Consider the following 72,089-nt stretch of genomic DNA (forward strand, 5'->3'; position numbering starts at 1 on the left):
TCTGGACAGTGGCTGTGAGTGGAAGAGGAGTGGGAGAGGGGAGGGGTGTAAGGACACCGAAGAAGAGTCGATGAGAGCTCTGATCTGGGATTTCAGCGGTGAAATTCACCATCAATGTACCCAACCTGTGATTCCATGAACCACACTCTTTATTAAATCAGCGTATGAGTCCCATCAGGATTGGGGAGAATTACTGTTGCATAGATGCACCCCCTGGGCTTGGCCGGGCTCTTCCCTGAGCTATCTGAACGTCCAGGCAGGGCTGTGCATATACCTGGGAGCACCTCCTCTCTCTCCCACTCACTCACCCAGCACATGCCCAGGGCTTCCTACCCCACTCCAGGTCCCCAGAGGAGTTGACCATGTGGGGATAGGAGAATGTGGGCAGTGAGACTTGCATCTCCAGAAGAAGAAGCCCCAGGGCCACCTAGGGAGTAGTTGGGACAGGGTAGAGCAAGGTGCATGTGCGTGTGCCAGTGAATGTGTATACTTGTTCTTGGCCGCTCCAGGAATATTTGAATCTCCCCATCACCTCCCTGCGGGCCAGTTGCAGGGGTGGATTCAAGTTTTGTGAAACCTAAAATTTACACAATTGGGCTTTCTTTAAGAAAAATAATTACAGAATTTTGAATACCACTTTGCATGAAAATAAATATTTATTTAGAATGAGAAAAGAAACTACAACAAATAACAATTTCAAAGATCTGACAAATACCAGAAACATATTTTTTGTTAGCAGCCTGACACCTTTATATGTTTTCCACCTTTTCTTGGCTACTCTTCGACCCACTTTTCCTCTGACAATAATATTGTAATACCATTTTCTGCAGAGAGAATGGAAAGATAATTCAATTTCAGTCTTTGCTTTCTAGCTGAAAACTTTCAGCTTCACAGTTTCTTATTGGCAATGTTTTACTTTTTGTTTTAGAATTGTTGTCAAATGTGGGGAAACCTCTGTCAAGTTTCTTTCATATATAAGCTGTAGGATTTAAGGTTATTTTGAGTTTTCTTGCACAGTGACTAATCCTAGATATTCTTTAAATTGGTAACACTCATCAACCAGAGCATAACATACCACGTTGTAGTGGCGAATATGAGTTTCCTGTTTTCCTCATCAAAGTCAACACTTTATGTCAAATCATCAGGAAATGAAAAACTTTTTCAATGTGTTCAATAAATCATAGAAATGATTTACTCTTCTTTCATTTACTAATCAAGTAATTCAAGAATCTGCCTATTACAGGCAGACCTCATTTTATTGAACTTCAATTTATTGTACTTTGCAGATATTGTGTTTTTTACAAACGGAAGGTTTGTGGCAACCCTACATTGAGCAAGTCTGTTGGCGCCATTTTGCCAACAGCCTTTGTTTGCTTTGTGTCTCTGTGTCACATTTTGGTAATTCTGGCAATATTTGAAGCTTTTTCATTATTGCTGTATTTGTTACGGTGACATGCGACAAGTGACCTTTAATGTCACTACTGTGCCTCCCTGAAGGCTCAGATGATAGTTAGCACTATCCAGCAATAAAGTCTTTTTAAATTAAGGTATATACAGTGTTTTTTTAGACCTAATGCTGTTCACACTTAATAGACTAAAGTATAGTGTAAATATAACTTACATATGCACTGGGAAACCAAAAAGATTTGTGTGACTCGCTTTATTGTATCACTTGCTCACTTGCATTATTGCAGTGGTCTAGAACCGAACCTGAAATATCTCTGAGATATGCCTGTACTTTTGTTCCTGGAAAATATCTCTACACACAAAAGGTATTGGCTCAATAACTACACAAAGTGACTGCATGTCATGTACATACCTCATTAAACCCAAAGTAAAGAAATCCCCAATACAAGTACCCTTTAGCCATTCCCAAAAATATCCTCAGCCGCCCTAACACCACTCAACAACAGGGAGAAGTGAGATTGGAAATAGACAGCAATCTTAACTGATTGCAATATAAATATCTGCCTTTTGCAAATTTTACTAAAACATATGGACCATGTGAACACATTTCCTCCTCCCAGGATCTTGGAAATGCCCCTTATGTGGGAGGGCCCTGAATTGCAATCTCCCCTGGCTTCCTGGTGAACCTGTCCCTGGCTAGCATGTAAGTTGTGTAAGTGATGGAGTAGGTACCCTTGGGTAACACATCACCTAAACATTACAGATGACCCAGAGGAAGGAAGGGAAGGGTGGAGGAAGCCTTCCTGAAACAAAGGTCACATTTCTTCATGGGCCCTGGAAGTGTAGATCCTATTTAAACAGAATTTCCCCCCAGGCTCTAACTATAGAAGATAATTTTTCAACAGGCAGTATTTAATGCCAACACTTTTCTTTCTAGTACATGGTTATGAAACACAATAAAATTATTTTGTGAAAGCAAGGGTGATATATGATCTCTAACTAAGAATTAAGTATTCTACCACCCATGGTCTGGCTTTAAAAACCATACACAATGGTCCCAAGCTGTGAAGTCCTTGGCGTGCTTTGTGAATTACCGTTACCAGCCAAAAGCTGGAGATATGTTAGGTTGTATCATCAATACGAAATCTATACATGCTTTCCTAAAGAAGGAGGCTGACCTGAGAAAACCAGTTTCTGGTCCATGGGTTATACATTTCTTAAACCAAACAGATCCTCCTGGGCTTTAGTGGCCTTCTCCCAAGAGTCCCTGGCTGTGAGACTAGGGGCTACAGTTACTTGAAAGAAGCAAATTTACCTTGAACTCATGCCCATGCCACCATGGTCACCCACTGCTGTCCAGTACTTTGCTTACTCTCTCAGGCAACAAATGCAGCTTGACAGTAAAGGGAGAGTGGAAATGTGCCCTTCACCTTTCTTATCTTGCTCCAGCTCTCAGTTCTATTCCTTGGAAGAGAGTGGTAAAACTGATGCTGAGGAAGTGAGCTCAGGCTAGATTGGGAAGGAACATGGAATTTATCCTGTTTTTGTTCAGTATTTCTCAATTCAAATGATAGTTAAAATATTAACATTCTCCATTTTGAACCGTTCAGTACTACATGTGTGTTACACATACTTGGGTTCCTATTGAATTCATTAATAAATAGCAAATGTTATTTAAATATTCTTTCAGCAACTTAAATGTTTCTAACAGCAATCTAATATGTTAACCCATACTGAAATTATTTTAAAGCAAACTACAGGATTGAGATCAGGTACATAAACTGGAAATTGAAGATAATTTGTACAAGCACAATGATTGATCTCTGTTCACTCATGTCTCAATTCTTGACTCTAGGAAAGAATGAGGTGACTGCAAATAAGTGGGAGGCCAGATCATTGTGGCCTGATCTAGTTAGGGTGGTATAATCTGTCTTATGCATGATAGACACTTTTGGCCTAAAAGTTTTAAGAACTGTGTATCTTCAGTAGTGAAAGTTAGACAATTATGACTCGGTTTACTGGTTCTCTCTTCTCTCTCTGCGTACTACCAGATTACACCTTCCATTTGGGGGTGGTTATGTACCTGAGTTCTGGTCGGTGGGCTGTGAGTAGAAGTGAGGAGTGCCACCACCAGGCCTGCTCAGGAGAACCTCCTAAGTCCAGCCCTTGTCCTCCATCATCCTCTGGTTGAATGATGAGGTCTATGAAGATATAGAGCAGGGCAGTCACCAGACAGAAGGAAAATGGGTCCCTGAGAGATCACCTGGGGCAGAGTCGCCACTCCCCTTCTGGCATGCACTGAACTGTGTTGTGAGCATAAATCGAATTCTGCGGGTTAAGCCGCTACAAATTTGGGATGGGCTGTTAAAGCAGTTAGCCCATCTTGACTAGTACTTTGAACAAAACGTGCTCCTGACAAGCAGAAGGAAAATTCTGCAATAGAAAACAGGGATCCATTACAGACTTTGAAACGGACGTGGTACGTGATAAGGTTTGAGAGGATGTAAGACCTGCACTTGGAGCACACTGGATGGAGTTTGTTGTTCTGGGACAAGCAGGCAGGCAAGTGGGTCCAGAGAGTAGGTCTAGACCCTGGGTTCAACGCAAGGGAAGCAGTTGGCTTTCAAAAGGGTTCTGGGATTCATCCTCCAAGGAACTGGGGCTCAGAGGTCAGAATCCCAACTTGGAGTCCGGGGCCGGAAGCTCAGACACTGGGGGAGTGGGACATGAGGGAAGAAACTCGGCCAAAGTCAATATTGAGAGAAACCTAATCCTTTTCTGAAATATGCTAATATAAAAAGGGCTTCAGACACAGGGGCCTTGTATCATACTTTTAAGGCTTTAATCACTGAGCAACACTTAAAGAAGCATTTTTTTCTTTGCTAGTTTTTGCATTTTAATAAGAGAATCAGTTTTGTAGTAGGATGGGAGATGGAAAAAGAGTAGGTGTTAGTTTCTTCCTATTTATGTGTTATCTTAGGTGTCAAGTTCAGTAGCAGTTGTTTACTCTCAGGGCAGGAAATGATAATGAAAAGATTAAGGGGCTCGTCCTGCTCAGATCCTTAGACATATAACCTAGGAAAACGGACAGAAACACAGATTCATTTTCCTTTGGAAAATGCTGAGGACACTGAATATCCCTCTGCTGGCACATATTTGATCTCTCATAATTATTGTTGTTGTTAGCTATTATTATTATTAGTTCATTCGCTCAATGAGTATTGAGCCCTGATTCTGTGCCCCCAAATCTGCCAGAATCTAAGGGGGGGGCACAAGAGAATTGTAAGAATGAACCACTGTCCCCTACCCTTACGAACATTCTTGAACTTATTTAGTGACTATTTATTAAGCCCCTCTTCTGGGTCACACTGTTTGGGCTTAGGAAAACAATGACTAAGGAGTTCGCGGTGTAACAGATGTGTAGATGAAGAATTAAGCAATTGTACAAAACACCAAAAATTCACAAACCTCACTGCAAACTCACCTGTGCCCAAAATAAAACTTTTTACTTTCTTGATTACTCACCTGAGTTTATAAATTAAGTCCCATTTTGGCTAAATTGGACATAAATTGAAACCTGGGAAATTCTTGATTCCACGTAAGTTCAGGACAGCGTGGAGTGGGAGAGGGGGTGCCGTGCAGTGCCAGGGCTCTCAGAGGGCATCTGGTTCTTCATCATCACCTGACGATGCTGGCTTCCACTGTGATGGCCACCATCCTATCTGGTTCTCAGCCCATAGTCCCTCAATCATGTGTGCAGGGCCTCATCCAGCCTGGAGCCCCCTTATGCTATTCTTGAGGCCCTGCGAAATTATGTGCCTGCTCCCAGGCTGCCTCAAGGCATGAAAAACTCTCAGAGGCTGTCCAGGTCCCATCTCTACTCCAAGCCACGACAGAACTTATAGGCAAGGCAATGTTACTGGTCATTCCCTACATAAGAGTACTATCAACTCCATGGAACTGATGAAGCACTAGTGCCACACTGTTGCTTCTCTGGAGTCTTTCTGCATGCTAGGATCCTGGGTAAGCCCTTGCTCTTGGATCCCACACACCTACTTGGGCATCCTTCCCACCTTACCCACCCCCGCAGAAAAGATACACCTCTTGTTTAAGCACTTCTCACTTCCCCTCCAGCTCTTCTCTTTTGCCCAAGCTCGGGAAGCTTTTTCTTTCTCCTGGAAGTTGGAACTTCTGATTTTCATCTTCCCTGCTTTTTCTGGGCTTTGGTTTTGGAAACTCAAAAGCCAAAAGAGACTCCCCTTTCTCTGCTTTTGGTTAACACACCTTTTCCCTGAGTCAGTAAACCACAAACAGTGAGCTTCCTCTGGTTGGGGGTAGGGCAGTAGATGGGTCAAGACGTAACGATATTGTTCCACTGCATATGTGTGCGCACGTACACATACCCCAACCTCCAAATTACGCAGAGATAACGGAGGTCTGGCTTCACTCAGCGTCCCTCTTCACTAACGCACCGATAACATCTGCACCACTCATGGCCAGGTAACACACCTGAGCCTTAACCCTGTCTGGATTCTTGTATTTGGTTTCACTGTTTTGTGCTATGTGATGCTGCTGTCTCGATTCCACTTTGTCTATGTCCCAGCTTAACCTGGCAGATCGGTCAGATTAGCTACTCCCTGAGTGATTTTATTAATCTCAGAGAGCTCTGCAATTTTAAAAAGTTGTTCTGACATTACAGTTTAGATTTTAAACATGAGATCCTTTAACACCTACATTTCTGTAGCACTAGCTATTTCCATTTATGGTTGAAACAGCATATCTGGGCAAATGCAGAAACTTAGGCGGTTTGAGTCTCCTCTAAAATGGAGTCTACAAAATGACCGCTACAAACTCTCTTCTCCACTCTGCACTTTTGTGGAGGGGAGTGGTATTATAGGCCCCGCTGATTTGCGGACAGCAATTGGAAATTCTTCTGTTTAGAAACTAGCTAGAAAAGCTGTCTCCTCTTTTCTCCGTTTATTTGGAGTCGTTTACTCTGTGATTACTGCCTGTATTGCGTTGTCTTCATTCTCCCAATGGCAGCAACAGGGAGTTTTGATGATATCTCTCTTGCATTACTTAAGTTTTTCTGTTTAACTATTTGATGTCCACATATATGTGTGTATACACTATCAAAATGTACGTAATGCTCTGGTGGTGGGGAGGGTGGAGCAAGGAATGCTTAATTTTGCCTGGAGAAAGAAGGATCGGCGGGAGCAGTGAAAGCCCTATGCAATAGGTGACATTTGAAATAGGTTTGAAGAATGAATAGAATTGCACCATTCAGGAAATATGCCTGTCTTAGAGGTGGTGGGTGGTAGAGAGCACAAGCAAAGGAGTGTGGCAAACAGAAAGGACCCTGAGCGAAGGCACAGGTGCATGAAATGCTGTGGTATGAAAAGAACAGAGGCAACTTCTGGTAATTAAAGGACATGCTACTTGTATCAGAAGAGAAATATCTATTGCCAGTGCTCAGCCCTGGTTGACTGAGTGTAAAAGAAACGGAAAATCTTCAAAATAAATAAATAAATAAGCACAAAAATGTAAAAAAGGATACCAAACCCAGAAACCAAGAAAGTACTCCAGAATCTGCCTCCATTTCAAAAATTGTCTTTTGTTTATTGGAGCTTTGTACAGGAATCATCCTCTCTGAGGGGTAAAGAACACTGGGTTAAGTATAATTTTAAGTTACTAATTGCTACCTACACCCCCAGGCATTAACGAACGCAGGGAGCTGCCATCCATCCTCCTTAGCGGCCCTTTGATGAAGAAAAATAAGCATCTGAAGATATAATCACGACCTACAAGGATGTTAAAACCATATAAAGTGGGGCTTTCTTGCCCATTAAAACTTCTGCCCATGCCTCACTCCAGCCAAGTCATTTTAATAATGAAGACCAAAATAATGGTGCTGAATGAAACTCCAAGAGCCTAAGTATTTGATTTGAACTACTCCACTCAGTTCTCCATACCCTCAAATCCTCAAATTATGGGGAGAAAACTTGTGGCCATTAAGAGAGGTGAGGCGAGGGGACACAAGAGCTCTCAATGGCCCCTTGGAGTTTTCTGTCCCCTGAGGTTAGTGGGTTAGTTTTGGAGCACACCCACCCCAGGCTCTTCCCTCCTACTCTAAATTTCTCTTTGTGCGGTATCTAGAGGTTAGTAAGGGTGGCCCACCCAGAGAGTGACCACTAGCAAGCCTGCAGTGACTCCCTGTTTGGCAAGAATGTTTGAGGAGGCTTTTTAAACTTTACAGAAATAAGGATTGTGACCCTGAGAAACATACTGCCTGCAAGTTTACCCTTGGGAAGCAACTTCCAGCCTCTCCTCATTTTTTAAAACTCCCTTACATAATGAAGAGACCAGCATGCTCTCTGTGGAGCCCAGAATCTCTCATCAGAGAGGACTTTGGGGAAGTAGTCAGTTTAAAAGACAGGACCAGCTCCAGGTACACACGGTCACCCCTCCACCTACCTTCTCATCGTGCAGCACCCCACGCACAAGGCTGCTCCAACTGTTATCAGCTGCTCCGGGCGGTAATCCTTCAGCAGCCTAGAGCTGCTGTTTACACTTTGATGTGTGTCCCAGCCCCACATTTTTCATCTTTGAGTGTCCTTTTTCTGTCTCTCTTTTATGAGCAAGGACGCGTCTGCTGTGGTAACTTCTGCATGCAGTTAACACGGGGGATCAGTGACTCAACACTGACCTCCATTGGTTGGCATAGAAATACCTAATCCCTTTCTCTCCAGACCCTGTACAATTTCACAGGCTGCGCAGAGAGCCTGCCAGCACCTTGCTTGGACACGCCAGCATTTCAATGGTGATTGATATTTTAAATGAGTATAAACCTACCCCATATGTAACCTGGGATTACATATGTAGATTCTGAAAAATTCTGGCCCAACAGTGAACTGTGTGACCACAGCTCTTGAAGGGCCTCGAGGCCCCCCGCACTGCCACACACCAAGCAGGCTGTAGCACTATTTTGCTTGCCAGATTTGGACGCTCCAGGTTGCATTCACAGGGATCTGAGAAATCTAGGCCAGTTTATTTCCCTGGTGATGTTAACGACTACTCAGTTTCCAGTTGATTTATTATTATCTTTTAAATGCCTTAAACTCACATTGGCGATTGTAACCCCATTTTCAAAAGGTATAATAACCTCACCTACAGACTTACCTTGTGCCAGGTACCATGTTACCAGTGCCTTCATTGTCTGCCAGGAGGTAGGCAAGGAAGGCCCACTTAGATCAGTGCCATCAAGTTTCAGCTGTGGTTCTCCTCATGGGGGTCGTCAGAATTTGTAACCAGCCAGGGTTTTCTGGAAAGATGGAAGGCAAAGTCAACAAGGGGACCTCTGGACCCTGAAAACATGCAAGCCCACTACCTTTCCTGGAAATACATCCGGAAATATTTACAGTACACCCTTTAAATCCAGAGCAGCCCCTCAGACATTCAGGCACTCGCTGATTCTGATGGAAGCCTAACAGAGCCTTCCCCACTCGGGAGCTTACAGTAAGATTAAGGGAGCGATGGGGAGAGGAGATTCTGATTTGGAAATAACTGCTCTTTGGTCCCACTGAACAGAGGAGGTCAGAAAGCAAACAATATAACAGGTGTTTGTGACTGTTAAGAAAACCGGAGCCAAACCAGAACTTTCGGAGCACAAACCTGTGTTATTTGGGTTGGTGCCCACATTTGGAACAGGATGTTGCCTTAACACCACTAGGTAGAGGTGAATTGTAAGCAGAAGTTTTAAAATATACATTTGCAATAGATATAAGAAGTTGAGTGAAATAGTCTCAATGGATATCCCTGTTGCTTCAGTGCCCTTTAATATATTTAAATATTTCGTATAAGTTTTGAATAAGTAATCCATACATGGTACTAAACTATAAGGCATAAAAGGATATACAGTTAAAAGTAACTGTCTCTCATACCTTGTCCCAGAGTCAACCAGTTCCTCTCCCCATAGGCAACCTCTGTTACTAATTACTTATGGATCCTTCCAGATATATTCAGTATGCCTATACATATGTATGCAGTATATATGTACAAATGATTTTTGTAGAGGTGGTACTAGGCTATTTATACTTATTTTTGCCTTGCCTTTTTTTTCCCACATAACAATACAGCCTGAATAGCCTCTCATTGCATTACATGAGCTATTTTATTAGTTTTTATTGCATATATTTCATTTCATAGTGTTCTATAAATTATTTAAACAGTACTCTTTTGATAAAAATTTAGGCAGTTTCCAAATTTTTACAAATTTCTTAACAATATTTCAATAAATAATTAGCTCATAAGCAATTTCTCACACTTGCAAGTATAACTGTAGGAAAAAAATCTTGAAATTGGAGCTGCTAAGTCAAAGGTATGAGTATTGGTCACTTTGATAGATATTGCCAAATTTCCCTCCACTGAGACTGTACCAATATATACTCTTATCATTAGGGTATGAGATGACTGAATCTCTTCCTCATGGACACAGCATGTTATATAATTTATTGATCTTTGCCAATCTGAGATGAAATGGTATTTTCTTATAGTTTAACTTGAAGTTCTCTAATTTTTAGTGAATTATGTTTGTCCTTTTTTAATTAGGTTGTTAGACTTTTTCTTATTGACTTATGAGAACTCTTTCTATATTAGAATATTCTATATTAAGGAAATTAACTCATTAAAGTGCTGTCAAATATGATAGCCACCAGCCACTTTTGAGCACTTGAAATGTGGCTCATCCAAATTGCAATGCACAATAAATATAAAATACAAACCAGATATTTTAGTACCAATGAAAAGAATGAAAATATCTATAGTATTTTATATTAATTACTTGCTGAAAAGAAAATATTTTGGTCATGTCAGATCAAATAAAATAAATTATTAAAATTACTTTCACCCATTTCTTTTTACTTTTTTAATGTAACTACCAGAAAACTTAGAATTACAAATGTCTTGCATTGTATTTCTATTGGACTGTGCTAGTTTATATTATAAATTGCATACTTTTTGGCCAGTTATATTTTAATATTATCAGATTCATAAATATTTTTTTATGTCTCCTGAGTTTCACAATATACTTAGGTATTCTCCACAGCAATACTTTTGTAACTTTCCCATGGAGTGTCCTAGTATTTTTATATTTGTATTATTTACATAGAAATCTTTGATTCATCAGGAAATTATTTTGATATAAAGTGTGAGCATAGAATTCAGTATTATTTTTTTCTAGAAGGCAATCCAATAGAATAACTGGGCTAGAATAAGCAACATTTATTATTTAATTTCAACTTTTTTTTCCATTGATTCAAAATGCCACACGTACTTATCATATTCTAAATATTTTAACATCTGGTAGGGCTAGTACCACGTTATTTTCTTTTTTTCTGAATTTTCCTGGGTTTTCTTGCTTGTTTATTTTTCTATATAAACCTTAGAATCATATATAGCCCCCAAAATTCCACTGACATAGTAACTGTCTTTATTAAGTGTTTACATTAATTTGGAGAGAATTGAAAGGTGCATGATACTGAGCTTCAGTTGCCAAGAATATAGTATATCTTTACATTTATACAAGTGCTTTCTTGTGTCCATGAGTAGCATTGTAAAGGCTTCTTCATACACATCTATCACATCTGATAAACTTATTTCTAAATATTTTCTAGTCATATTGTTATTAAAAATGAAGTCTTTTCTACTATTAATACACATTTTCTTTTAATATATGAAGGTTAATGATTTTATATATTAATTTCTTAACCAAGGGCTTAACTAAATTCCACTATTATTTGTAATATTTTTCAGTTGGATTACTTTTTATTGTAATTCAATATTAAATCTTTTAACCTACAAACAGGTATGATTTGTCTTTTTTTTTAATTGTCTACATTTTATTTCTTTCTCTTGTGTTAATTGAATTGGCTGGGATCTCTAGATCAGTGTATATTTTAATGGTGATAGAAGACATCCTTGTCTTATTCCTGACTTTACTATGAATAGTTCTGAGATTCCCCCTTAAAATCGGTGCTAAATTTTAGATTGAGATAAATAAATTTGATTATATTAAGAAAGTATCTACTGCCATTTTATTGATAAGGTTAAAAAATAAGAATGGCTGTTGAGTTTTATCAAGTGCCTCTCAGCATCTAGCAACATGACTTTTCATCTCTTAGTGTGGTGAAAATAAATTAACAGATTTGAACCATCCTTGCATTCTTGGAATAAATCACACTTGGTCACAGTGTGTTAGTTTTTAATATGCTACTGGATTTTGTTTAATAATGTTTTATATTGGTTATTTTTGTGTAATATTCCTAACAGTGATATCTTATAATTTTGGTTTTCTTCTTCAGGAACACCAATTATGTATATGTTTAATTTATTTTGTATGTATTCCGTATCTATCCTATAATCTTCAAGCTTCTTGTCTGTTTATTCTTTACACCCTTTTTTCTGATCCATCTTCCCCATTCCTAGCTGTGTTTTCAACAGTGCTCAATCTTTCCGCAGCTTCCAATCTGTACCTTGACCTACATTTCTGTGATTTTGCGGGGGGGGGTTCTTTTTTATATCTTCCCTTAATTCTGCCAGCACATGTTTGATCTACTTCTGTTGTTTCATCATTTTTTCCTATGAAATTGCAGATAGGTGATTACTCACTCATTTTCAAAAATTCAGGAATATATTTGGTCATGATTTTTACCTACCTCATTAGACATTTTTCCAGAGAATATTTCTTGACCACCACTTAGTTTTCCTCTTTCTTCCATTCTTGTTTTCACCTTCTTTTAACAACTTTTTATAGATCCTGAGTTGATTTCTTTTTGATTAATCACATTAGAATAAGGCAAGTTTTCCTCAATCAGCTTTTTTAAAAAGGCTCTGTGAGAGAGAGGTACGGGCTATTTTCCAGCTAGTTGGAGTTTTTCTTATGAAAAAGTGGGTTATGTTAGCCTTTAACTTCCTCCAGCCAATTGATACCAGTAGCTTTGGACCACTCTTAGAGCAAGGTCACTTGCCTCCTCAGGGGCACACCAGTAGACTGCTTCCTTCAAGTATGGCATTTTTGTACAACTTTTCATTTAGCTTCATCTCCTCTCCTTTTTCTGGAAACCTCATCAGTTTGAAATCAAGAGACGCTCTCACTCAAGCTGGTACATCCTTATTACTACAGAACAAGGGTCAGCAAACTACAGGCCAGCTGCCTGTTTTTATAAATAAAGTTTTGCTAAACCACAGCCATGCCCATTTGTTGACATATTGTCTGTGGCTGTCAGAACTCTACGATGGCAGAATTGAGTAGTTGCGAGAGACCATACTGTCTACAAAACCTAAAATATTTACAATCTGGCTCTTTTAAGAAAAAGTTTGCTGGCTCCTGTTGTAAAAAGCTGGGTTTACATATCAATATGGGTCTCTTAAGACTCTTACAACTTTTTCTCAGCTCAATGCCCAGGGGCATCTTCACTGTGGAGATTCTTGTGTCCTTGCTTGACCTTCACTGATTTTGGAAGTCTTTTTTCTCATTTTTTGTTTTGGGGTCTCTTGTCGTTTACTACTTTTACAAAGGATAGGCTTTGCAATACTATTTTCCCTGTTTTCCTTTCTGCTTTTGGGTGGTTTTCTGAGAAGTGAATGAGAAAATGCTGACTTTGCTCTGCATATTAAAATTAGAATTCCTCAGATGATATTCCAAGAACTTGTTTTTTGTTTGCCTCTTTCCTTGGTGGTTTTTTGGCCATTGAAGAAAGATCCTAGCATACTAAATATCTTTGTCCTAGATATATGTAAATATTTTCTCTTTAATTTAATTGTTTTTATGATTTTTATAACTCTCTTAAGTATGATTTAGTTCTCAATGGAGAATATAGACACAACATTTAAAAATAAATAAATGAGAAATTTTTCAGTTTTATATTTTCTGTTGCCCTAGATCCTGACTCATATTGAAGTAGACAGTTCTTAGTGATATTTAGCATTTTAAACTTCAGAAGTAACTATAAATAAACCCTGCTATAAATATTAAAAAATATTTGGAAATAATATGATTTAAATACTCCCAACTTCACCCTCAAATTCTTCTGCTATCTAGGTCTTATTTAGTTACATATTGAGCTTATTTTTGAATTAAACCAATTTTTTTAGAACTTTAATATACTTGCATATTTTCCAAAACCATTGTGTCCAAATATCTTCACTAAATTTAATTTCATTTTTACTTATAAATGTAATTTTTAAAATGAAATGAAATTTTAGTTATAATTATACTATTCAATATTTTATTTCTGCTGCTTCTCTGCCTTTCATTTTTTTAATAAATATTATTTTATTTGTTTATTATTTTTGGCTGCATTGGATCTTTGTTGCTGTATGCAGGCTTTCTCTAGTTGAGATGAGCGGGGGCTACTCTTCTTTGGGGTGCGTGGGCTTCTCATTGCGGTGTCTTCTCTTGTTGTGGAGCACGGGCTCTAGGCGCATGGGCTTCAGTAGTTGTGGCTCACAGGCTCTAGAGTGCAGGCTCAGCAGTTGTGGCACACACGGGCTTAGTTGCTCCGTGGCATGTGGGATCTTCCCGGACCAGGGCTTGAACCTGTGTTCCCTGCATTGGCAGGCGGATTCTTAACCACTGCGCCACCAGGGAAGTCCCACCTGCCTTTCATTTTTAAGAGTAGTCTTTCTGCAAACACTAAATGGTACTTCATGGGGAATTCATGAAAGGAGAGAGTCTTTTGGAAGAAATGTACTTGGATGTATTTGCTGTGAGAACAGTTCTTTATCTGTCTTATACATGACTACATCTCCAATTCCTAGAGCAATGTGTGGCATGTAATAGGCACCCAATATACGTGTGTAGCGTGATGGATGAAAAGGAAACTCTCTGACTGCAAGATTTCCTCTGTACTCTTGCTGTTGAGTAGGTAGGGATGCCAAAAAATGAGATGAGCTCCAGGAAGAGGAGTCAGTTTAGGGTGGGTAAGGGTGAAACGGATGACTGATTTACAAACTGGGTTTAGGAATCAAAAGTTAAGTTCCAGCAATCAGGAATAGCATGAGCTGTTCAAATGAGAAATCCTTGATATTCTTGCAAATTGAGCTTTTCTATAAAATCATGAAATTAAAAATCTTTATTCATTTCAAAAGAAAAAATAGAAAAGTCAACAGGAATAACCAGAGAAATAAAAAAACCACAAGGAGAAACTACAATGGTGTCCTGGGGTGCATTTTATTTTAGAAGGCACTTTAGCAAAATCTTTGTGTTGAAGACTTTTTAAAAAATTGGATCAATTCCCAGTTTCCCGGGCGATTTACTGTCATGAAGCTTGTCTACGTGTTGGACCCAACCATGAAAATGATAATAGCAACTTGATGAACTGTCAGATAAAGCTTGGTGACTTTTCCTCACCAACCACTGGCCCCATAGGAAATATTAATCACTGCAGTTTTCACCTTGTACCAGATATTTAAAAAGTAAAACCTAAGAAATTCATTTCCATGTGTTTAAGTAGGGAAAAAAGAGAGAGAGAGAGGTTTTGCTCGATCTATTTCAGAAATTATAGCCACCTTGGGACTAAACATTTCTTTCAGCCTTAGCCCAAAGGCAGTCACATTAGGGACATTGTATGCATTTGGGGTGATAAAAATTGAGCTGTGGTCTAACCTGTTGCATAATTTTCATTCTAAAATTACTTTGCTCTGGACATAATGGCCCCATCAGTCAAGCTATCATCTGGCTAGTTAAACGAAGTAAGAAAATAATCTCAGCTGGTCTCAGAGGAGTGGGAATTCAACTGCCTGAGGGGCTGAGATTTCCTGAGTTTGTTCTGTATCTGTTGGGCTGGCCAGCATTTGTTCTTACCTTCAACATCCACAGCAAAGGCCATTCAGGCTGGGGAAGAAGCTGCTTTAGATAAAGCCTATAACCCAAGATGGAAACACTTAACAAAGCCAAATGTTTTTTTCTTTTTGGTGGATCTAATGCACAGTGATTGTTCCTAATTAGGCGGTCTTACTCGAAAAGCCCCCCCTCCCATGCACAAATGCCAGGAAAGAGCTCTCCTTAAGTGTCTTTGAAACAAAGATACATCACGATAGAAAGTCAGTTTTCATTTACAGAATCACAGCTGCATAAACAATGTTTGTTCACTACAAGAGGAAAATTTATAGTATTTGTCAGGAAAAAGTAAGCACATCGGGGGCTCTGTTTGTGACACGGTGTCACACTTCATGGTCCTTTGAGGCAGCAGGCACAAGAGCAGATCAACAACAGAGGCAGCTTTCACATCGTGTTACCCTATTTCTGTTTCACATTTCAAGACGACCTTGCATCTAAATTTCTATGAATGTTGGGAAAAGAGAGTAAAGTAGAGTGATGGACCCTTTACCATGCTTATTCTCTATACTTTCTGAAAGAGAAGTTCTCTTTTTTTAAAAAAAAAAAAATGAAAACCTAAGTTCTCTTAAGAATTTCAGTGGTTGCAGGCATTCACTTTTGGTCTTGGGATTAGCCAGCCTTAGAGCAATGTTTTCCTGACTTTAAATTTCACGGAGAGTTAAAATTGGTTTTAAAACCAATACAGAGTTTCCATCTTTTAATTTTATAAAGGTCATTTAAACAAAACAGGATATGTCTATCATCCACTGTGGGCCTCACTTTCTATAAGAAATGAACATTTTAATACCAAAAGAGAAAGGCAAGAAAAGCAAAAATAAAAATCTCAAAATAAAGGACAGAGCCTGACATTGAATACATTTAGCTGTATGAGACAATTCAGTCTATTTTCCCTCTCCTTCTCGTTTCACCACTGAAGCTGAAGACTATGTCAAAAACTGGCCCTGGCCCTCGACTGGCATTTGGAAATCACTCCATTAGGGAAAAGACCACAGAGAACTTCTGGTGCCAGGAACTGTAGAAAGGGGAGGTGTTTAGTTGCAGGCTGTCCATGCATAGCCCTTTCATAGTCATCCATCATGACCCATATCTCAGCAATCTGTAAGTGTTTTAAAGGGGCCCTGGGGGGGGAGTCAACTGTTGTGAATTTTTTAGTTTATTTAAAAATTTGGCAAAATTTATATTAAACACCGCAAGAGTCTTAAATCTTTAAAGCCCAGTGGAATTTCAAAGAGCTTAATGATGTTTTCTTTTTAATGACCTTGACCTTAGAAATTAATTTTTTAAAGTAGTGTTACTGTAGAAAGGGTTCTGAAAAATTTCAGGATGACGTGTGGTACCAATGAAAACACATAGACTTCCTTGTGGTTTCATGCAGGAAGGGGTGTGTGTGTGTGTGTGTGTGTGTGTGTGTGTGTGTGTGTGTGTGTGTGTGTGACAGCTGGAAGCACCTGCCAGGGAGAGCCCTGCTTTTGTTTGTCAGGGCCCCAGAAACTTGCCACTCTGACCCTAATAAACTCCACACTTTTGGTCCTTTATAGGGGGCTTCTAAACAGGAAAAAAAAAAAAAGGCAGATCAGAAGGGTGCAGGCAGAAACCGAATGTTAAGGACGCAGAGAAAGCATTTAGAAAGGGTAGCAACCAGAGAGGTGCCAGGAGGAAGGCCACCAAGGGGACTTCTCACAGCGAGCCCTCAGGCCTCTGTGGATGTGTGGCAGTACTGAGCAGAGCCTCATAAGCTCTCCTTTTCGTAGACTTCTTCCTGTTTAACAGAAATGCATGTCATTTGTTGGAACCTTCTGTCCCAGAAAGGATTGTAACAATTGGCATTTCTCAGAGGGAAGTCTGCTCACCTGTGAAAAGCTCCCGGCGGGGGTCTTCTGTGGTTAGGCCCATGGAGAAAACGAACCCATCTGGTGGGTTAAGCATTAACGGCCCTCCCACCCTTCACCAGCCCTACCACCCGAGCCACCTGGCCTGGGAACCCCAAGCCGAGTAGGGAAAGACTAGTTATCCCAACAGCCTGATGTGTTTTAGTTGTAAGGGCGAACAGAAGGAAGGCTGAATGAGGAATCAGGAGAACTGGACTGCTCTCTGTAATATTAAAAAATGTGCCTGACTTCTCTGGCCTCATGTTTAAAAATCTGTTAAGATGAAGAAAATTGTTTATCAGTGTTTTTTGTTCTTGTTTTTATTCATTTCTTTACAGTACTTATTGTTTTACTTTTGTTTCCCGCAGTGGAATCTTACTTTCAATAGAAATGCTATTTGAAAATTGATATAAATAAATGTGAAGCCGGCCTGATGATGTGGAGGAGGGCCTGGGTGAGCCGAGGCACACCCCTTGAGCTGGTTGGTCCCACCTGCTCTGAGAAGCCCCTGGTGAGACCACGGGGTACGTGGGATTCGACATCCTTCTCGCCCTCACAGCTGCTGATTCTATGCTAGAGCTATAGAAAGTCTATTTGGATGCATACATGTGGTTAATGTTTTCAAAGATGAGTTTTTGTCTGTACCTAGAGATGTAGGGTAAAGAGCAAGAAAGGCCATGGCAAGATAAACAGCTTACTTCTGAGCAAAAGAAAAGCAGTTACGAAGGGCCTGAGGTCTAGCACAGGCCACTACCATCAGCCACGTCAGCAGAAAGGCATAAGCTTTAGTCTACAGAATTAAAAACAAATGCCTGTCAATCACTCACAGTTGAGACTGAGGTGTATGTAGCTTGTTAATATATGTGAATAGTTATGTGTAGTTTTATATGTATAAATCTAGTTCATAGATAAGTAGATTATTTAAAGTAACAGGAAAATCTTGAACATAGCAAAAGCTGTAGAATGAATGGGAAAGATATATATATGCCTTAAAATTAAAACTTCTGTTCAAAGTTTGATTTCAGCTGTTGCATGTGAAAAAGCAAATGCTCTGAAAAGAAAAAAAGCTAAATAAATTCTTTTATTCTCAGAGTAATCTACAGATATCAGAACTCTTCAGATTGGTGGCACGATAGCTATGCCATGTACACTTACACTGATACATCTGAGTTTGACCAGAAATGCTGTAAGCCTTGGGAAGTAGGATAACAGAGTTTAAATATCCTCCCTTTAATAACTGAAAAGTCTCCATAATTTCTTCGCAGTTTTTATATCCAATATATAAACATTTTAAAGTAAACTACAGAGGTCTTTGATTTAAATATTAAAGTGATGATCCGGGAATTAGTGCTGTGTTTTGTGGCTCAGCCATCTTAGGAGATATGCATTACTTTGTATAAGTTCTATTTATTTCCCATGATATACTTCTTTTATATAAATTATACCAAATTTCTCTCTAATTTGATTGAAATGGTATTTCTAGGAGATATTTCTTTCTATAAATGTATTCGTATCAATTTTAAAATGAAATAGCAAATGCCGTATTTTGATCTTTGAAATAAATAACCAATTTATGTTAAAGAGCCTGAACTCCCATATTTAATGTCTAGAATAACAAAAAGGAGAACACAAAAATGGCATTTTAAGCAATATGTATTTTTTAACTTAGACTAAACTTCAACATGGAAAGTTTTCAAATTAGCAAAGTATTACCAGCCACACCTGATAGAAGATCAAATGAGAAATATTTTACAATCTAGTTTAAACTACAGAAAAATGCATTAGAAATGGAAAAAACTGGCTCTCCATCTATTTGAGTGAGGTCATTGTCACCACTATCATATTTTAAGGGGTCTCTTGTGAAGTGAAAATGTGGGAAATCACTTAAGGAGACAGAAGGACACTTGGAAATATTTACCTCATGATTTTGTCATATGGATTTAAGAGAGGAATCCACAAGTGGAAATTTATTATTTCAGCCCAAGGTAAAGAATACTTTAACTTTGACAATTTTGATGAAGATTTTCATGGTAGTCATTTTTGTCACCAAGAGCTTACCAATATAGCAGAATTTCCAGATATGAACACTGAATGGGTTTTACAGAACTCTTTTATTTAGAAAGGGAATTTTGAAAACAAGAAAATGAAACAAATAGAAGTTGACTCCATGAGTCCTTAGCTCTCCTCTACAAAACAATCTAGTCTCAGTCTAGATGAAGCCAGGACCAATATTGATGGAGCACTGACCAACCTAGACCATCCAACCAACCATCCACCCATATATTCATCCACTCACATATTTTTGAGAAATAATATAGTTCCTGCAAGTAAATTGAACTTTAATTTATTCATATAAATTATGTTGTTTATTTATTTTTTATATAAATGAATATTTATTGATATGTTCCTTGGAGTAATAGAACAGTTCTGTCTTCATTTTATATATATATATATTTGATTTACAATGTTGTGTTAGTTTTATGTGTACAGCAAAGTGATTTAGTTATACATATACATATGTCTGTTCTTTTTCAGATTATTTTCCCATATAGGTTATTACAGAGTATTGAGTAGAGTTTCCTGTGTTATACAATAGGTCCTTGTTGATTATCTATTTTATATACAAGTGTGTATATGTTAATCCCAATCTCCTAATTTATCCTTCCCCCCACTTCCCCTTTGGTAACCATAAATTTGCTTTCTAAGTCTGTGAGTCTGTTTTGTTAAATAAGTTCATTTGTATCATTTTTCTAGATTCCACATATAAGTGACTTCATATGATATTTGTCTTTCTCTTTCTGACTTACTTCACTTAGTATGATAATCTCTAAATCCATCCATGTTGCTGCAAATGGCATTATTTCATTCTTTTGATGGCTAAGTAATATTCTATTGTATATAGGACCACATCTTCTTGATCCATTCATCTGTCGATGGACATTTAGGCTGCTTCCATGTCTTGGCTATAGTAAATAGTGCTGCATTGAACACTGGGGTGCATGTATCTTTTCAAAGTATGTTTTTTCCGAATATATGCCCAGGAGTGAGATTGCTGGATCATATGGTAGCTCTGTTTTTAGTTTTATAAGGAACCTCCATACAGTTTTCCATAGTGGCTGTACCAACTTACAGTCCCACCAACAATGTAGGAGGGTTCCCTTTTCTCCACACCCTCTCCGGCATTTATTGTTTGTAGACTTTTTGATGTTGACCATTCTGAGCAGTGTGAGGGGATACCTCACTGTAGTTTTGATTTGCATTTATCTAATAATTACCAATGTTAAGCATCTTTTCATGTGTTTTTTTGGCCAACTGTATGCTTTCTTTGGAGAAATGTCTATTTAGACCTTGTGCCCATTTTTTGATTGGGTTGTTTGTTGTTTTGCTATTGACCTGCATGAGCTATTTGTATATTTTGCAGATTAACCCCTTGTTGGTCACTTTGTTTTTAAATATTTTCTCCCATTCTGTGGGTTGTCTTTTTATTTTGTTTATCATTTCCTTTGCTGTGCAAAAGCTTTTAAGTTTAATTAGGTCCCATTTGTTTATTTATTTTTTTAATTTTCATTACTCTAGGAGGTGGATCCAAAAAGATATTACTGTGATTTATGTCAAAGAGTGCTCTGCCTATGTTTTCCTCTAGGAGTTTTATAGTATCTGGTCTTACATTTAGGTCTTTCATCCATTTTGAGATTATTTTTGTGCTGTCCAGTTTTCCCAGCACCACTTATTGAAGCACCGCAGTCGTCTTTTCTCCATTGTATATTCATGCCTCCTTTGTCGTAGATTAATTGACCATAGGTGCGTGGTTTTATTTCTGGGCTTTCTGTACTGTTCCATTGATCTTTAAGTCTGTCTTTGTGCCAGTACCATACTTTTTCGATTACCGTAGCTTTATAGTACAGTAAAGGATAGTACAGTGAAGTCAGAGAGCCTGAGTCCGGGAGCCTGATTCCTCCAGCTCCATTTTTCTTTATCAAGATTGCTTTGGCTATTCGGGATCTTTTGTGTTTCCATACAAATTTTAAGATTTTTATTCTAGATCTGCAAAAAATGCCATTGGTAATTTGATAGGGATTGCATTGAATCTGTAGATTACCTTGGGTAGTATAGTCATTTTGACAATATTGATTCTTCCAATCCAAGCACATGGTATGTCTTTCCATCTTCCATGGTATGTCATCTTCAGTTTCTTTCATCAGCATCTTATAGTTTTCAGAGTACAGGTCTTGGAACAGTTCTGTCTTGATTGTAGTGCTGCTTACAGAAAGCTCTACATGGAATCAAACTGCATAGAACTATTAACACACACACTAGTACATGTAAAAACTGATGAAAACTGAATAAGGTTTGTAATCCAGTTAGCACTATTGTACCAATGTCAGTTTCCTGGTTTTGCTATTGTACTATAGTCATATAAGATGTCATCATTGGGGAAAGCTGGTGAAGAGTTTACGAGACCCCATGCATGATATTTTGCAACTTCCTATGAATCTATAATTACTTCAAAATAAAAGGTTAACAATAAGTAGTTGCCTAGATAACAAGTTACCTGGATAAATATAAAAGCACCTGAGTCTTTTATTTGGCAAACCCTATTCTTCACTGTCATACTGCTTTGCTAAGGGCCACCTTCATTTTCCCAAGAACTCATTTTATTTGTACTGAACAGTTTTAAAACCTATAACTAAAAGACCTCTGAGAAATTATGATGTAATAATTAGTACTCAAAAAGCCCATTTAGGAACATGTTAGATATGTAATCATTGCTTAGAACTGGGTGTCATTCTGGAGTTTTTATTTTTATGGGTACCCATTGTTAATAGAAAAACCTCTCCACCCAAAGATCTTTTCAACCGTTGATTTTAAACTACTGAATTGAGTAAAGGAAAGTGAGAGGGAACAGCTGGAAATCACATGTTTATTGATACAGGAATTACACACACACACACAGATACACACACACACACTCCTACTGAATTGATTGGATTTGTTGTCAACTCTTTTTCATTATTTCCATACTAATTAGATCAACTATTGAGCAGGTTCAGTCATCAAAACACCTGGAAACAATGGACCGACTGTATCTTGCATCCAGAATAGATGGTGGTTTGCACTAGAGTTAGGCCCAAGTTGAGTAAGAATGTATGTTTATTGAGGCTTTGGGTAAATTTGAATTAAATCGGCCCATGGACCCACTTAGGCTACACCTAACTTTGTGAATGTTTGTGACTTGACTTTGCAGTATTTCTCCCAGAAGAAGCAAGACCCGAGAACAGGAGCAGAACAACATTCAGTGCAGCCTCATGGCAATAATTCCAGCCCCATTAACGTTAGGGTTCCTGATACTTAAAAACAGCAAAGCTACTCACCTTTTTAATGAAAACTTCAAAAATTTAATTTCAGAAACAGGAAATATTCTTGAAGTGGCTACAAAAAAGCACAGAATTTCATAATACAGAATAATATAGGTATTGTGTCAACCATTCAAATTTAATTAAGCAAAAGTGTGAGGGAAATTGCACCCACAAAGTTTATCTCATTCTTTTTTTGTCTTTCAATCAACCAGGAGAGAAAAATGGATAGAGGAGCTTTATTCACGTTCCCTCTAGGTATGACTATTCATCCTATGTGCATGTAAACAGTATTCCTACTATATGCACATCTAGTTCACTTCTGAGTTACACAGGAAATAGGTGTCTAACAAATTATCATGTAATCTGAGACTGTAAGAGATGCAAGGGAACATATGAAAAATTGAGAGAAAAGACCGATATCTGTTAACTTTATTTATACATAAAAGAATGTTTAGATACAAAAAATAATGCAATTAATAGCCTTATGAATACCTTTGCCCTCAAATTCTATGCAAGATGGTCCAAGACTTGGAGAGGGGCTGAGAGAAGATTGGGAAGATTGAGGCTGAGAGATGAGAGGGTATGGAGACAGACTTTGAGGACAATGAGGTTGTACATAAGATAGCTGTCACATCAGCACTAAGCAAATTATCAAATGGCGTGAAAGACTTCATGTGTGAGAAGCCCTATTTTTTTTTTTTTTTTTTTTTTTTTATGCTATACGCGGGCCTCTCACTGTTGTGGTCTCTCCCGTTGCGGAGCACAGGCTCTGGACGCGCAGGCTCAGCGGCCATGGCTCACGGGCCCAGCCGCTCCACGGCATGTGGGATCCTCCCGGACCGGGGCACGAACCCGCGTCCCCGGCAGGCGGACTCTCAACCACTGCGCCACCAGGGAAGCCCCTTGCCCTATATTTTTTATTTGAGCAGATCAATAAACCTATCAAATTCATTTGATGACCTCCTCAACATGAGTCTGCAGATATCCCCAAGGACATTCATTTTCCAAATTATCCCACTGCTTTCCTCATGTTTGGGATTATAACACCTGACTCAGGTGTACTTCCTCCCCTGCCCTCCTTTCCTCCAGCCCAGACACGCACACACAGACACACACACGTATTCCAAGCATGTGCTGTGCCCCTATATGCCTCAGTTACATTTAGAGCTAGAGTTACACATGCAGGGAAGGGGAAGGGGGTTTATGGAACCTCCTCTCTTCTCTCTGTACCAGCTTAAGCCAACACTGGCTTTGGCGACTCATTTCTTGGATCACGGTGAATTTATTTTTCCACCAGATACCCTCTACGCTCCAGACATTTCATAATGCCTTTTTAAGGAAAAAGAAAGTGAAGCCATGATGATATCAAATTCTTCATCAAGGCAAGAGGAACAAATTAGTGTTACTTTTGTGCTGGGAGAGATTTCTGTCAGCCTTAAAATTGTCTCCTGACTTATGACTGTAAGCATGGAGCAAATACGAGCTTGTCTACAAGAAGAGAAATTTATAAACCATGGCTCAGCTTTAAATATCACTTCTATTGAGCATAGCAGTAAAGAAGTCACATCAGACAAAAGTAAGCTCTCCAGTAACATACGCCAGGACCATAATAACCTAGACCTTTCTGATATGAGCTAAGTGAAACCAGGACTGTGGTAAGTTTTTGGCTGTAGAATGGAACACTGGGATCCTTGATGAGGATACCCAGATCATACAGAACACTTCTTATTCAAAGTTCTGCCAAATTAAATGTGTCTTGAAACTCATGGATCCACAGAATTTATACTCCTCTCAGATAGATTTACTCCGTAAGTATCTGGCATCAGAGCATGAAGAAGAGTGGATAATGGGGCCAGCTGTTGCAGGGAATTTTTAGACATGAAAAATTTGATCCTGGTAGTCTTGTGTTCTGCATAGAACAAGTATCTGAATGGTTTCCTACCCTCCAAAGGCCTTAAGTTAAACCAAGGAAACTAATCCACTTTGGGGAGAACCTGTAAGAAGAGTAAGAGCTGTTAAATGAGAGAACAGAACTGATTCTGATGAGACAAAAGAAAATGGAACACAGCCAAAGGAACCCAAAGATAGTTTCTCTGTGAGAATAAGGCATGCAGTCAAAAGGATGTAAGATCAGGCCAATCTGGGACCTCGCAGAGCTTCCAGAAAAGTAGACACAGGAGTGAGGAGAGTATCTAAGGATAAGAGAAAGGGGTATAGGTATGATCTTGTCACTTGGCTGTCCAGCTCTACTTAGAAAGTCCTCGGTATGGCCCCTCGGTATTTTTATTCCATAAGCAAATGTGCTTCCAGAAATCTATTGTTAAGAGCATACAAACATAAGAGTCCAGGAGAATGCGAGGGTTAAATATCTAAGGAAATACAACAAAGAAATTATCAGATGACTCAAATTTTTCTCAACATTATCAAGAGACACCCACAAACTGTCCTCACCCACCCAAGTGTCACGCTTGTTCAAGGTGCTATATGGTCTGAAATAAAAAAAACACGGCTTGGCTCCAGGATGATCAAATCCCCCCCAGATGTTGCTTGAGCCACAAAAAAGTAGGAACTTCTATTATGGTTGTTGTTGATGATGATGATGATGACATGGCTGTGGAAGAAAATAGCCGACGATAATAAAGTTTAAAAATCTGCTTTTAAAGGTACATTTATGTAGTCTTTGGGGTAAGGAAGAAGAGAAAAAGGACCCCACTCTTCAGAGTGGCCTAGGCTGGCCCAGTCCCTGTTACAATGATGCCCATGATAATTATTACCCTTTTATTGAATGATAGCTACATGATTATTTTTAACCCAACACCTGACCGAAAAGTGCTGACTCATTTAACCCTTAAAACTGTCCTTTTAGTTTTTTCTTTGAGTTTAGATATTTACCAGAAGATATATAAGACTTGGGAAACTTCTGGAGGAATCAAATCCCTCAGTAAAAAACAAGCAGAAGAAAGAACAAACAAAACAGCTGAAATAACTAACCACATGACTTGTATGTCTTCATTCATCAGATGTTTATTGGGCTGCTGCTCTGTGCCAGGCCTTGCTGCAGCACTGGGGATACAGCCATGCACGACGTCCCAGTGCTTACATTCCAGTGAGGAAAAGCAGGTGTATTCATTTCTTACGGCTGCCACAACAAGTTATCACAAACTGGGTGCCTTAAAACAACAAAAATTTATTCTCACAGTTCTGGAGACCAGGAGTCCAAAATCCAGGTGTCAACAAGGCAGCTCTCCCTCTGAAGGCTCGAGGGGAGAATCTGATCTTTGCCTCTTCAAGGTTCTGATAGCTGTCAGGATTCTTTAACTTGTGGACACATCACTCCAGCCTGTGTCTCTGTCATGCTGCCACCTCCTCTTTTGCCTATACTGTCTCCCTTTGCCTCTTTCTTTTAAGGACATGTGATGGTATTTAGGGTCCACCCGGATAATCCCAAATAATCTCATCTCAATAACCCTAATATAATCACATCTGTCACCATCCAAGTATATTCACTTTTTTGCCATATATGGTAATATTCACAAGTTCCATTGATTAGGACATGGACATAACCTTTGGGGGCCGCCAGCCAACCTAATTACAACAGTCAATAAACACATACATAAATTCAAGCCATTATAAGAATTAAGAAGAAAGCAAAGCAGGGAGAAGGGATAAGAGAGTGACAGGGGATAGTATTTTCAGTAAGGGGATTAGAGAGGCCTTCTTAATGAGGTGGCATTGGAGTCAATACCTACTTAAAGTAGATGAGAGAAAAGTCTTTCAAGCAGAGCAAAAAGCAAGTGCAAAGGCCCTGAGACCAGTTGTGTTTGAAGAGGTGAGAATGGCAAAGAGATCAGTGTTGTTAGAACAGAAGTGCGACAAGAGATGGATCAGAGGCAGAATTGGATTCTATTCTGAGCAAAACAGGTGGCCATTGGTGGGTTTAGAGCAGAGCAATAATTGATCTGGTTTATATTACTCTGGTTGATGTGTGGAGAATAGATAATGAGAAGACACCAGTGAAGTAGTCTGACAATTCAGGAAGGTACTGCAATATTCCAGGCAGGAGATAATAGTGGCTACGGAAGTGGTCAGAAGTAATCTGATTGGAGATGTATTTTGAAGGTTTTGCTGATTGAGTGGCTAGAGGTGAGAGTAATAGAGGAGACAAGGATGGCTTCAGTGTTTTTCTTTTTTGCCTATGTGACTGCACGCTTATGAGCCACTGCCACATGAGATTTAGAGGATGGGGAGAAGCGGGGTTGGTAATCAAGAATTCCATTTTGGAATTTGAAATGCCTTGTAGACATTCAAGTTGCTACAGGAGTCTGGAGTTCAGGGCAAAAGACATATACCTGGGTGTCATTGGTGAATAGCTGGTAATTTAAAAATCACCATGGAGTAAGTGTAGATAGAGAAGAGGACCTAGACTGAACCCTGAAGCACTCCAAAATTAAGAAGTTAGGGAGATGTGGAGGAACCAGGAAACAGTTCTGTGAAGTGAGCTACAAAAAAGGTAAAACCATGAAAGTCTACTGACCCGGAAATCAGAATAAGAAAGTGATTCATGTAGGGAGTAATCAATTGTGTCAAAAACTGTTGATAGATGAAATAAGATGAGCACTGAGAATTTACCCTTGAATTTATCAGTGGGGCAGTCATTAGGGACCTTAACAAGAGCAATTTTCATGGAGTTGTGGGTACAAAATCCATTTGGTATGAGTTCAAAACGGAATCAGAAAAAACAAATTGTAGACAACTAATTTAGACTATTGCAATCAATTTTGCTCTTAAGGTAAGGAGAAAAATAGAGTTGTATCTGGAGAAATTGTTGTTTAAAGATTGGAGGGTGGGAGGGAGGCTCAAGAGGGAGGGGATATGGGGATTTATGTACACCTATAGCTGATTCACTTTGTTATACAGCAGAAACTAACAACATTGTAAAGCAATTATACTCCAATAAAGATGTAAAAAAAATCAGTAATATAAAAAAAATTAAAAAATAATAAAGATTGGAGATCCTATAACATAATATCATGCTGATGGAAATGCTCCCATTAAGAAGCAAAAACTGGTAATGCAGACAAAGGAATGAGTGCAAAAGGCAAGTCTTCAAGTAAGTGAGAGAGGACAGGGTCCAGGGCCTGAGTGGTTGATCAGCTTCAGGTAGGAGCAGGGCAAGTCCTCCTTATAACAAAAGGGTATCAGGGTAGATGGTAGATGTGTTAGTGTGAAGATGAACATGCTCTTCAGAGGGCTTTTTTTTTTTTCAGTGCAATCAGAAGCAAGGTCATCAGCTGAGAATGAGAAAAATGAAGAAGAATCAAGTTTGAGAAGGTATGGAACAAACCCCTTAGAGAGTAATTGTCAAGGACAGCACTGAATTGCCCAGTGAATTTTCTAGGACAGCACTACCCTATAGAAATACAATGCAAGCCACAAATTAAATTTCAAATTTTCTAGTAGCCACCTTAAAGAGGTAAAACAAAACTGATAAAATTAATTTTAAGAATGTATTTTATGGGCTTCCCTGGTGGCGCAGTGGTTGAGAGTCCGCCTGCCGAGGCAGGGGACACAGGTTCGTGCCCCGGTCCGGGAAGACCCCACATGCCGCGGAGCAGCTGGGCCCATGAGCCATGGCCGCTGAGCCTGCGCGTCCGGAGCCTGTGCTCCGCAACGGAAGAGGCCACAACGGTGAGAGGCCCACGTACCGCAAAAAAAAAAAAAAAAAGAATGTATTTTATCTAACCAAATATATTCAAAATATTATCATTTCAGCATGTATCTGTATAAAAAAATTATTGAGATCTTTTACATTCTTTGTTTTTAATGATAAAAACAATTTTAGTTTTAAAAGCCAACGTGCGTTTTACATTTTCAGCACATCTCAATTCAGACTAACCGTATTCAAGTGCTCAAAGTCACATGTGGCCAGTGGTTGCCATATTGGACAATGCAGTCCTAGGAAATGAAGTAGCACTAATGGAGGACATGAGGGTCCCTTGAGATTGCAAGCCATGAATTGAAGTGAGTTGGCATAGCCGTGTGTTGTTCTTAAGCCATATTCAGAACTCACAAGCAGACATGGGAGTAGGAGGAGAGTTGGTCTTGACCAGGAATGGAGTTTTGCCAGCAGCACTCAACCAAAGGGGGGAAAAGAAGAGAGCAGCATGTACAACCAAATGATTATACAGACTGAGCAAAGAACATAAGCCACAGAAGTAAAAATGGGTGTGTGTGTGTGTGTGTGTGAAAAAGTGGTAGGGGCCATGGAAGTCCTAGCAGAGTCAAAGAACTTTTAGAATTATAGCTGCTATGCAATATACAAAGATGTCTAGAATAATCCTTGCCCTCAGGCAAGCTGATCTTGATGGCAGGTATAGCAATAGCCATGCTAAAAGATGGTGTGTGATAAATGCCTGTGCAGTAGCACAAAGTGTGTTTTTATGTGAGTTCAGAGGAGGAAGAGCCCACATCCTACTGGGATGATCCAGAAGGGCTCATGAAAGAAATGGTGAATAAATCAGGCCTTGAAGGATGAACGGGGTTTCAGCTGGTCTGTGGGAAACACACTGCAAAGTGAGGAAAAAGTACAAGTACAGACAGGAAAGCAAAAATCTTCAATATTTCTTGGAATAGGAGTTATAAAAAACCCGTAATATGAATATTTATTGATAGGGATATTGATTACAATGGGAAGGCAGCCTATAATAATGCTATGTCTTTAGAGAAGAGTCTTGGAATAATTTCCGTGGGGAAAGACAGCACCATAAAGTACAGTGGTACCCCAGGATACAGTGTTTCCTAGGAGTGCGAGAACAACGTGCTAAAGATTGTTCCCAAGAAATGAATGCCCTTCCCTTCCGGCCCATCCTTTCCCCTATACACACATGCACATGCATAAATACACACCTCTCATCTTTCATGTAAAATTCAGTCTCATAAATTTATTTCCCTTCTACGGAAATGGTCAGTAACATCTAAAAAGAAGCAATATACTTATCTTAAGATTGTGGAAGAAAATATGTGAAACCAACTAGGATTAGAATATGTGAGATTAAAAAGGCTTTGATTATTCTTATCACTTAATTGTTTTAACAGTAGGTATACTCTTACCATACAGACCCAGTTTATAATTCCTTCAGAAAACAAGCTACATTATACTCTTTTCTTTCTAAATCTGATGCCATTTCTATTAAAACTTTAAGGGAAAAGCAGCCCTTCAATTTACTTTGGTTCTCAATGCGGTCACCATTAAACAACAGGAAATTTAGTTTTTCCTAAGCATGTGTAGATTTTTGTTGCAAAAAAAGTCACTCTCTCTTTTCCTAACTCTAAATATTTAGGGAAATCTGCCAGTATATCCACTTCGTCCTTTCTTTTCCAAGAATTTCCTACTTCAGTGGGAATATTTAGAAAGAGTATGAGAAACTAGATGTTTTCACGTGAGACTTTAATAATACTGTACTTTGTACTTACATATCATATAGCCTTGGTACTTCAGAGCTCATTACCATTAATTTACAAATCAGTAGATGAAAGCACAAGGTTTAGAAGCAGCTCTTCGCTGCCCAACAGCAAGTTATTAATGCCAATATTGGAACTGATAATTACTGACACATGTGGTGTGGTCCTACAACATCCAGAGATCATTCTCATAACACAAAATGAAGTGCTCAGTAAGTAGAACATATCAATTACCAAATACCCCATTTATTCAAAATAATTTGAAAAACCATGGAGCTCTAATCATCCAATAGCCATATTAAACCTCATAGGCCTACTTTAATATAAATGTAGATTAAGGTGTCATTCAATTAAAATTAATACTTAATATATATTCATAAATGTATATACACATGTAATCCAGTCAGTTCCACAAAGTGGAATATATTTCAATCAAAAAGTCAGCAAATATGTCAAGACACTTAAAAATGTGAACTACTGCTTTAAGAATTTTTCACCAACATGCTATAATTCCCAAGGGTTACAGATGCCACTGGTCAGACTGCTATATATGCTACCAAGTCTCTCCTTCCTGGGAGTAAAAACATCCATTGTCTGCTGATCCACTTAGGAATTTAAAGTAGCCAGTTCTCTTAGCAGTGCTCGCTGTGGTTTTAATTCCAGTGTCTTGAACACTCATATGTCTGGGAGATTCTGTAAGATCTGTCTCAAGGAAGCACAGGCTACGATGTGGGCATCCGAAGGAAGATTAGCAAGAGACTGAATCAGCTTCTTGACTATCATCTTCAAACACTGGTGAGCGGCACTCAAATCTCTGTCAAACTGCTGTCCTTCAATCTGTAGAGCCAGGTGACTGCAGATGTTTCTAAACTCGACACTGTCCTGAAATGAAGACCCAACACAAACACGCAATTAGATAGGTTATGGAAGACAGTTGTTGTGTTTTGTGTACCCAGTTTCCAGTCCAGTCTGCTGATGACAGAACCTCGATTTTTCTCTCAGAGAACTACTCTTCTCCATTCTCAGCCTATGTAGTTTGACCAAAGCTGACTCCACTCCACAGCTCCAGGGACCAGGTCAATCAGAGCACGTCATCCCTCAGCCACTTGGACTGGCCAAGGATGGACAGATTACCTGAGGCAGGCCAATAAGCCACAGTCCCAGGAGATTTGTTAGACTGGGAAAGAGAAGTTCTGTTCCACTGGAGCTGTTGGAAAACATCTTGCCACCATAAGGAGAGAATTCAAATGGAAGTGAGGCCAACACAGAAAAAAAAGGAGAAACAAGAGATTAAAGGAGACTGATTCCAATTACATTTTCTGAGCATGTCAATCTAGCTGTACTTGAACAATAAATCCCAGGATTTTTTAGCTATCTGAATCAATAAATATTTCTTTTTACTTAAGCCACTTGGAGTTGAGTTCCTCTTATTTGTTCCTAAAAGAGCTTTGACGAATATACAAATAGACTTCCTTCTTATTATTCCATAATCACTGTCTTCAAGATTCCAATACAGGATTTGGTATTTAATGAACATGGTCCCAAGAAATGTCCAGTGCAGATTTAGAAATAGTTCATTGGTAGTTTTAAAGAATGAGCTAATTAAATAGATTTTTTTAATCCTCAAATATTCACATTCTAAAATCCATTACATGTAAATGGTACTCTGAAATTATTCCATATCAGAGATAATGTTGACTATATGTTTTATTTTAAATACAGTTGATTCAGACAACACAAGTTTGAACTGCACATGTCCACTTCTATGCAGATTTTTTCCAATAAATATGTACTACAGTACTATACTATCCACAGTTGGTTGAATCTGTGGATTTGGAAGCATGGAGATGGAGGGCCAACTGTAAAATTATATGCAGATTTTTGACTGCTTGGGGGGTTGGCACCCCTAACCCGCCATCCTTCAAGATTCAAATGTACAAATAATTTACAAATAACTGACTCCCCCCAGACTTCTGGTTCTGGCACATGGCACATGTAGTTTCCCCGTAATGCCTTGCTACTATATTCTAACTAATACAGAACAAACATCCTTTCTGAGCTTGCAAGAAAGTAATGGAAATCCCCAAGAACCAGGTATAAAAGAAAAGTAGATTGCTTTAGCTGCCTGCCAATACCTATCAAGAAAAGAAAGTTGGTCTCTTTTGAGCTGGGTTTGGTGTGGAAGGTAAAGTTGACCCTATGAATTTGTAACTGTGGACCTATACTACACAGTAGTTCAAGTTTGTAGTTGTCCTCTATACCATATACATGTTCTTGGAACACTCATGCCAAGACATTAATTTAAAAATTGGAACTGGTCTGAGATATCCATGGACACATGGCAAAAGCAAACAAAAGCCTATTCCACAGAAACATGTTCACAACCCATGCCCCTCAGTAGCAGTCCCATAAAGCTCTGTCGAAGACAAACTCAGAATATGAAATTTTCAGTACAATCCACCATGATATAGTAGATGCAATGTAGGGCAGGATTGAACTCCAAGAATTTCATATATAAACTATAAAATATATTTATAATGATTAAAGATATAAAAGAAGAAATCGGAAATAAAGTGTCCTAAGAAAAAACAGGCTTGAAAAAGAACCCAGTACCACTTCTAGAAATGACAACTATCATGACATTAAAAACTCAATGTTAAACACCTGAATAAATACATATGAAGTGAAGATTAGTAAACTGGATGATAAATTTGAGAAAATTACCCAGAATGCAAAATAAAGTCATGGGAAATATGAATGAGAAGTTACGTGACATGGATTGACAGAATGACAAGGTACAACAGATGCATTTCCAGGAGAGACAAGAAAAAGAATGAGGGAGAAGCAGTAGTCAAAGAGAATACTGGATAAAAATTATCCCAGATTGATTCAAATGATCCCAAATTGATCCTTAGATTCAGGAAACAAAACAAGCTTTGAGCAGAAAAAGTTAAACGAAATCCAAATCTAAGCTCATTAAGGTAAAACTGCTCTTAAAAGCAACCAGAAAATAAAAAGAGTTCAGTCTGGATGACCAGACAGCCAACTTCTAAGCAATAACAATTGAAGATAGAATAGAATAATATCCTCAAATAACTGTCAACCAAGATTTTCTTTTTTTAGTCCCACTAAACTACCATTTAAACATCAGGGCCAAGTAAATATACTTTTATTTAAAAGCACAAAAGGACTTACCACAAATAGACTCTCACTGTCAGATCTTCTTAAAGATATAATTCATAAAGACGAGATTCAACTCAGAAAGAAAGGATGTAAGAAGCAACAGTGAACAAAGAAACTTAGAAACAGTGTAAATCTGAAGATTTGATTAATCAAAACAAAAATTATAACTAACTTGGAGTTTTAAAAAGCAAGATGGTAGGGCTTCCCTGGTGGCGCAGTGGTTGAGAGTCCGCCTGCCGATGCAGGGAACACGGGTTCGTGCTCCGGTCCTGGAAGATCCCACATGCCGCGGAGTGGCTGGGCCTGTGATCCATGGCCGCTGAGCCTGCGCATCCGGAGCCTGTGCTCCGCAACGGCAGAGGCCACGACAGTGAGAGGCCCGCGTACCGCAAAAAAAAAAAAAGCAAGATGGTTCTAAAATGCCGAGTAGCAGTAACATGTAGGATGCAATGGCATTCTAAGGCATTGTATTATTGAAGACAAAAGTGGCAAAACTGATAAATTTCAGGCTTGTTAAGTATATATGTGAGAAATGTAAGGATCGTCGTTAAAAGTAGAGAAATAGGAGGCCCGGGAGGCGGCACCGAGCAGGATGGAGCACAAGTGCTCGGCTGCACCTTCCTGGACCTAGCAAAGCTCTGCAGGCTTCGATGCCCCTTTCCTGCAACCCTTGGGAGACCGCACTCGCTGCAGCGGACCGCGAGAATATCCGAAGGTGACAGCGTGGGAGATTCTATCCATGGGAAACCTTCCTTGGTGTACAGATTTGAAAAAAAAAAAAAAGGTATAGAAATAATAAAATTTCAAAATCAGCAGAGGGAAAAGGTATATCAAAACCTTTTTGATTCTACTGATAGAAGGTAAAAATGGAGAAATAAAAATACAAACATAAAGCAGGTGAATAGAAAGCACCAAATAAATCACCTTGTGAAATGCAGTGGTTGCCAGGTTGGATTTTCAAAATCTATCTGTACGCTGCTTACGAGCAACATGTTTAAAACTAAAAACACCTAAAGATTGAAAGTAAATGTAAATATACTAAATATACATCAAGCAAAGAGAAGTCAAAATAAATCCAGAAAAATCATTATTAGGGATAAAATAAACTGCATTTAATAAAAGGAACTATTATTCCCCAAGAAGATATAACAGTTTTGTACTTGTGTGTGTCTAATATGATAATCTCAATTTACATTCAATCCCCAGACATAAAGACTGATTTTAACCCATCTTTCTCAGAAACTGATCAAACAACAGGACATTCAGCCTAGAGAGAAAGGATTGAAAATCTTTTCTAATCATAAGCTTGGTCTAATGGAGATAAGCAAATATACATTATTCTCAAACGTCTATGTATTACTTATGAAAGATGACTTTATGATAATGCCACAAATCTCAACTAATATCAAAGTGTATATCAATCAAATCACAAAGCAAATAAATGAGAAATCAGTAATGTATATAACCTTCCCAAAACATGTATGACTTAATCCACTTCTAAATAATTCATAAGTCAGTGGAAAAAATAATTGAAATTTTAAAATGCTCTATACTGAACAATTATGGAACTACTATATCACAATTTGTGGGCTGTAGTTCCAGTGAGAAAAGCATAGACTTAAATTCTTATATAAGTAAAGAAAAACCACGTAAACACTGAAAATCCCTGAGCTAAAAATTCAACTCAAAAACTTAAGAAAAATAGATAATCCAAAAAAAAAGAAGAACTAAAAGTTGAACCAAAGTTTGATGAGGAACTAGTTTTCTTCCTAATTCTGTGTAGAAAGAGAAGCTATTCTTTTCCCTAATAAAAACTCTCTCATTTGGGTAAGAAGAAGGACCTGGGTTTCTGGCAAAATATTTATTAGAAAACATCCTCCAAGAAACAAAACAGACATCCATTCATTCAATTCAGCAAAACAACAGCAGCAGGACTCCGTGTGGGCTAACACAGCATAGTCCCCTTATTCGAGTATTCACAGGCTACCACCCTTCCTGTTTTTTTTCTCTTTAAAGCATTCTTGCTTCCCTGCCTTTGACTATTGCTCATGTCTGTTCAGAAGGTATCAAGGGGCTACTTAGATAATCTGTCCCACAGTTTATGGGGTCACCTATATTGCTGCAGCACATTGCTTGGGAATGAGAAAGTAGGGGGAAAAAATGACTCTGGACTACTTTCCCAAGATCCACATCAAGGGAAATTGTCCACTTGCTTTATAGAAGTAATCCAACTCTAAGTACAAAGTGGAAGGATCAAAGACAACATGCAAAAGGAAATTTAAAATAGAAGGAACCACTGAAATGTGTGCTCACGTGTGCCTATTAGCCAGTCTGCAAAGGCATTCATCACCCAAAGAAGATTAAAATGCCTTTAAAAATATATTTGTGGGCCTAAAATCTGAAGTCAATTTCACATTTACTGCAAAGAAGGCATCTTTGGGGGAAATTATACATACAATAAAATTCCACTGCTGGGCTGTACTGGTCCCTGAGGCCCTGGGTAAACTTCAGATCTCTGGCGAGCTTTGCAAAGTCTCTTTATTTTACTATTTTAGTACAGTATTTCCATTTAATCCTTTCTCAAATATATTAACAGTCAAAGAAAACAAATTAATAGGAATAGGCTTTCCATGGGACTCTTAAGCCAAGGAAGGGAAAAATAAAACAGGTGGTCACTTCTCTTCCTTTCTGGAAGGTCTGAAAGCCAACTATGGATCCAGTAATCATGGCTTCCAACCCAGCTTCTACTGCAGAAGGTAGGAGCCACCAGTGACAGCCTTAAGGCAACAGCATATTAAATGGCTCATGGACTTTCGGTGGAAACTCACATGACCAATATTGGTGATGATTTCACTTATGGTGCTTTCCACTCAATGACAGAGTATATCCTCCCAGCAGTTTTTATTTAGCAAGTCCCAGATGCTTCCAAAAATGATGTAATATCTTACACTGTGCTTTGAGCACTTTGCCAGAATTAGAACATGATGGTGGCTGAGCAATCTAAAAGCAGGTTTTGGAACTTCTAAAGCCTTGTGTAATCTCAGATTTTTGGACACGAAATGTATTGATTGCTACAGGGGTCCAAATCGATGGCCAGCATTTACATTTTAAAGTGAGTTGAGGGACTTCCCTGGCGCTCCAGTGGTTAAGACTTCGCCTTCCAATGCAGGGGGTACGGGTTCCATCCCTGGTTGGGGAGCTAAGATCCCACATGCCTCATGGCCAAAAAACCAAAACATAAGAAAAAAAAAGCAATATTGTAAGAAATTCAATACAGACTTTAAAAAATAAATAAATAAATAAATAAAGTGCGTTGAGATAATGTCTCGTGACTCAACTAATCTACTGGGGTAATGGCCTCGGCCTATTTGCCTCAGTTAATAAATCAGTTAAATTTATTTCAAACATGTATCTAGTCTCCACTACATGACTTATTACTACACTAGATAAAAGACAATAAGACATGGTACCTGATCTCTAAAGAACTTATAACTTAGTAGGAGAAATGAGACACATACAGCATATCTCCAAATGTCCAGTGAAATGTGATGAGGGCTATGGAAAAAACACAAAAGCCCAATCCTGTGGAAGAACAGACATTTATAGACTCACAATCTAAGCATTGCACAGAGTTCAAACAGAGCTCGTTCTGTGAGTGAATCCTTTCAATAGCATACCTGATGTGCACTTGTCCAGAATTTGCTTGGCTACACTGGAGAAACTCATGTGCTTAGGAGGCAACCCATTAGAAGAGATGGCTCTAGCTTTTAGAACATTTCTTCCTAATTTTTAGCTGAAATCTGCCCTGTGGTAGGCAGAATTGTGGTCTCTTCCCAGACCTGTGAGTATGTTACATTACATGGCAGAAGGGACTTTATAGATGTCAGTTAGGAAGTGCAGCACTCCAGGCAGCTTCAAAGGCCCCTGGGAATGAAAGCTCAATCCTTCATAAGCACCGGAATAGCTATTAGAGCCCTGGTTCTATCCTTTAGGTAAGCCATCCGTGGACAAGTCATTTTATCTATGGAATATTCAGTTTTCTCATCTGTAAAATGGGAAAAATAATAGCTACCATGAGAAGTCCAATTAGCTCATGAGTATGAAAGCTCTTTGTATTTATAAAGCATGCCGTCAATCTAAAGTTATGAATAAAGTACTCCACTAAATGGGAGGTCAGTAAGAAGAGGAGAGGAAGGAAGTGTAGAAAAGAAAAATATTCTCTACAGAAACTTGGAATCTAATTGGTGAGATAAAACCTATTAAAACCCTTCAGTGGAGACGTGACACAGAATAAGATTAAGGCTCAGAAAGAGTAGCCAAGTTCACCTCAGATGCAACAGAATGTCTACCATCAAAAAAACTGAAAATAACAAGTGTGGGTGAGGATGTGGAGAAATTGGAACCCTTGTGCACTGCTGCTGGCAATGTAAAAATGCTGCAGACACTTTGGAAAACGGTATGGAGTTTCCTCAAAAAAATTAAAACTAGAATTGCCGTAGGATCCAACAATTCCACTTCTGGGTACATATCCAAAAAAATTGAAAGCAGGATCTCAAAATGTTATTTGCACACCCATGTTCATAGCAGCATTATTCACAACAGCCAAGAGGTGGAAGCAGCTCAGGTATCCATGGACACATGAATAGATCAACAAAATGTGGTCTATATATGCAATGGAATACTATTGAGCCTTAAAAAGAAAGAAAATTCTAACACATGCTACAACATGGATGAACCTTGAGGACATCATGCTAAATGAAATAGGCCTGTCACAAAAGGACAAATACTGTATGATTCATCTTATATGTGGTACCTAGAGGAGTCAAACTCATAGAAATTAAAAGTAGAATGGTGGTTTCCAGGGGCTGGAGGGAGGGGGGGACATGGGGACTTTTTGTTTAATGGGTATAGGGTTTCCAGATTTGCAAGATGAAAATGTTATGGAGATTGTTTGCACAAAAATGTGAAGTACTTAACACTACCTTTAAAATGGTAAATTTTGTTTTGTATTTTTTTAATACAATTTTTTTTAAAAAGTGGTTGAGACCATCAGATTATTGCCAGCCTTTGTAGAAGGGAATGGAAATTTGGACGAGGCATCAGCAAAGTGGCAGGTGAGAAGGACTGTATAGACACTATAATAAGAGAGGTGGTGTTGGAGAATGCAGTATTTAACTCATAGGGAAAAGAGATGGCCCCACAATGAGAATGAATGATACCAGCAAAGGCTTGGAGCCAAGCAGGGGCTAGGACTGGCAGGAGTCCAGTCTGAGAAAAACAGAGCTTTGTGTTGCCTATCAGGATAAGCTAGTGCAGACAGCCTTGAATGTCAAGTCCCTGGAACTTCTGAGCGTGGGAGGAACATGGCAAACCAGAACACTGGTCAGGCCTATGAGCCTGAGCACCTACTAGGCACCAGGCTCCAAGCAAGGCTCCTAACATACCTTATTTCACTCAGTCCTCACAACAGTCCATGAATGAGAGATGAAAAGAAATGCTGCTTGGAGAGATTAAATGACATCCCTAAATCGCACAGCAAGTAAGTGGCAGAGCTGGAATTAACCTCTCTCTCAAAACTCAAGTATTCATCAGAGACACCCCAAATCAGAAACTGGGCCAGATGCCAGGATGACAGAGAGAGCAGAGCTCGCCATCCAGTGCTGGGGACAGACTAATGAATGAGAAGTACAGAGCTGCAGATGCCACCATGGGGTGAACAGGGACACCATGGAAGCAAGCTGGGAGGCACCCAACTAGCTTTGAGTGAGAGACAAAAATGTCTGTATGTGAATTGTTTCATGTTTGTTTTCTGGCTATATTCATGCTATTTTTCTTAAGGTTAACTAAGTGTTACAAAGCTCAAATTTGCAATGGTCATATCCAAATTGAAGATTGTCCCATTGGTCCAGCCCTCTTCCCTGCAACATAGTTGAGAGGGTGTGGTTATCTGGAAGGGATTCAAGGCATGGAACCTTCCACGCCCCATGTAAAGCCAACTCCTAAATAATTAGAGGCCTCCTGGTTGGAGCTCTCCCTTCCTCCAGTCTGTTCTCTCCTACCCAGTGCAAGGGAGGTCTCTTAGAAGGCCCGCCCCACTTGTACTTCTCTGCATGACGCGTTGTATTGCCAAAAAGGGAAGAAAAGTTAAGCCCATTTTTAGCTTCTTATGGAAAATAAACACTCCCATCAAAACCAAAGGCTTAAAAGCAAAAACAATCTAGCATTAGGAGTCAGTTTCAAAGCTTGTTTTCTGAAACCAACACCAATAGATAATAAAGTCAAAAATATAATATGACTTTATAGGCTCTATAATGCAGGTAATTTTAAACAATACACAAAGAAGGTTTTTGGATTTTTTTTCTATCACATCATCTTCAAAATCACTTCTAGACCTACAGGAACTATAAATCAATTCATATTCCCTTCACCCCTGGCTTTAAAATAAGTTGGTTCTTTACAAAACAGTCATTTCTTGAGCTATATTCTCTTATAATGGCCTCCACAAACGTGTTTTTTCTCACATTTTTCCCTCTCACTCTCCCTGAATGCCTAACGTACTCTACAGAGGGTATTAATGGAAGAAAGCGCTTTCCTCCAGCTTTCTGTGATGAGGTCTGACCTTAATGAACTTCGGCCTGGACAGCAAACCACTCTCCACTAAAGTTTCCCAGGGCTGGGAACTACGAGGGAGCACAAATCTCTTCCCTACACCCAACACAACCCTCCATGCTAGGTGTGCACATAAAATGGGAGTGTCGTTTCTCTATTTTAGAGTGGCGTTATGAAAACCATACTATCAGGAACAGTATACTACAAATTGCCCCAACTGCATTTTGTTCATTGACATCTGGCTTTGAACAACAAATTCACAGGGCCCAGGTCAATCACTAATTGCCTAAACTCTAGGTCAATCTCAAATAGATATGCAACTTCGTATTAATAAAGCACCCAGTGAAGAACCACAGTATCTGCCAGTCACCATAAAAAGTCTATCGCCCACAGGAAATTAAACATTTTTACTTGTGGTGTACCCAGTGTAAACGCTCACAAGTAACTAAGGTTCCTTATGCATTTGCTTTGGGTACAGTACCATTTTCATCATAAAAGTCTAATGAAAAGCACTTTGTGATGGCTACAAGCACTTGATTCAGGTATGCTCACAAGGCAAACCCCAAAATTGTAAAATAAAGCAAGGCAGCATTTCCACAAGACATTAAACATAAGTAGGTTTGTTTTAGGGCCTTCCTGCAATATCTTTCCCTAAATGTTCATTTCAGAAAGCTTTTATGTCCTGATTTTCATATCATTCACTTTATAAGGAGTAACAAAGCTATAACTAAGCTACTTCTAGAGCTGTCACTTGGCCTTTTCCTGACATAAAAGCACAATTTTGTCCCAGACAAAGAGCAATCCCCTGGCTAAGGCTGCTAATAATATAACCATGAGAGTTTATTTCTTCAATAGAATATTAGCAATTTTTAAAGACACAATTCCCAAATTTGCAGAAACTGGCTTCACTAACCAATGTTAATGGGGAAGAAAAGCACTCATCATCAATGTCCGCCTCTGAGTAACTCAATATCCACACTTGCAGTTTGCAAAAAGCCTTAGCAATGACGGTGAAGCCAAAGCCAACAGTTTTACAACCACTGCTCTTGCTCTGTGGAATGAGAAAACCAGCATGGACCACTGAACGTGAGAGAATTATTGGTACCAGAATTAGTTAATTGCAATGGGTGAGCTCACAGGCAAGTTTTATCTGCAATGGCAGGAAAGTTCTTCTGCCTCTAAAAGCTGGCATCAGCCATTGTTTCCATGAAACTTGCTTCAGAACAGAACTCTTGGAAACCGTAAATGTTTTTAACTATCAAAGGAAGACAGACAAAACTCAACCAGAGTGACTTCATGATTGGCTTAGTTAATGATCTCTTTGGGTTGGTCATTTTTAGAAGTTTTTAAAATCCTAGACTCTCTTCCTTCTGGTGCTCCACACATTTCTATGCTCCCTTTGGGTGGCAAGTATTATAGCATCTTTGCCAGTATTACTAGTTTGATAAAGATTTCCTACGTTTACCTGGGGCTTTTTGTCACTATGTAAGGTGACCATCATTAGAGGAGACACAAATCACCCAGTGTTAGGAACTGAATTGTGTTCCACCAAAATTCATGTGTTGAAAACCTGACTTGCAGTGTGACTGTATTTGGAGATAGGATCTTTAGGGAGGTAATTAAAGTTAAGTTACATCATAAGGATGGGGCCCTAATCCAATAAGATTGGTGTCCTACAAGAAGAGGAAGAGACATCCAAGATCTCTCTTTCTCTCTGGCACAGAGGAAAGGCCACGTGAGGACACAGTGAGAAGGTGACAGTCCACAAGCCAGGAAGAGAGCCCTTCCCAGAAACCAAATTTGCTCTTGAACTTCCCAGCCTCCACAACAGTGAGAAAATAAATGTCTGTGGTTTAAGCCACCCAAGTCTGTGGCATTTTGTTATGGCAGCCCAAGCTGACTATGATACTCAGTGTGCAGAATGACTATTGCAGCTGAAGTGGTGTGCAGTGCATGGCATGTATGACCGTGCCCTGACAACTGTGCACTCTCATGTACTTTATTTCAGTGTAATGTTCATAACACCCCTATGAGCTAGCACTGTGATTGGTAGAAAGAGTCAGACAAAACCATGTTTGAATCATGGGCCACTACTTCTTAGCTGCAGGCTCTTCAGCAGTTCTAAATTCCTCTGAGCCTCAGTTTCCTCCCGTAATAAATTTTTATCAAGCTGGTTAACTCCATCCTTTCCACCAAATTTAACAAGACTCAGTTTTGTTAAGCATTTTTAACCACCATGAAAAGACTCATTTCATGTTTGTTTGTTTGTTTTTGCATGAGTTCGATAATCTCTAAATGCTCAAAAGGGATATCAAGCGTTGGCTTCTTTAAGAAAATAGTAAACTACTGTAAAGATATGCGTTATTGGGGCTTCCCTGGTGGCGCAGTGGTTGAGAGTCCGCCTGCCGATGCAGGGCACAGCGGTTCGTGTCCCGGTCCGGGAGGATCCCGCGTGCCGCGGAGCGGCTGGGCCCGTGGGCCATGGCCGCTGGGCCTGCGCGTCCGGAGCCTGTGCTCCGCGGCGGGAGAGGCCACAGCAGTGAGAGGCCCGCGTACCGCAAAAAAAAAAAAAAAAAAAAAAGATATGCGTTATTATTATGGTGAGGGTTTCTCTGCCTTCAGGCCTGAAAATTTCACTCCCTTAATTCTGGTGGTTTGATCAGCGAGTCACTCAATGGTCACATCTCTAAGTCAGTCATCAGCCATGGGCTAAAGCTGACCTCTGGAAAGTGGAGGCTTCCTGGAAGTCTCTTTGGGTCATCCTAACTCTGTTTTTGTCAACAGTCTCAAAAGTAAATACAAAGTTCAGGAGTCAGATCCATCAATATCAAGAATGAAATACAATAATAGTCAATAAGACTATTGAAGAAGATTGAGGCATCAATCAATAATAATAATAATAATAAAGTTCAAAGGTATTGCAATTTACCGTGAGCAGCCAGTAGCTAAGACTTTATATGCATTATCTCAATAACGTTAAATACCACTGTTCCCACTTTACAGGTGAGGAGACTGAAGCACAGGACGGCTAAATAACTTGCCCAAGAGTCTGCAGCAGGAAGTGGCAGAGTAGGTTTGAAATGCTTCATGGGACCTGATCGCTGTCCTGTGCTGTGCTGTTCAAGTGACTCATCCTCCTCACCTCTCTGTGGCAAGGAATGCCATGGAAGGCATTCCTGACATTAGGGAAATTTCCACACACTTCCAAGTGACATGCAAGCATTATTTCCTTTAGCAAAATCCTCCTGAAACCATTCTCATGTATAAAATCAATCTGCATGTTCTTAATTTAAAAATATAGAGAAAACTCGTCCAAATCATTTGAATTAACACCAGTAATGATGATGCCAAGTCTGTATAACCAGCCCCCCTGGAGAGACAGACTGCTGTGTCCTTGAGTCTAAGTGCTTTGTAAGCATTACCTTACAAACCTAATGGAGATACTGCCTTTTCTCCAAACAGCAAACCAAGCAAAATTTCAAGATGCTGGCAAGGAGGCAAATCATCCAGAGAAACCTATCCCTGCTTCTCTCCCTTCTGAAAGCACTGGCTGTTCTCAGGAGCCCTGAAACTCATTACTCCCCTGTAGGTGAATAGCAGACTCCAATAGCAAGAATGTTGAGATCCCTGTTCTTTTTTTGTTGTCGTTGTTGTTGTCTATATTCTTTTTTTTTTTTTTGGTGGGGGGGAGTATAATTGCTTTACAATGTTGTGTTCGTTTCTGCTGTACAATGAAGTGAAACAGCTATACGTATACTTATATCCCCCCCCCTTGGACCTCCCTCCCCCCCCATCCCACCCACCTAGGTCATCACAGAGCACCGAGCTGAGCTCCCTTTGGAGACCCCTGTTCTTAATGGGGACTCTGGGTGCCTCTAGAAACACTGGCAGCAATACATCCAGACATCTGCACATTTGCTCGTGATGGAGAAGAAGGGGACCAAGACTCAAGGGGCTGGGTAGGTGAGGGAAGATTTGAGCAGATCTATGGATTAAGAGGAATTGGCAGAGTGGAAGCACTAGAAAATACAAAGAGAGAGGAAGGAACTGAGAGAAAAAGTCCAGGGGCAGATGAAAGATTTGCTCCAGCACTTAAGAGAAAGAATTTATTTGGGAGGCGGAGGGGGTGGGAACCAAACAGTATTTCTTTATTAGAGACAAGAAAGAAGATGATTGGAAATGAGATTTTTTTTAGGTAGGATGGAAGATATTTGTGTCAGATGGCCTCAGTTTTCTCAGTGAAGGAGTGAGAGGGTTGAGGTTTGGATGAAGAAAGTTTGAGGAGAGTAGAAAATGTTTAGGACAAAAAGTCAAGTAGAGAGGGTTAAAAGGATTACCAAGTAGAAGTGGCAGCTGCATTAACCTCAAGTGGCATGATTTTTAGTCCAGAGCAGAGGGCGCCATCGCTCCTAAATTGGGTCAGGCCCTCTGACAATGGTCTTCCGACCTGACCTTGCCTCTGTGATTTATCAGGGTCCTTCCTTCAGTCATATCAATGGCTGCCTTTTGCCTACAAGACAGTCCAGGTCCTCAACATGACCCACAGGCCTTTTCCCACCTGACCCCACCTAACTCTCCAGCATCATTTTTTTGCCTTCTGCCATACTGAACTAATTTTAGTTCCCCCAAAGCCCTAGGCCCTTTCATTGCTTCTTGGCCTTGGATCCCACAGCTCCTCTGAAATGCTTTTTCCCTTTAATGCCTGGAGAGTAAACATTCTTTTTTTTTTTTTTAAACGTTACCTCCTCCAAGATGCCTTCCAGGATCACCCAAGGTAAAACTGATCACTCAGTCTCTCCTTTTGCCAACCTACCTGTGCCCTGTATACGTTCCTAGTATCACAGCGCACTTCATGTGTATCACAATTTAATTGGCAGGATTTTTAAAAATTTCTTGGCGATACAAAAAAAGGTACCTCTTACAGTCAAGAGCACTGGTGAAATGCAGCTTCATTTTTTAAACTTTTCAGAATGAAGCAGTGCTTCACATCTGGAGGCGACCTTATTTCCCCTCCCACCACACACATTTAGCAGTATTTGGTTCTGTCAGTTGGTGGGGAGGGTATGCTGCTGGCATCTACTGGGTAGAGGCCAGGGATGCTGCTAAACATCATACAGTACATAGGACAACCCCACAGCAATCATCCAGACAAAAATGTCAGTAGTGTGGAGGTTGAGAAACCCTAGTTTAGAGTAACAATATTTATTCAGGTGAATGCTATGCTTTATGTATTTTTATTTTAAAGCAATCTTTTACTGTATATAGTGCGACCTAATATATATCAATGTCTTCCAAACTTTGGTTTGTAGAGCAAGAATAGCAAGTCTTGAGAAATGCTCTTTCTTCATTACCCCTCCCCCATTTCCTTCCACTAGACTCCCCAGGGAATGAATGAAGCAGTGTTCCAGATCAAAATTGAAAGGCCAGAAGGTCTCAGAGAGATTTGTGACCTTAAGCCAATTAGGTTAATGGCAAGGCCAAGACTGGATTCCAGAACCCCAGATTTCCACCAACCCACTCAGCCTGGGAGGCAGCTGCTCTGTTCCCTGGCTAAATCGGCTAACACCGTTTGGTACCTTAAGAGGAAACTGCCTTACAAATATGGGCTGCGTGACTTAGCAGGAGTTTAACATGAGTATTCCTGCTTCAACACCCGGGACCCAGCCCGCTCTCACGCAACTTTATGAGAATTTAGGTTGACTCTGTGAGGCCCCCGAGCTCTGTGCGGAATTGGATTTATGCAAAAACAACTGCGATTCATAAGTGCGAAGGAACTTCAAATAAATGTAGGTGATTTCGTCATACAAAAGGCAGAGGGAACTTAATACGTATATTTAAGGCTTTGGAGAAACGGCTTTTAGTTTGAAAGGGGTGGGAGGAGCTGTCCTCCGTCCCTAGAAGCTTCACATGTGGAAAGGGCCAGAGGAAGGTTTTGGCAAAGCCCTTCTGCATCTCCGTTCTGCAGTCAGGTGTGCCCCAGGTGGGCCCTGAGTTCCCTGTCCCAAGTACCTAATCCCCGGAATGTCACCTCCCTCATTCCCACTCCGAGGTGCTGAATCTCTGGGGGAAGCTCGACTTTGGATCCTGCGACTCAGCCTCGTCTGCATCCCGGTCCGCTGCCCTGCCCCAGGGGGAACCTAAGCAGGGGGATGGATGCTGGAGGCCAGACTCACCTTCAGGTGGATGGGGATGGACCGCTCCTGCTGGAGGGGGCCCAGCAGCGTCTGCTCCACGCTGACCAGCTCCGAGGTCGAGTCCACCACGCGGGCCAGCGCGCTGCGCATCGCCATCTGGGCCAGGGTGCAGGCCCCGCGACCCCGGGGTAAGGGCAGCAGTTCCGCGCCCCCCTCGGCGCCTCGCACCACTTCCACCTCGGGGGAGCTCGCCCGCGCCCCGGACCCCACATTCCTGGCCCCCTTGCCCCCGCCTTCCTCCCCACGCCCCTGCCCGGCACGGGCCAGCCGTGGGTCTGAGCGACGCTCTGGGGCGGCGGACACGTGGTCCAGGTCGCGTGGGCTCCCGGGGGCGCCCGGACCATCCCCCCAGCCCCACTCCTGCTGCAGAAGCTGCAGGGTGTGCAGAGCCACCATTTGGTGGCTGATGGAGGCCACTAAGGGCGCGGGGCTAGCCATCGCCTCCGCCCGCGGCTCGGCGCGCTCGGCCTTCAGGTGAAGCAGCGAGCGAAGGAGGCGGGGCGTTTGGGGTCGCCAGGGTCACTCTTCCTAAGCCGCAGCTCCTCCGCCTCCTTGCCTCTCTGCGCGTGGGGCCGGTCCGTCCCGTCCCCCGCCAGCTGTCAGTGACCTACGCTGGCCACTGAGCTCGCTTCAAGTCCGAATAGGCTTGTTCGGAATCAAGGCTGCCTGAAGTGCTGCTTCCCTTACACCTGAAAATCAGCCAAATGCTGAGCGCTGGTTCCTCCTCCTCTCCAGGGCTTACGCTGGCATGGCCGCTCTGTGTGGATGCATCTATCCGCAGGGATACCCCGCCCCCATCTCCTCTGAAGGATGCCTACCGGTGACCGTTCACGCCCTGGGGACTGGGGATGGGAGTGCACGCGTCAAAGACCCACCGGGAATCGGAAAGTGTGAAGTGCCAGAGAAAAGCTCACAAAACGAAAACTGTGCTTGATCGGCCTCCCTCCCTTTCCCAACCGTAGGGGAATTTTCAGGAGCTTCGCGGAGTAGCCTTCAAGGCTCCTGTCCCCCATACAAAAGAAGGGGACTTGGGTATCTTCTCTGCTTTGCTCCAAGCCACATGTGCTGAGAAGGCCCGACTGTCGAAGCTGAAGTTGCATCAGGGCCCAGCTCTGCCTGTTCCTGAAGCAACTTGCGAAGCAAGGGCTTGGCACTGTCCGGATGAGGAGGCTAAATAAGTTTTTTTGTGAAACTCCCGAAGGACTTAGGCAGCAGAGTTTGAAGCTAAATCCTTTTACGAGCCATGAACCCAGGGACAGCTGTACAAATAGTTGCTGCTTTTAATTAAACCTCACTTCGCTACTTCCTTGACTTAGGAAAAAAGACTGGCAAATTTATGCTTTGATAGATTGGAAACTATTGGTGTGCGATTACACTTAAAAAAAAAAAAAGACATTTAAGGGGAATGGTATGGAGGACTGTCTCAGAGCAGCATGGTTTTTCCACTTTTTTCCTGCATGGGAAACCATGTAGATAACCCCACACGAAGTAAAGCAGAGGACAAGGGTGCAGGCCCATGGCAGACAAGTAGACCCTAGAAGACCCGGAGGATGGGATTTCATTCTTCCTTTAGAAGGGAGAGTCCACCTTTGGTGCTGTGGAATAAGATCTGGGGAGGCCCTTGCATGGGAAAGCTACTCCAGTGAGTCCATTAGTCGAGAAGTGCAGTCATCAGAGATACGGGGAGGGATTTGGGGTCCTTTAAGGTTTCTTTAACTCTGGGATAGTATGACCCAATATAATCCTCCCAACTCTCCAGTGAAGGTTCCTTCTAATTCTCAGTGTTTTCTTCGCCTATGAAAACAAATCTGGATGCCAAGGTAAAGAAAACCTTTCTTAAACAAAAACAAGTATGTTCACACTAATTATAACTAAGTAAAAATGCATGTCTGTGCATTGACAGAGAGGAAATTACTTTGGAGGGAAGTAAATAGTTTAATATTGATTAGATTCTCTTGATCAAGTTACTTAAGTTCATAATGAAAAAGAGAAATTCTTTTTTATGTGTATGTGTTTTTTTAATCCTCAAACATTGAAATACATTAGGTTCAGCAGAGACTAACTGTGAATAACAAAAACGAACCCCTAATTTCACAAAGCACGTCAGATCTCCAGGGGTGCTCCTCTTTCCAGATACGCAGGAAATCCTAGTAGGCCAAGTCTTCCACTATCAAATGACTGACTCAAAAGCTTCTTGACAGATGGAATTCCAGCCAACTGCAGAATTGAAATCACTAGACACAGGCTGACCTGAGGCCCCACTATTCTACATACCAGGCTGACTCTGAGAGCCATGAGACCAACTGAACTGCAGGAGGTAAGAGATGCGGGGCCAGAAAACCATAGAGCCTACGGGATGGTACATGAGGCTTCAATAGCTGCCTAGGTTTTCTGGTATCCTTTAGAGAGCACTAGATTATCCAGCAACTCAAGGCTTTGTCTGTCTTGGCCATGAGCCACCTTTTCCTTTGCCATGACCTGAAATGGCTGATGTTCCAAAGCTGGATATATGAGGTCCTAACTGAGGAAAAGTATACATAGACTATTGAGATGAGTCAATAGCATAGCAGATCCGCCTTTGATCTAAAACAGCTCCAAAGTTATATACGCTGGGCTACCAGACCAGGTAACAAATTATACACTCCCTACTCACTATACTGACAATTTGAGGCCACTGGATAATAAAAGGCACATTCAAAGGATGAAGTACTGGACACCAATATTTTTGCTTCACAGTATCTATTTCACTATTTATTTATTTATTTATTTATTTTTGTGGTACGCGGGTCTCTCACTGTTGTGGCCTCTCCCGTCGCAGAGCACAGGCTCCAGACACACAGGCTCAGCGGCCATGGCTCACGGGCCCAGCCGCTCCGCAGCATGTGGGATCTTCCCGGACCGGGGCACGAACCCGCGTCCCCTGCATCTGCAGGCGGACTCTCAACCACTGCACCACCAGGGAAGCCCCTATTTCACTATTTTATGTAAACCATACCCTAATTTCCCAGTAGCTATTCCTCCTCCTCTACACTCAGTCTGTGTCATCAGGTAGGATGAACCCGTCCCATGGCAGAAGTGGACTGGAGCATCTAGGCTGAGGCCAGTCACACATCAGTACAAGTTCCCATTGTGAATGGTCAGGAATAGGCACGTGACCCAACTACAGCCAATGACAATCACATTTAGGATGCTTTCAGCTGAATGTACTGTATAAGAGAAAATAATGGAACTAGAAGAAGGTGTAGGCCAAAAGATGAAACGGCGAAAAAGATGAATTCCCCTTTAACAAGAAAGCTTCACATAAAATAGTTTAATCAATAAGTTATTGTCTCAGATCACAAGTCTTAAGGTAGGATGGCCCCAGGGTTGATTAATCCTCAGGGGTGTCAGATATCCAGGGGTACTCCTCTTTCCAGAAACACTGGAAATCTAGCTTCATGAGGCTAACACTCCTAATATCAGATGGCTGACTGCAGGGACCCCTTGTGGATGTGAAACTGAGAAGATGTAAGTTCTGGAGCTTCTGCAGCCATCTTGTGAGTTTGAGGGGAGAGCCTGCCTAGGAATGAGCCAACACTTAAGAGAGAGAAGCCAAGAGATCTAGAGAGAGACCAGTGGTCTTATAACACCATCTGAGCCCCACATTGTGCTGCGTAAGAGGAGAACCCCATCTCTGAGCTTTTCAGTTATACAAACCACTAAAATCTGTTTTGCTTGAATTTACTTTAGGTTGAGTTTACTGCCTCTTGCCGCAGAAAGTCACAACTGAAGCAAACTGCTTGACATAGGTTACAGGATAAGCTAATGCAGTGACCCTATGATCCAGTGCCCCTCAGGCAAACACTGCTAAAAGGTCCCTCCGACCTTTCCAGCAAGGCTTATGTCATTTACCTCATCTTTCTACTACCTTAGCAGTTGTGGGAAAAGATATTTGAGCAACTCTCATCATTCCTAAAGACTGACGGGAGCATTAGAAAATGACCAGTGGAGACATTCATGACTCTGGGCAGTGTGTGATGGAAAAGGGAAGAGGATGGAAAACTCAGTGAAGTGAGAAGCAATTTTCTACCCATTAATATACAAGGTAGAGCATTGTTAGATAAACAAGTATTCTGGTGCTTTATTAATCCAAAGGTTCTTTTCCCACATGAGCAAAAGATACGAACTCCTATGTGGAATCATGAAGAAGCTGGGCACAGTGAGAACAGAAGGGATCTGGAAGAAGGTACAGCTATGTGGAGCCTTTCTCAAAGGCCTTGGCAAAGCCCAGATACATTTGAGCCCTCCTTATATACTTTGGCAATTTCCTCCTAAAGGGATCCAAGAAAATTCCAGAAATGGAGCCGTTAACCTTCAACACACTCTGGTGAAGTTCATAGGTAGGGGCAAAACAAAACATGTGCAAAGAGACCAAAGAGTTATTATTCTTGAATGAAAATTATGATTGAGGAGAAACAGATGCTTAAGCGATGTACCGAGATATGAAAATATACTGTAAAAGAGAAAACAATGGAACTAGGAAAAAATGGAAGCCCAAAGAAAAAAGAGCAAAAAAAGATCAAATTCCCTTTTTAAACACACAATTGTAATGTTTGAATATGCCAAGTCATAAAAATGCACATGCAAGTCTAATTTTGGCCTAAACATTTGATTTTCAGAAAAAAAAAATGCAGTCCTGCCACAAAACCTCTGAATTGCCAAAAACAATTGTTTACATAGGGCAATGTGTATTCAGGACATCTTGTATGTGCTGCCTGCCCAGACCTTGTTAAGCTGGTGAAGCTAAGGGAAGCTTGGTAAAACTAAGTGTAGAAGAATAGGGAAGTCTAGTAAAGGGAGGGAAAAGAGAAGTTAAAAATGTTGAACCCCATCTGCTTGTGCTGACATAATCTGACGTGCAGTTTAACTCCTTGACACAAAATGCAATTCTTTCTGGACATACACATCATTTTACTTGGTTCTGCCTTAATAATAAGTTTATTTCCAGGAAGACTTCTTGATGTTGGCAAAAAAAAAATCAGAAGTGGTTTTTAAAAGAGTAAATATAACTTTTCCTATTTCTTCTACCTTTGGTAGATGATTTCGTGCTTAAGAGTAAGAGAATGGCCATGGATTTTCATGCTGCCTACACATGATTCCAACAAGACAGCCCTGCCGGGTTTTCCCCTTTATTTCTGATTACAAGATGTAACCCCTGAAGAATATCCTTTCCCTTAATGGGAAAAATCTAAAGCCTGCTTGGGTTCCTGAACAGTGATCCCTTTCCTATGGTAATTATAATGAAAAAAAGGGGGTGAGAGGGGGGATTGGGGGCACATGGTTTTGTGTTTAGCTTTTGCTACAAGATCACCATGCCTGTGTTTCCATGAAGTCAAAACTTCATGCTGGGAGGTTCAGTTCAGTCTCAACTCTTAAACCCTCAATTATATGTGTAGATATGGCTTGTAATATTGAAATTGGGGGAGAAATAGTAAAAAAAAAAAACGGAGAAGAGATAAATATGGGGAGTGCTTTAATCCAACTAAATTCCAGGTTCTTTAATCTTAGTGGGAAAAAAATGTGACCACCCTCATCGCTCTTCATGATCACCCTTATTTTCAAGCTCTGGTAGGTACCCTTTTAACATGATGGGGGAAAAAAATGCTTGACTTGGATTGATATATTTTTTAAAATTTGATCTTCCCTATCCCTTTCCTTACATTCATCCTCATACCCTTATGCATTGTTTTTTCCTCTAAGAAATTATCTACTCTTGTTCTCCAATGTCTCTTCTGTCAGGCTTTATGGTTGAACAGACATTGGGGTTTTATCCACCCTCTCATTTTCTCCTCTCTCCCTTCTATTTTTCCAGTGATCCCTTTCCTATGGTAATTATAGTGAAAAAAGAGGGTGAGAGGGGTGATGGTTTTGTGTTTAGCCTTTGCTACAAGATCACTACGCCTGTGTTTCCATGAAGTGAAAACTTCATACTGGGAGATTCAAGTCAGTCTCCAACTCTTAAACCCTGGGTGCAGCAAGGGAGAACTAAACCAGTTTTTTTTTTTTAACTTTATTTTATTTATTTATTTTTTTAGACAGCAGGCTCTTATTAGTTATCTATTTTATACATATTAGTGTATATATGTCAATCCAAATCTCCCAATTCATCCCACTACCACCACCCACCCCCGACTTTCCCCCCTTGGTGTCCATACGTTTGTGTCTCTATTTCTGCCTTGCAAACCAGTTCATCTGTACCATTTTTCTAGATTCCACATATATGTGTTACTATACTATATTTGTTTTTCTCTTTCTGACTGACTTTGCTCTGTATGACAGACTCTATGTCCATCCACCTCACTAAAAATAACTCAGTTTCGTTTCTTTTTATGGCTAATATTCCATTGTATATGTGTGCCACATCTTCTATATCCATTCATCTGTTGATGGACACTTAGGTTGCTTCCATGTCCTGGCTATTGTAAATAGTGCTGTAATGAACACTGCGGTACATGTCTCTTTTTGAACTATGGTTTTCTCAGGGTATATGCCCAGGAGTGGGATTGCTGGGTCATATGGTAGTTCTATTTTCAATTTTTTAAGGAACCTCCATACTGTGCTCCATAGTGGCTGTATCAATTTACATTCCCACCAACAGTGCAAGAGGGTTCCCTTTTCTGCACACTCTCTCCAGCATATTTTGTTTGTAGATTTTCTGATGATGCCCATTCTGACTGACATGAGGTGATACCTTATTGGAGTTTTAATTTGCATTTCTCTAATAATTAGTGATGTTAAGCAGCTTTTCATGTGCCTCTTGGCCATCTGTATATCTTCTTTGGAGAAATGTCTATTTAGGTCTTCTGCCCATTTTTTGATTGGGTTGTTTGTTTTTTTAATATTGAGCTGCATGAGCTGTTTATATATTTTGGAGATTAATCCTTTGTCCGTTGATTCATTTGCAAATATTTTCTCCCAATCTGAGGGTTGTCTTTTCGTTTTGTTTATAGTTTCCTTTGCTGTACAAAAGCTTTTAAATTTCATTAGATCCCATTTGTTTATTTTTGTTTTTATTTCCATTACTCTAGGAAGTGGGTCAAAAAAGACCTTGCTGTGATTTATGTCAAAGAGTGTTCTTCCTATGTTTTCCTCTAAGAGTTTTATAGTGTCTCGTCTTACATTTAGGTCTTTAATCCATTTTGAGTTTATTTTTGTGTATGGTGTTAGGGAGTGTTCTAATTTCATTCTTTTACATGTAGCTGTCTAGTTTTCCCAGCACCACTTATTGAAGAGACTGTCTTTTCTCCATTGTATTTCCTTGCCTCCTTTCTCATAGATTAGTTGACCATAGGTGCATGGGTTTATCTCTGGGCTTTCTATCCTGTTCCATTGATCTATATTCCTGTTTTGTGCCAGTACCATACTGCCTTGATTACTGTAGCTTTGTAGTATAGTCTGAAGTCAGGGAGTCTGATTCCTCCAGCTCCGTTTTTTTCCCTCAAGATTGCTTTGACTGTTCGGGATCTTTTGTGTCTCCATACAAATTTTAAGATTTTTTAAATTCTAGTTCTGTAAAAAATGCCATTGGTAATTTGATAGGGATTGCATTGAATCTGTAGATTGCTTTGAGTAGTATATCCATTTTCACAATGTTGATTCTTCCAACCCACGATCATGTTATATCTCTCCATCTGTTTGTGTCATCTTTGATTTCTTTCATCAGTGTCTTATAGTTTCTGAGTACAGGTCTTTTACCTCCTTAGGTAGGTTCATTCTTATATATTTTATTCTTTTTGTTTCAATGGTGAATGGGATTGTTTCCTTAATTTCTCTTTCTGATCTTTTGTTGTTAATATATAGGAATGCAAGAGATTTCTGTGCATTAATTTTGTATTCTGCTAATTTACCAAGTTCATTGATTAACTCTAGTAGTTTTCTGGTGGCATCTTTAAGATTCTCTATGTATAGTATCATGCCATCTGCAAACAGTGACAGTTTTACTTCTTCTTTTCCAATTTGTATTCTTTTTATTTCTTTTTCTTCTCTGATTGCCATGGCTAGGACTTCCAAAACTATGTTGAATAATAGTGGCAGGAGGGGTGGATTAGTGCCTTCCCACACTGGCTTTCTGTGCTAGGAAAACAAGAGAAGCCAGCAGACCTGCTTGCTTTATTTGTTTGGTCATTTTAATCATTTTGTTTCAAAATATTATTGAGAATGGTCAGAAAAATTGAAACAGGTAAAAATCATTTAAAAAATAAAAATCTGATCAGCATGATTGAAGTGACCCATTTTTTTTTCCTTGGATGTAAAAGATATAAAATACTTTAAAATTTATGTTTACATAAAAATATAACATTACATATTTCAGTATAAAGACTGTCTATTTTTAAATTGTCATCATCTGGTTCTCTGCTCACTGTTAATTAGCAAGTGGGATCTTATAGATGCTAATCTGACCATAAAACTCAAATGTTCCATAGAAGTGATCAAATTTCCAAGTATTTGTTCAAAAAAATCATATGTAAATTTTATTTGGTCTGTACTTCCCATTTGAAAATTAAAACCACATTCAATAGGATCTTAAATGCCTCTGTTCAACTATCTAAGCTTCCTCAGAAGCTTAAATTGTAGTCTTTGGTGGATCATTCTTAGATAATGGTAGATAATTTGTTAAAGAAACATGAAAGGAATTCTTAATGCCCTATTCATTTTAGCTAAGAATAAAATCTAATACTTTAAGTGAATGTTATTTTAATACACAATTCTTCTTAACAATGTCTTATTTTTTTAAAAAATTTTAATGACTATTATTCCAAAACCGGGTAAAATCTAAAATATATATGGTGGGCAATATATATTTTTTGCCCATATATATATTCATGTTTCTAATTAAAACTTTTGTAGCCCCCTTAAATTTCCATGCTAATCTTTTAAATTCCCACATTTAACACTCATAGGGGAAGCAACGCAGTATCAAAGCTAACAGATTGGGCTCTTATGGATGATAGAAACATCTGCCTAGAGAATTCAAAAAAAGAAACTGAAAAACTATATGAACAAAGAAGAATTGACTTCAGATACGTGCAGTCAACATACAAAAACTGATTAGCATTCCTATGTACCACAATAGCCAATTAGAAATGTCAGAGGGAAAATGGTCCAATTCATAAAAACAACAAAGCTACAAAGTAGCTGGCAATATACTAAACATAAAAATTTTCAAAACTTATGGTTAAAAACAACATGTAAAACAAAATTACTACAAACTATAAAAGAAGATCTAAATAAATGGAGAAAAATACTTCTTTTCTAATTGAATAGTCCACATTTGTAAAGCCATCAGTCTTCTCTAAGTTAATCTATAAACCCAATGCAATTCCAAGAAAACCTCAATAAAATCTTTATGAAGCTAAGCAAGCTCATTCCCAAATTGAGCTTCTCAAGTTGATCTAGAAGAGAAAGCCTCAAAATAGCCAAGAAATTTTTGAAATAAGAACAGTTAGGAGGGACTTTCTCTAACACATATCAAAATGTACTCTAAGCTGTACTAATTTTAAAAGTGGGGTAATGGTACTGAAAGGGACAAATAGATAATAGAGTAAAAACAGGTATTTATATATATACTAGAAGCATAATCTCTCTATATAGTCTATATATAAGTATATTTTCATTTATGTCATATCAGTGAAGGAAAAATTAGTGGTATTACAATTGGCTATCCATTTGGATGAAAACAAAGATCTGTTCCAACTTCATATGCAAGCATAAATAATAAAGTGCTAAATACTTCAGTTAGAAAATACTGTTGTATATATTTATAATTACTGAGTGGGAAAGGCATTTCTAAACATGATACGGTATGTATACATCATAAAGGGAAAACTGGATAGATTTTATTACATAAAATATTAAAACTTTATTTGATGAAAGACATCATGAATAACATTTAAAAACAAGTAGAGTCTGAGAAAATATATTTGCAACATAAAAAACAGGCAAAGGATTAATATATGAATATAGAAAGAATAACTATAAACTTTTTTTACAAGATGGATTTTAATGAAATATAGGCAAAGGATATAGAGAAAAGCAATGGTCCAATAAATATATGAAAAGATAGTCAGTCTCACTGATTATCAGGAAAATGCAGATGAAATCAACATTCAGTGGTACAACCACTATGGAGAACAGTATGGAGGTTCCTTCAAAATCTAAGAACAGAACTACCATATGATCCAGCAATCCCATTCCTGAGCACATATCTGGAGAAAACCATAATCCAAAAGGATACATGCACCCCAATGTTCATTGCAGCACTATTTACAACAGCCAAGAAATGGAAGCAATCTAAATGTCCATCAGTGGAGGAAAGGATAAAAAAGATGTGTTACTTATATACAATGGAATATTACTCAGCCATAAAAAAGAATGAAATAATGCCATTTGCAGCAACATGGATGAACCTAGAGATGATCATACTAAGAGAAATAAGTCAGACAGAGAACGACAAATATCATAGGATATCACTCATATGCAGAATCTAACTTTTTAAAAAAAGAGATACAAATGAACTTATTTACAAAACAGAAACAGACTTACATATATCGAAAACAAATTTACAGTTACCAAAGGGGAAATGTGGGGGGAGGGATAAATGAGGAGATTGGGATGAATACACAACACTACTATATATAAGATAGATAACCCACAAGGACCTACTGTATAGCACAGGGAACTCTACTCAATATCCTGTGATAACCTATATTAGAAAAGAATCTAAAAAAGAATGAATATATGTATATGTATAACTGAATCACTTTGCTGTATACCTGAAACTAACACAACATTGTAAATCAACTATATTCTAATAAAATTAAAATATTTTTAAAAATTCAGATATGGCCTTACTCCTTACTTCTCAACCCCTCAGGTTGGCAGAAATAAAAGTTGATTAACTTATACTTAGCCAACAATGTAGGGTAATGGCTAGTCTCATATGCAATTCGTAGGAGTGTGCTGAGTCAGTCTTTTTGGAGGATAATTTTATCCTACGGAAATAATCACATATGAATCCAATTGTAGTCACAACGTGTGTAATTTTTTTAAAAAAGAAAAAAGACGCAAATAACTAGAATACCTGTCTGTAGAGGAAAGGATACATAAAATCATGGAACATCATGGAACACCAGGATAGCATATATCCCTATTACAATGAATGCTGATACAAAAAAATAGGTAGAACTACAGGTGCTAACATGGAAAAAAGCAAGTTGCAAAGCAATGCAGTCACCTGCCAGATATTAATAGTGGGTATCTTAACTGGTCGGGCACTGTTCTAGATGCTGGGACACAGAAATAAGTAAAACAAGCACAAATTCCTCCCTCAAACTTACATTCTAGTGTAAGTTTGACTGTAAACAAATCAACAAATAAATGTCACCCATAAAGTCCAATAATGATAAGTGCTGTGAAGAAAAAGAAAAAGAAAGCATGGTGTGTCATTTTTTTACTGCATTCAGCTGTAGGAGAAAACCCAGTTAGTTGAGGCTTAAGTGAATAAGGATTTAGCATGTGTAACAGAAACACAGGTGAGGGAGAGGGAAGCTGATGATAGGTTATGAAAGAATGCAGCTCCTTTTAGCTTCCTTTTGTACCATCCTCAGCATGTGGCTTTCATCCTCTTGGTTGCAAGATGGCAACTGCCCATCCATGCATTTGGTCAGGATTCCAGGCATGAAGAAGGAGGAAGAAAAAACACAGGTATCAACAGAGTTCTTTTTATGTAATTGGCCAGAACACTGTCATATGGCCACCCTTAGTTGAAAAGAAGACTGCAAAATAAAATGTTTGGTTTTTGTAACATCAAGAGAAGAGTCAAATAAAAGAGAGCTTGGATGTGGAGAGTGGGACAGCCAACCTACAGACACTGTGCATCTGCTATGCACAGTGAAGGGATACATACTAATAGGCAAGTATTATCCTAACACCAAAACCTGGAAAAGACAATACAAGAAAACTACAGACCCAGGTCCTTCAAAAACAAGCCCCCAATATGCTGATAAAATTTTAGCAGATTGAATCCAACAATATATAAAAATTATAATACATCATAGCCAGTTGAGGTTTATTCAGGAATGCAATATTGATTTAATATTTGAAAATTATTCAGTGAAACACACCACACTAACAGTCTAAAAAAGAGAAACTATATCATAATATCAATAGATACAGAAAGGCATTTGACAAAATACAACATCTATCCCTGATAAAAACTTGCAGCAAACTAGGAATAGAAAGAAACTTCCCCGACCTGAAAAAGTACGTCCTTGAAAACATGCAGCTATACCGTACATATGGTAAACGACTGAATGCTTTTCCCCGAAGATCTGGGACAAGGAAAGAATGTTCACTATCACCATTTCTAGTCAACATTGTTCTAGGAGATTCTAGCCAGTGGGAAGAGGCAAGAAAAATAAACATCCGGATCAGAAAGAAAAATGTAAAACTATCTTTTTCTGCCTTCAACAGGATTATCTATGTAGAAAATCCAAGGGGAATCTATGTGAAAAACCACTAGAACTAACAAACGAACTTAGCTTGTTTTCAGGAGGTCAGTATTCAAAACTCAATTGTATTTCTATATACTAGCAACAAACAATTAGAAATTGAAACTTTAAAAGGTATGTCATTTATAACAAATCAAAAAGTAAGAAACAATTAGGGATACATATGACAAAATATGTCCAATACTTGTATGCTGAAAATAATAAGAAATTGCTGAGAGAAATAAAAGATCAAAATAAATGGAAAGATACACCATGTTCATTGATCAGAAGCATTCAATATTAAGATGTCAATTCTTCCTAAATGGATATACAGATTCAACATTATCTCATTCAAAATTCCAGCAGGCTATTTTGTATAAGCTGACAAATTGGCAATAAAATTCGTATGGAAATGCAAAGCCCTAAACTAGCCAAAGCAAGTTTGAAGAAGAACAAAGCTGATTTCAAGACTTTTTATAAGCCACAGTAATCAAGACAGTGTGGTGTTGGAATAAGCAAAGCAAATAGATCAATGAAACAGAATAGGGTCCAGAAATAGACCCACACATATATGATCAATTGATTTCTGACAAAATTGCTAAGGCAATTAAGTAGGGAAAGAAAATCATTTCAACAAATGGTGCTAGAATACTTGCAAAAGATTTAGAATAGTGAGAAATATTCTGAAAGAGAAGAGTGGAACGAGAGAACTTATACTATATATGTATGCATACTCAGGTGATTTTTGACAAAAATCAATCAATGGGGGAAAGTCTTTTTAATTGATGCTAGAAAGAACTGGATATCCATATTTTAATAATAAACTTCAACTCCCATGTCACTCTGTAGAGGAAAATTAAGATGTGTCATAGTCTTAAATGTAAACAATCTATAATCATACAGCTTTTAGAAAAAAACGTAAGTATTCTTAGACAAGACTCCAAAAACACTAACAAACAATAATAGGATAAATATTGACAGATTAGACTCCATCAAAATTAAATGTTCTGGTACTCAAGAGCCATTATTGAGAAAATGATTGCCAAGTCACAGACTGGAGAAAATATTTACAATAAACATCTGACAAAGGACTCTATCTTAATATATACAAGTTGATCATTGAAAAAATCCTGTTTTTAAAAAGGGCACAAAATTTGAACAGACATTTCACAAAAGAAGACGTGAATAGCCAACAAACAGAAGAAAAGTAACTGAACATCATTAGTTATCTGGAAAAAGCAAATTAAAACCACAATGTGCTGCAATTTCATATTCAGTACAATGGATTAAAAAAAAAAAAGACTGACAACAACAAATGCAAATGTAGGAAGGATGTGGAGCAATTGAAACTCTCATACATCGTTGGTGGGAGTGTAAAGCATGGTACAAGCAGCTTGGAGAACTATTTGGCACCGTCTCATAAAATTAAACACACATGTCCCCTATGACTCAGCAATTACGTTTCTAGGTACTTAGCAAGAGACATTCAAACATACGTTAACTAGGGTGTCCCTGGTGGCGCAGTGGTTGAGCGTCCGCCTGCCGATGTAGGGGACACGGGTTCGTGCCCCGGTCCAGGAAGATCCCACATGTCGTGGAGCGGCTGGGCCCATGAGCCATGGCCACTGAGCCTGCGCGTCCGGAGCCTGTGCTCCACAACGGGAGAGGCCACAGCAGTGAGAGGCCCGCGTACCGAAAACAAAATAACGAAAAAAAAAACAAAACATATGTTACTTAAAGGACTTGTAAAATAATATTTGTAAGAATTTTACTCACAATAGCCAAAACCTGGAAAAACACACATGTCAGTCAACTGGGAGAGTAGATAAACTATGTATATTCACAGAATGGAATACTTGCCAAGAAAAAAAAAGTTTAAAATGATTGATAATAGCAAAATATACCTGAAACTTGCAGATACTAATCTGATTTCAGCCAGTGAGCAAAAAAAAAAGAATTATTACAGTAGGTGGCAAAATTTTGGCCCCAAAGTCATGTTGTTATACCTGTGAATATGTTACATGATATGGCAAAATGGACTTTGCAGACGTAATTAAGGTTACTTGTCAGCTGACCTTAAAATTGGGAGATTATTCAGGATTATCCTGGGAGGTCCAATTAATCATACGAATTCTTGAAAGCAGAGGCTGAAGGGGGAAGTGAGAGATATTTGAAGCTTGAGAAGAACTCAGACTAGCTTGAAGATGGAGGAGTCCATGTGGAAAGTGTGAGAAGGAAATGGATTCTGCCAACAACCAGCGCTTGGAAGATGACTGAGCTCCAGATGAGAACCTCCCCTCAGCCAACACCTTCATTTTGGCCTTGTGAGACCATGAGCAGAGAATTAAACCATGCTGTGCCAGATTTCTGATCTATAGAAACTGTGAGATGATAAATGTTTGTTGTTTAAGCTGCTAAGTTTGTGGCAACTTTTTATGCAGAAACAGATAACTAACGTACCATATGATTCCATTTATTTTAATTACTAGAACAGCCAAAACTAATCTATGATAATGGAAGTCAGAAAATAGTTGTCTGTGTAAAAGGAGAGAACTAATTGAAAGAGGCACAAGGGAAATTTCTAGGGTAATAGAAATATTTTATATGTTGTTTTACGTGGTGATGACATGATTTATAAAATCATCAAAATTCATTAAACTTTATATCTCCATCAAACACAAACAAACAAACACAGTGAGAGACCCTACATACCCACTAGAATGACAAAAATAAAAAAGAGTGACAGTAAGTGTTAGCTAGGATGTGAAGCAACTAGAACTCTCATGCATTTCTGGTGAGAGTATAAAATAGCATAAGCAATTTGGAGAAGTGTTTGGAAACTTCTTATAAAGTTAAAGATACATTTTTCCCCATAACCCAGCAATTCCACTTGTAGAAGTTTAAGAAAAATGAAAACTATGTTTACGAAAAGACTTGTGCAATAATGTTCATAGCAGCCTTATTCATCATAATGGCCCCAGATTAGGGCCGTTAGGTTGAAAACATAACCTAATGTCCATCAAGAAAAGAATGGAAAAACAAGTTGCAGTATATCCATACAACAATACAGTGTATACTGAGTGGTTAAAAGGAATGAATGATACTCATAGCAACATGGATGAATCTTAAAAATACTATATTGAGCAAAATAATTCCTGTACAAGAGAATGCATAGTGTTGATTCCATTTATATGAAGTTTGTGAACAGTAAAAAATAACTATGGTGATAAAAACCAGGAATTGGTCGCCTCTGGGTTTGGGAGATGGGTAATTAAGTGGAAAGGGCCAGGAGGAAACTCTCCAGGGTGATGGAAGTATTCTATAATTTGTTTCAGGGGGTGATGACAGGAGTGAATAATTGTCAGAACTCATTCAACTGAATATTGGAGTCCTGCACATTATATTATATGTAGATTGTATCTCATTGAAAATGAAAAAGAAATCCTAAGAAAGTAGGAATAGTATTTATTTAGTCAGCATTTACTCTCTTAATGCAGTTAATTGAGTGCCTACTACATGCCCAGCCCCAAGCTAAGCCCTCATGCTGGAAGACAATTTTGTTTTGATGTTGTCTGTTGTTTTGACAGACGTGCTTCAAACCAGTCGTATTCCCTTCCTTAATGACAAATTTCATCATTTCAAACAGGTCTTTATTACATTAACAGTGGAAAGTTACCTGTAGTCCGCAGATGCTCAATGTAAGATGGTGTGGTATTTGCATATAACCTACACACATCCTCTCATATGCCTTAAATCTTCTCTAGATGACTTATAATACCGACTACCATGTAAATGTTGTATACATAGTTGTAAATACAATGTAAATGCTACGCAAATAGTTGCCAGAGTGTGGCAAATTCAAGTTCTGTTTTTTGAAACCTTCTGGAATTTTTTTTCTGAATATTTTTGACCTGCGGCTGGTTGAATCTGTGGATGCAGAACCCACGGTTAAGGAGGCTGACTGTATTATAATTACACTATTTGCCTAAAACATATGTGTTTCCAGCAACTACAGTATGAAACACAATGTAGCTTATTTTCATAGGAAATGGAAAATTGTGTCTAAGATTTAGAATTCTGAGTCAACCTGAACCGTATGAGTTTGAAAGCTAGCTTTGAGATTAAAGTGAAGGAAGCTATTGAGATTTACGTTCCTTTTTCACTTCTATTCTGGCAGCATTTTGCTTGCAATGGATTGTTTATTCACTGCTTTCATTCTTGCTGATACCATCCAAGATACGTTTTTAACATTATACCGTGGTGATTCTGAAGATTTGAAGTTTTTATAGAGAGTAGAGGGATTATTATAGAGATATAAAGTTTATTTTAAAATTTCATTTCACCTTTGCTGAGCATTTTTCTTCAAAATTTAAAGCAGTTCACAAAAGGAGAAATACAAATGATTAATAAACATGTGACAGAAGTTAAGCCATTCTAATAACAGAAGAAAAATACATTACAAATTAGATACTATGCTTTTGCCTCTCAAATTATCAAAGATTTATAAAAGTGACATTATCCAGGTGTGGCTGGGATGTATTATAGGTTGCTGGTGGAAATGTAAACTGGTACAATTTTTGGAAAAGCAATGTGGCTTCGTGCATCAGTACCCTTACAAATACAGAAGCCCTCTCTTTGCATGGTGCCATGTTTAACTGAAACTCAGTCATATCAGAACTGTGCAAAGTGATCTGTATTGCTTTAGATACAATAATTCCACATTGAGGAATCTATTTTGAGAAAATAAATAGGGATGCCTGAAAAGATTAACATATAAGTATATTTATGGGGCATTATTTATAATAAAAATGGGAAATAATCCACATATCCAACCATAAGGAGTTGGTTAAATAAATTATGGTGCTTCCATATAGTGGAACACTATGCTTCCATAAAAATCATGTTTTCAAACAATAGCTAAAGACGTTTGGAAGTGCTTATGATATAATACTCAATAAAAAAGCAGGAGGTAAAAATTATATACAGAATGAGCTCAGTTTTATGTGAATCTGTACAGCCATGCTCCCAAGAATATATGCACATGATTCTAGTTTAAATTGAACCAAAATGTTAAGAAGGCTCTTTCTGAGTGATGAGATTATGGATAATTTGTAATTTTTCTTAAAGTTTTCTACACTTCCCCAATCTCTGTTATGAAGCTATACATTTAAATTTTATATTTTAATATTTATAGTAAATATATTTTATAGTACATTTTTAAAATCTGGAATTGTATAGAGTAAAAAGGTAAAGTTCCCAGTCTATTTCCCTGTACAAAGGTCCAAACTGTTTTCTATGCACTCGCATAATGGTAAAGGTATATGTGCACATTTTAAAATGACTTCATTGAAAATTGTTACTACATACAATAAGCTGCATCCATTTAACGTGTACAATTTAATGAATTTGACAGATGTACCTCCCTATTAAACTGGCACCATAATCAGAACATAGGACATTCCCATTACCACCCAAAGTTGTCTCATGTCACTCTGCAGTTCAACACTCCCTCCACTAATCAATTTTTTGTTACCTTATTCTAGAACTTATATAAATGGAATTATATAGTCTTTTCTATTTAGCTTCTTTTTCTCATCATTGTGGTTTTGAGATTCATCCATGTGATGTGTATATAAGGAGTTCCTTTTTTATTGCTGAGTGGTATTTAATTGTATAGATCTACTACGTTCTGTTCATGTATTCACCTGCAAATATTTGGCTTATTTCTAGTTTTTTACTATTATAGATAAATATTTTTTAACATCTTTATTGGAGTATAATTGCTTTACAATGTTGTGTTAGTTTCTGCTGTATAGCAAAGTGAATCAGCTATATGTACACATATATCCCCATATCCCTTCCCTCTTGCGTCTCCCTCCCACCCTATTATCATTTGTGTATAGTATTTGTGTAGACATAATGTTTTCATTTTTCTTGGGTAAACACCTGGGGGGGTGTGTTAGTCTGGGTTCTCCAGAGAAAAAGAACAAATAGGATATATATAATAAATATCTATATAGATACATTTGTAGATAGATAGATAGATGATAGGTTGATTTATTGATAAAGAGAGAGAGAGAGAGACAGAAAGGATTTACTATAAGGAATTGTCTCACTTGATTGCGAAGTCCTAAAATCTGCAGTTGGCAAGCTGGCAACCCAAGAGAAAGATTGGTACAGTCCCAGTGTGAGTCCAAAGTCTGAGTACCTGGAGAGCCAATGGTGTTAAGTTCCAGTCTGAGTCCAAGTCCCAGGGCAGAAGACTGATGTTCTAGCTCAAAGATGATCAGACAGAGAGAGTGAATTCATCCTTCTTCAGCCATTTTGTTCTACTCAGGCCCTCAACAGATTGGGTGAGGTCCACCCTCAGTGGGGAGGACAACCTGCTTTACTCTAACTGATTCAAACATTCATCTCATCCAGAAACACCCTCACAGACACACACAGAATAATGGTTGACCAAATATCTGGGCACCCAGTGACCCCATCGAGTTGACACACAACATTAACCATCGCAGAATGGAATGAGTGGGTCATACAGTAAATGTATGTTTACCTTTTTAAGAAACTGTCGAAAATTTTCCAACGTGATTGGACCATTTTACATTCCTACCAGTAGTACGTGAGCCATTGCACTCACTCCACACCCTCCCCAGCACTGGTACAATCAGTCTTTTTAATTTTAGCCATTCTAATAGGTGTTATCTCATTGTGGTTTCGAGTTACATTTCCAGATGATGTAAAGCATCATTTCATGTGCTTATTTGCCATATGAGTATGTTCCTTGATAAAGTGTTCAAATTTTTTGCCCAATTTTTAATTGGGTTGTTTCTTTCCTTATTACTGAGTTTTGAAAGTTCTTTATATATTCTGGATACAAGTCCTATATCAGATATATGCTTTAGAAATATTTTTTCCCAGTCTGTGGCTTCTTGTTTCATTCTCTTAACAGTGCCTTTCCAGGAGAATTCTTTCATTTTGATATAGTGCAATTTATCATTTTTTTCTTTTGTGGATTATACTTTTGGTGTTACAGCTAAGATCTCTGTTAATGCAGGGTAACAAAGATTTTCTCCTATGTTTTGTCCAGAAGATTTATAATTTTACACTTATGTATATGATTCATTTTGAGTTTATTTTTGTATATGATGTGAGATGTGAATCAAAGTTCTTTTTTTAAAATATGGATGCCCAATTGTTCCAGCACCACTGTTACAAAGACTATCCTTTCTCCATTGAATTGCCTTTGTACCTCTGTTAAAAATCAGTTGTTCATCTGTATGAGAGTCTGTTACTGGACTGTCTAATCTGTGTCATTATCTCTTTGTCTATATTTATGCCAAAACTATATTGTCTTGATTAATGCAGCTTTATACTCAGCTTTGAAGTCAGGTAGTGTTAATCTTCCCACTTTGTTCTTGTTTTTCAAATTTAATTTGGCTATTTTAGATTCCTTGCATTCTCATACAAACTTTAAAATTAACGTTTCATTTCCTACAAAAGACCCTTTTGAGATTTCAGCTGGGATTGTGATGAATCTATAGATCAATTTGGAGACAGCCAACATCTTAATATTGAATCTTTCACCTATGAACATGGTCTCAGTATCTATCTATCTGTCTATCTACCTATCTATCTATGTAACTATCCATCTATCCTAAACATTGTTAAAACTATCAAACATTATTAATATGTATATCAGCAGTGTGTGTATACACACACACACACAATATTGTTAAAACTACTAAACACTGCTGAGATATATATCAAATTCTATGTTGATTTTTTTCTTTTATTTCCTCACCATAAACTTGTTATATTTTCTTCTGGCTTCCATTTTTACTAAGGAAAAGCAGTCATCATTCTTGTTGATGTTCTGAAGGTAATGTGTGTTTTTTCTTGGGATGTTTTTAGGATTTTCTTTTTACCTTTGGTTTGCACCAGTTTGACTATAATGTGCCTCAATATGTTTTTGTTGTTGTTTGTTTTAGGCCTGCTTGGTATTCACTGAGCTTATTAAGTGTGTGACTTGGTAATTTTGATAATTCTTGGCCTTTAGTTTTTCAAATATTTTTTCTGCTCCATTTTCTCTCACCTTTCTTTCTGGGCCACTAATTACATGTATATTAGATGGTTTGGTATTGTCCCACAGGTGTTTCAGGAAAAAACATTTTTAAAGAACAGTATTAGATTACAAAACAGTTGCAAAGATAATATAGTTGCCACATACCCCATAACTAGTTTCCTCTGTTGTTAAAATTTGGGCCATTTGTGGATCTACTTCGAATGACATTTTCTCTTGACTGTGAGTCACACTGTCCTACTCTTCTTAGTATCTCAAATTTGGTTGTTGTATACTGGCCATGAAGTTTAAAAGAACAGTAGAGATAGAGGAAAATAATATTTACTCCTATCAAATAGCATGGCCCTTGCTCTGTTAGTCCTCTGCAGTTGGAGGCCTGGTCAATCTGATCTGTAGTTGGGCTGGTTCAGAGCTTTGTCGCAGGTATTTAGATTTAGTTCATGGCTGGTTTCATGAGTTTTAGGAGTGGAATCAGGACTTTTCTTTGTATATCTTGGAATCCTAGAGCTTGCAGGACCCTGGGAATTTCTCCCAGCTTTTCAGCCCAACCCCCAGCTTTCTAAACTGTGGGCCACATCTTTGTGCTTTATAACCCAGCCAGGAACTTTTTGGGTTTCTGGGGCATTGTCTAGCTTTCAGTAGGCAGCTACAGTGTACTCAGTAAAGGCCTGGTGTGCCTTGGGGTAGGGGGCTTTTCTCTCAGTTCTCCTTCTTTTCCCCCAGCTTCTGCACGGTGCTGCCTTGCACTAGGTGAAAGCCCATGCTCTTAGGAGAGGACTTCTGTCAGCTATGCTACCCTGTACACAAACTTTACTGCGTCGCTGCCTTACAATCAATGAAATTCATATACCTTGGAGATTCTCTCTCATCACTCCTGCCTTGCTTCCACTTTAGCCGGCCACTTTCTTCTACTTGGGGAAGACTTGACGTACCTCTGGAGGAAACTTCTCAGCTTTCCTGCTCTGGCGCCAACTTTTAGTGTACTACTCCCACGCGCTCCAGTGCAGGCTGAGTGGGCACAGACTAGCTTTATTACTGGGCACCTTGTGACTCCAATCTACTTTGCCAGCCCAAATGCAATCATTGAAAATTTGTTTGAAGATAGGCCTGTTTCTCCCTTCCTTTTGATGATCCTTCCAACATGCCCCTAGGTTGAAAGAAGCTGTAGGACTCCTCTACTAGGAAGGGCTTGATTCTTTCTAAACTGTAGTTAATGTAGGTGTTTTTGTTTTTGTTTTTTGTCTCATGGGTTCTCTGATGGGTATAAAGCAAATAAACAGGAACAACAACAAATCAAACTATGAATTTGTAGTGCTTCTGGCCTGTTCTCCTCGTTAGGGTAAGAGAGACAGACACTTGTAACTTTCTTCATCTTATTCGGAAAGTAAGTTTTTTCCCCTCATTAGATGTTGTGCATTGTCCTCAGGGTATAGGTTGTTTATCTGTCAAAAAGTTACCTTAAATACACACACACACACACACACACACATTCCTTTTAAATATAGCTAAACAATGCTGTAAAGCCTCAAAGTTCAACATTCATACTCAGTGTGAATGAGCTTAAACTCTCCTTGGTCTTCAAAAATGCCCTCTAGAACCTCCCTCATTTGCAATGGAATTTTCATAATAAATTTATTCAACAAACATTTATTTGGTACCTACTATGTGCTAAGGACTATTTCTGGACCTGGAGATACAGGATAAAAGTCCCATGGCGTTTAGATTCTAGTGGACTTAGGAACAATAGAAGGATCATGATTTAGTTGTGAGCGCCCCCATGATATGCAAGTTCACATAGTCTAACATTTGAAACAGCTATTTCAGGAGCCAAATTATTAAGGATAATTTATTCCAGATCCCTGCTGGAATAAACAATGCTTCTGAGTTCTGTACAGATGTGTAGCCAGCAGTGAACTGCCTGACTACCTCAGTTTCTAGACGTCTTTCAGCAAAGTCAGAGCTCCGCAAAGAAAGCTGAGTATTCGGGGCCTCTGTGCATTTTCAGGCACACCCTAGGGCCTCAGGCTAATGAGGGGATTACACTCTTTTGTGTGTAATTTTTCACTGGTGGCAGATTTAATGTGGATAATAATGCTCACTTAATAAGCAATACAATATAATTTAACAGAGGTTAGTAATTCAAGTTAAAATGAATTTTCATCTACAATTTTAAGTGTCGTGTATGATAGAGAACAGTGGATGAAGAGTGAACCTAAAAATAGTAACATCTTGAATTATGTGTTAGTGCATTCATTTCTTTCACTTAAACAGCTGAGATTATGAAAAGTGGAAAATGCATTTCATGGTAGAGACAATTTGGGTATAATATTTAGAGCTTAAACCAAAAGATTGTACCATTCACCTAACGTATTGTAAGACATGAAATCATGTTTACTTATACAGTTTTAGCCTATCAACTAAAGCAGCATTGGCAAATGTTTTCTCTAAAGGTCCAGACTGCGAATGATTTAGACAAAGCAAACTATACAATTTCTGTTACAACTACCCAACAACTCTGCCTTTGTAGCATGAAAGCAGCCATAGACAATAGGTAAATAAATGAGCATGGCTGTGTTTTTATAAAACTTTATTTACAAAAACAGGTGGAAGACTGAATTTGGCTTGTGTGCCAACTCCTAAACAAAAACTTGGGAGCAGTGGAGCTGAAATTAGACTCTCCACAAGAATTTACAGGTTATGCACAAAATGTGTTGATCTATGCCTGGCTGCAGACTGTGTGTTATGCATTAATTATGACTATCGTGCAAATATTTCTAGACCTACATGATGGGATTTCTGAGTGGGTATCATATATCCACCCATACATCATGACCCTCTTCTTCAGGGTGGTTAGGGAGATAGATCTCAATAGACTCTGATGTAGTAGCTTTCCACTGGGTGGGGAAGAATTAATTAGATTAAGATCTTAAGTTATAGGTGCTTTCAACACCATTCATTCATTCAACCAGCACTATGTTGTTCATATCATGCTAGGATCTGGGAATACAAAGATAAATAGAAAATAATATCTGCTCCCAAGGGTTCACAGTCTAGTGACAGGAAGTGATGAAAAAAAATAATTAGAGAGATTTAATAAATCGCATAGTAAAAGCAAGAACAAAGGACTCTGATATGGGAAAAGGGAAGCTCTCAACTTTTCCTGAAGATATTAAGGAAGACTTTGTGAAAAAGATGTCATTTATTTGGTCTTTAAAGACTAAGTGTTTGCCTGGCAGACAAATCAGAGAGGAAATTCTAGGCAGACAGGCAATTTCATTTTACTTTCTTCACTTTTTTCTTACCCGTTGTCACTGGCTTCTGTCTCCATGACTTAAACTATTCTCTCTTGAAGGACACCATCCCATCACCTCTTTCTCAGGCTGCATTTTCTCCTTGACTCTTCTGCCTCATTTCACATTGTTAATCACTGTCTTCTCCTTGTCCATTATTTTTTCTTCTTCTTTTTTTAAAACATATTCATGCTTTTGGAAGATCACTCAGCTTGAAGTATGGAAAATAGATGATATCAGAGAGACTGGTTACAATTTTATTGTGTTAATTAAAGTAAGAAATTATAGGGCCTAAGTCCTACAGAGAGGGGAAGAGATTCTAGAGTTGACTCCAGCGAGCAGGGACCAATTGGATATCTCATTGTGGGAGATGGATAAGGTATGACCCCACGAGACTGGGCTTGGTGTCTTAGAACCTTGACAGAGCAATTGACTTCTCTCTCAGAAATGCTTTCAGCCCTGGACACACTATAAAACAGAGCTAAAGATAATTTTACTCATTTCTTTAAATTATTTTTTAAATTGTCTTAAAATACACATAAATTTTACCCTCTTCACCATTTTAAGGTGTACATTTCAGTGGCATTAAGTACTGATACACTCACATTGTTGTGCAACCATCATTATCATCCATTTCCAGAACTATTTTCATCTTTTGTGAAACTGGAAGTCTGTATTTATTTTTTAAAAAGACCTCCCCATTCTCCTTCCCCTGCACTGCTGGCAACCACCGCTTACATTCTGTCTCTATGGATTTGATTACTCTAGGCACCTCATACAAGTGGAATTACACAGTGTTTGTCTTTTGATGACTGGCTTATTTTACTTGGCACAGTGTCCTCGAAGTTTATCCACGTCGTAACATATGTCAGAATTTCCTTTTTAAAGCTGAATAATATTCTATTATGTGTATATTACCACATTTTGTTTATCCATTCATCCACTGATGGATACTTGTGTTGCTCCCACCTTTTGGATATTTACTTACTTTCTAAAGCCTAAAATAACTTTTGTGAGATGCTTATACTATTTCAAACTAAAAAATCTGCAAATTCTCAATATTTTAAAAAATGCATAAAGTTGTTATTTTTCACTAATTAGCTTAATGGAAAAAAAAAAGAGAGAGAGAGAGAGAGAAAAGCACAAAATTGATCTCAACCAGCACAGATTTCTCAAAATCTTCCACCTTCTATTTACGCTTTTTGTGATTTTCTCTGCCTTTTCCTTTCTTACCTTTTACGATATAGTTAAGAAGAAACTGGCTGTTATATAACCCTTAGAATAGCCAACATGTATAATGCTTACTGTTTGGTAGGCAGAACTTGTTTTGTTTTATTTGCATCTTTGCCAAATAAAGCAAAGATGCATTGCTTCTTACATCCCAATTCTCTCACCTGGTTTCAGCATTCTTCTTCCTGAAGAACATTCAGCAGCTCTTTCAGCAAAGGTCTAGTCAATTTCTCAGGCTTTGTTGCTCTGAAAGACTATTTTACCTCACTCTTGAATGAAAATAATAGGACTATAGTTAGACACATCACAGCGAAACTTCAGAACACCAAGGACAAAGAAGTCTACACACTTAAGAACTTAGACATAGACCTTTGGCATATGACAGAAGCAGCATTACAATTAGTGGTCTTGGGGAAATTGGCTACTTAGGTAGATGAAAAACCTAAATGTAAAAAATGCAATATTGTAAAAGTTTGGAAGAAAATAGAAAATAATATCTTTATGGTATTGGAATAGAGAAGTAGTTACTATTACTATATAAAATTCAAGAACATAAACCATAAAAAAGATAATAACCTTAAATATCTTAAATTTTAAGAAAATCCACACAATATGATATACAAAGTAAAAAAGCAAGGCACACACTAGGATATTTGCATAGCACACAGCAGACAATTACTACTGTGTAAAGAATTCCAACAAATCAATGAGAAAAAGTGATAACCCAATAGAAAAAATGGGCAAAGAATGTGAATAGGCAATTTATAGAGGAATAAACTTGAATAACCAATAAACATGTGAAAACATGGTTAATCTCACCAGTACCCAGGGAAATTAAAAATAAAGAAACATTGAGATCGCCCTTTTTACTCATTGGATTTGGCAAAGAATATATTTGAATATGACCACACAGAATGTTGTTAAGGACGTGAGAGAAAAAGAACTTTTAAAAAATCATTGGCTAGAGAGCAAATTGCTACAGT

General features: G+C 38.8%; 1 protein-coding gene across 1 annotated transcript; it reads right to left on the bottom strand.

Moving 5' to 3' along the window:
* Nucleotides 1–30,665: 30,665 nt before the first annotated feature.
* Nucleotides 30,666–46,414, bottom strand: DLEU7 (deleted in lymphocytic leukemia 7). Its single transcript, XM_024755567.1, has 2 exons — nt 45,956–46,414; nt 30,666–30,872 (listed from the first exon to the last, which is right to left on the bottom strand). The coding sequence occupies exons 1-2, from the start codon at nt 46,412–46,414 to the stop codon at nt 30,666–30,668; spliced, it is 666 nt and encodes a 221-aa protein (XP_024611335.1).
* Nucleotides 46,415–72,089: the final 25,675 nt, after the last annotated feature.

Source organism: Neophocaena asiaeorientalis, unplaced genomic scaffold (assembly GCF_003031525.2).
Source record: "Neophocaena asiaeorientalis asiaeorientalis breed wild unplaced genomic scaffold, Neophocaena_asiaeorientalis_V1.1 scaffold59, whole genome shotgun sequence".
Taxonomy (NCBI): Eukaryota; Metazoa; Chordata; class Mammalia; order Artiodactyla; family Phocoenidae; genus Neophocaena; species Neophocaena asiaeorientalis.

What these genes read in the sequence shown, in the direction of transcription:
- DLEU7 (XM_024755567.1), bottom strand. Translation starts at nt 46,414, where the DNA reads ATGGCTAGCCCCGCGCCCTTAGTGGCCTCCATCAGCCACCAAATGGTG. An exon ending in CCATCCCCATCCACCTGAAG is followed by an intron (nt 30,873 to 45,955) that starts GTGAGTCTGGCC and finishes TCTTCATTTCAG; the next exon opens with GACAGTGTCGAGTTTAGAAA.